General features: G+C 38.6%; 5 protein-coding genes, 1 long non-coding RNA gene and 1 other non-coding gene across 8 annotated transcripts; 4 read left to right on the top strand and 3 right to left on the bottom strand.

Annotated features, from left to right (window-relative positions):
* Positions 1-18,414: 18,414 nt before the first annotated feature.
* LOC133719077 (U5 spliceosomal RNA) lies at positions 18,415-18,528 on the top strand. The gene has a single exon (XR_009850807.1). It is a non-coding gene; the product is annotated as a U5 spliceosomal RNA (small nuclear RNA).
* A 4,881-nt stretch (positions 18,529-23,409) lies between these two features.
* Positions 23,410-26,483, bottom strand: LOC133715483 (upstream activation factor subunit spp27). Its single transcript, XM_062141994.1, has 2 exons — positions 26,045-26,483; positions 23,410-23,747 (listed from the first exon to the last, which is right to left on the bottom strand). Exons 1-2 carry the CDS (start codon positions 26,360-26,362, stop codon positions 23,622-23,624), a joined length of 444 nt encoding a protein of 147 aa, XP_061997978.1. The 5' UTR covers positions 26,363-26,483; the 3' UTR covers positions 23,410-23,621.
* A 3,649-nt stretch (positions 26,484-30,132) lies between these two features.
* On the bottom strand, positions 30,133-30,837 carry LOC133713766 (uncharacterized). Of its 2 annotated transcripts, none has more exons than XM_062139792.1 (3): positions 30,627-30,837; positions 30,488-30,542; positions 30,133-30,402 (listed from the first exon to the last, which is right to left on the bottom strand). In XM_062139792.1, exons 1-3 carry the CDS (start codon positions 30,700-30,702, stop codon positions 30,162-30,164), a joined length of 372 nt encoding a protein of 123 aa, XP_061995776.1. In that variant the 5' UTR covers positions 30,703-30,837; the 3' UTR covers positions 30,133-30,161. The 2 variants fall into 2 exon arrangements, 1 of the variants encoding a protein (XP_061995776.1); XR_009848239.1 differs by having other exon boundaries at positions 30,252-30,385.
* Positions 30,838-36,983: 6,146 nt separating this feature from the next.
* On the top strand, positions 36,984-42,887 carry LOC133715491 (chromo domain-containing protein LHP1). The gene is made up of 6 exons (XM_062142005.1): positions 36,984-37,471; positions 37,623-37,648; positions 37,908-37,994; positions 38,696-39,487; positions 42,254-42,314; positions 42,440-42,887. The coding sequence occupies exons 1-6, from the start codon at positions 37,139-37,141 to the stop codon at positions 42,485-42,487; spliced, it is 1,347 nt and encodes a 448-aa protein (XP_061997989.1). The 5' UTR covers positions 36,984-37,138; the 3' UTR covers positions 42,488-42,887.
* Positions 42,888-45,726: 2,839 nt separating this feature from the next.
* On the top strand, positions 45,727-47,330 carry LOC133717917 (uncharacterized). Its single transcript, XR_009850030.1, has 2 exons — positions 45,727-46,140; positions 46,967-47,330. It is a non-coding gene; the product is annotated as an uncharacterized LOC133717917 (long non-coding RNA).
* A 5,513-nt stretch (positions 47,331-52,843) lies between these two features.
* On the bottom strand, positions 52,844-53,616 carry LOC133717419 (kiwellin-1-like). The gene has a single exon (XM_062144128.1). The coding sequence runs from the start codon at positions 53,559-53,561 to the stop codon at positions 52,992-52,994; it is 570 nt and encodes a 189-aa protein (XP_062000112.1). The 5' UTR covers positions 53,562-53,616; the 3' UTR covers positions 52,844-52,991.
* A 2,657-nt stretch (positions 53,617-56,273) lies between these two features.
* On the top strand, positions 56,274-56,818 carry LOC133714429 (probable nucleolar complex protein 14). Its single transcript, XM_062140545.1, has 2 exons — positions 56,274-56,545; positions 56,648-56,818. Exons 1-2 carry the CDS (start codon positions 56,397-56,399, stop codon positions 56,781-56,783), a joined length of 285 nt encoding a protein of 94 aa, XP_061996529.1. The 5' UTR covers positions 56,274-56,396; the 3' UTR covers positions 56,784-56,818.
* The last annotated feature ends 14,950 nt before the right edge of the window (positions 56,819-71,768 follow it).

Here is a 71,768-nt window from a genome sequence, read left to right as displayed (position 1 = left end):
AAGCTCTAAGTAACCAAGTAACCTGACACTATTAGAGAAGACTCCAAACACAGTCAAGACCCTTCCCCAATATTATTTATGATTCCAAAGAAACATCCTCACATAGATTAAGCAATATAAAAAATGATTAAAATCCTATTACAATTTACTGTTAGTAATCATCATATAATACTTAAAGAGATTGAGAGTTTCTATTGGGACCTCCAAATCTGCTCACTTGACCTCACTCTATTATGAGTTATTAAATGACATATATAACCTACTAAAAAATGACTATTAAGGACAATAATTATACCAAAAAAATATTATATTTATTTACTGTAGACTTTCCAATTCAATAATATTAGATTGTATTCTTTATTATTTTCCTTATCTATTTTCATTTTCCAATTTCACTACATACTCATTAAAGCATTCATATATATTTAATAAGAATTAAAAATATGATTAAGATCATGTGACATAAAAATATATGATATATATGTTGAACGCATATTGGTGAGGGAAAACAAAATAAATCCTCTTATGATTTATGACCTAAATCAAAGTCAATTGATTATATTTGCAAAAAAAAAAATAAATAAATAAATAAATAAATAAATAATCATGTGGTACAAAAAATACAGAAAAAAAAAACATTAAAAAACGAATGATTTCTTCATTTTTTTTTTGCACAACTAAAATAGAAAAAAAAAATTTAAAAAAAAAACCATAATAGTTCATGGCATTTTCTTATTGATTAGACATTAATTTTTGAAACTCAAGTTTGATTAAGATATGTATATTTAGTTAAGATTTATAGAGTGATTAAATCATTGAAATGACTACATTTTTTATTTTAAAGATAATAATTTGTTTGTAAATTATATGAGTGAGGTTATTTGAGGAAGTTTAGTGAGTAAATTTAGTATTTGAAAATTTGATAAGAGGTGTAAAAAGCATAGAGGTCAAGTGAGTAAATTTGGAGGTTCCAATAAAAAAACTCAAAACTTTTTTTTTTTTTTTTTAATTTTTTTTTTTTAAAAAAAACCCCACCCCATTCTCACCCTTGATGAGGCTCGAACTCCTGACCTCTTATATATGAGACCAAAGCCTTACCACCCCACCAAACACACACACCCATAGAAAAACTCATACTTAAAACAAGGCATAATTGATCAGTTATGAAATCATAAACCTACTATGTGAAACTCCTATAAATAATTAGATATATACGTACAATTAAGAAGAAAAAGATCAAGTCATCAAACTAATTGACTTGCAGACCCATTGAAAAAAAAATTATTGACTTACAGACACAAGCCAAATGCTTGCACAAATAATAGATTAACATGTTTCCTTTGTTTAATTATTGAGAGTTTCTATTGGGACCTCCTAATCTACTTATTAGACCTCCTCCATTTTTTAATTATTAAATGACATATATGTCCTTATATGACAATACTGTTAAAGACAACAAAATATTAAGAAAAAATATATATTTTTGTTCTCTCTCCAAAGTTTTATAATAATAGAAACACAATTTATATTAAGCCCTATGTGCTTGTACCCTAAATCAGTGGTCAAGCAGGTAAGGGAATACGGGTACCATCCACTAGTACAATGATGCTATTTGAATTTTACGAGCTTACACAACTACAAATCTCAGCGTACACGAAGAAAACTATTTCGAATCTCCCTTCGTCAATGCACTCAATTGTGGTACTCCAAGAGATTCATTAACTTGGTGTAAGAAGAAACCATAGCAATATAGACCAAAGCCCACTAATAAAGCAGGCCTAAACTTGGCCAAAACCCACTACTTTCCCCGAACAAACTAGGGAGTTATTGGAATTTAAAAAAAAAAAAAACCTTAAAAAAACCCTAAAGCCCAAAAGAAAACCCTAACCCAAGGTCCACCCGTGGCCCAGCCCATTCCAAGCATCTCTTCCCTGTGCAGCACCGCTGTACACACCAAAACTCGCCGCCGCAAGCAAGCCAGAGCCACGACGCCTGAAGGAACGATCACCAGAAAGCACTGATGAAGCCTGAGCAAGCCAGCCAAACTTGGATCGCCGTCTCAAGCCGCTACCAGCTCCCCCCGAAGTAGCCATCCCCGCCGCCGAAACCCACCTCACGCCGTGAATCGCCTCCCTCGAGATGATGTCCATGGCCACCATGGCGTAGAGAATAAAGATCCCGAACTACGCCGCCACCACAGTCAAACCTCAGGCCAAAAATCCCTAAGCCAATAGAGTACTAGCCCAAAACCATTCCCGTCCGGCAAACGATACAACAACAGCGAGACAGAACCGCCAACGCCGTCGTCGGTCGTCGTCGACCGCCGCCGGACAAGAGGAAAAGATCACGGGAGTCCGCCTTGCCTCCTTACCTCCGACTTCTCCTTCCATGAGCAAATTAATTTTTATAACCATAAAACATGAAAAATTAGGTTCAAAAACAATTATGGTAATATTTTCTAATTAGTTATCAAGCTATGACTTTTTTTTCAATAATTATTTCAATTTTTCTTTTTTTTGGCAAACAAACGATTATGGAAGCATTAAAACTAGGGCTGTCACTCGGTCGGTTCGAATCGGTTATAGGTATTACCAACTTCATAACCAAAGCTTTCGGTTTCAAAATTGAGCTACCAATTACCAACCAAAATTTTCGGTTTTTGATCATATCTACCAAATTCGGTATTTCATTTTTCGATATTTCCAACTTTAGAACAATTAATTCTTTGTAATATAAATTAGAATGAACAAAATTATGTTTTTCAATTTTATAACCGTAAACTTCATATTCATCTACTAATCATAGCTTTCTTTTGTATATATGACATCAAATTTTAGCCATTTTCAATAAAACTAGGTTATTTAACCATCTTGGACTAGGTTACTCAAAATACATGTACTATTAATTAATGTAGTATATTGAACTAGGTTACTCAAAATAATGTTCATACTATTATGAAAACTTTTATGTTTATTTCTTAATATACATGTATGTGTATTGAAAACCATAGTATATAAAGCTAATATTTAGATAATCGGTAGATTCGGTATTTACCAAAACCAAACCAACTTTTTCGGTAATTTTCGATTTCGGTTTTATCGGTCTCGGTTACCAAAAAGTCGGTTTACCAAACCTAAAATATCGGTTGGTATTCGGTCGGTTTGGTAATTACCAAACCAAGTGGCAGCCCTAATTAAAACTCATCTTTAATGCTTGGAACATTCCAATTATAAGTTAGGTTAAGTTAGGTACTTGAAAGAGGTTTAGATAGCAAATTTTACTTTTTAAAAAACAAATAGGAGGTGTAAAGAGCATAGGAGGTCAAATGAGCAAATATGGAGGTCTGAATAGAAAAACTCATTCCTGTGGGCAACAGATCGAAAACACCTGTCCCGACTTTTGATGTGCCAATTCTGTCACATGCCTTATATTTCGACACCTGTCCTATTAACTAACAGCAAGTTAACTCTGTTAACTCAATTAGAATATTTATAAAAAATAATAATTAATAAGAAAAATAAACTCATCGTCATCTCCCTCTTCTTCTGCCCAGGTACACTCACAAACCTCAATTCCATTCCTACCTAACTTCGTCCCTCATGATCCCTTGTCCACATACCATTCTTCATCTTCTAAAGCTAAATCAAAGACCACCCACTCGTGACTCATCCCTGTAATATTGGTTTTCTTGTCAAAAAATTCAAAGATTTCATTTGCATTTCATCATATTTTTTCTTCCACCTGGAGTCCATTGAAATGATTGGAAGATTTTTTTTTTTTCTTTTTCTTCCCTGATTTCAACCCTCTTCACAACAGCGCCGTCAATGATCACAAGTCCTGGACTTGGGATGCTTCTTCTTCCTCCGTCTCCGCTTGCAGGTTTCAGAAGCTGGGTCGATTCGGGTCTCCGATTTGCTCAACAAATATTGGGTTGTGGTGGCCGGGGACTCTTGGGCGATGTTGGTGGCAGTCTAAATGTTTAGTCTGGTTTTGGATTCGGAGCAGATGAAGAAGTTTCGGAATCATATGTTTAAACGACACAGTGATTACTGAAAATACTAGATGGAACAAATATTAAAAAGAACTTTGCGTATATGAATTTATCCAAAGAAAATATGATTCATAACACGGAGATTTGTTGACGCAGTGTAAACCTCTCCATTGAGGAAACTTCACTGCGTGGCTTTTAACGTAGCCAACACGAAAAGACAATCCAATATGAAACACTAGAGTTTACAGAATACAAGTAGTGTTGTTGACAACAAACACTTTCACTTAGCAACACATGCTAACTTGTTTTACAACTGTTCTAACTTCTAATACAACATTCTAGATAATCTATCTTCAACCTTCCTTGCTCTCAAATGAATCACTGATCTTGAGAGTAAATATGAATGATTATGCAAATGGAATACATGAAACAAGTAAAGAGGGTTTTTCAAAAAATGATTTGAACAAAACAAGTAGTTCAAAAGAGAACAATTTTATGCATTCAAAAACCCTAATTCTAGTATCAGTTTCGAACTCTTTTATAAGGGAGGAAAACTCCCCCTCAAACAAATCTTTTCTTTAATCAACAAATAAGATAAATATGGAAGGATATCAAAAACTGAAATCGATGCTTCCTATTTATTTGTTGTACATGCAAAAAGTCTTTAATGCAAAATATACCAAATCAATTTAGTAGACATGTAAATCAATTTAAATTATGCAACATGATTTGGAATGAATGCCATATTAAACTCAAGATCAATGAATCAATTCTACTTGATCTTATCTTCCTCTTTGTTTCCTTGAAGTTCCGGTTTCCTTGTGACAATGGGAAATCATGTATTGAATGGTAAAAGCCCAATATACTTACAATTACCAAATTGTGGTTGATGAGGATCAGACTTCTTTTGGATGTTGTTGATGAGATTGGGAATTTGGGATGGGGTTAATAATTGAAGAGTGGGAGCCAGAGTCCTGATCTGGGTTTTGGGTTAAATAATTTCCTTCTTCCTTTTGTTAATTATTAGTTTTCAAATAAAAAAATTAAAACACTTAACAGAGTTAACTTACTATTATTTAATAGAACAAGTGTCAAGAAATAAGGCATGTGACAGAATTGGCACAGAAAAAGTCGGAACAGGTAATTTCCTCCCCAACAGATTCCTTTCCCCTTAATGACCCAATAGGTGTTATATAGTCATATAGCTATGGGTCTAAAGTCTGGGGGGAGTGGGGGCAAAAATAAATGAAGATGTAATATAATTTGGGGGGTGAAATTCGCACACCAAAAATTATAAATCATAATGGTCCTGTGTAGTCCCAGTTTTGAGGTTCCGATGTATGCCAATGAATAATGGTTCTGGTGTATGCCAATGAAATAAAATCAAATTCATAATCTCAATACAACTCTTCAATCAAATCCAAAATGTACGAAAAGTTGCATTGCTTAAGCAACATCCGTTGGCTTCAAAAAGATACATAGCTCAAATCCTAAACTAATTGTTCAACAAAAGCTTCCAGACGATTGTCACGCCCCTGATTTTTAACACAAATAAAAATCGATATATAATCCCATAATTATACATACGTGATGGTTCAGCCATCAATACAAAATACATGCCCTGAACCCACTATGTCAATACAGACCCGCTCCACAGAGTCATATATTACATAAGCTTACGAATTAAATTGTTACCACAAAATAAAACGTAAATGCTTCTCGGAGCTTACTACACAACGAAAGTCTTTATCAACGGTAAAGTCACAAAAATGACTTCCTACCGTAAAGCTGCAAGACGCTACCTCAACTTCAGCCATGATTATCCTGACCTGCAGGATTAACCCCTACACCATTGAATAGTGCACCGGGTTGCCACACAACAAACCCGATAAGCTTATGAAAGCTTGTTTGAGTAACTCAAAACAACCACAAATCAACTCACACCAAAACTAAGGAAAACAACTCACGCCTTGATCTCCTTACCAACACGTAAAAAAGGAAAGCAACTCACTCTTTGATTCCTTTCAAAACGTAAACAAAGAAAGCAACTCACTCCTTGGTTTCTATCAGTACAAAATAAAGAAAGCAACTCACACCTTGATTTCTTCTAAATCGTAAATAAGGAAACAACTCACTCATTGATTCCTTAAACACAAACTAAAGAAAGCAACTCACACCTTGATTTCTTTCAAATCACGAAATAAAGAAAGCAACTCACACCTTGATTTCTTATAAATCGTATATAAGGAAAGCAACTCACTCCTTGTTTCCTTAAAACACAAACTCATGAGTTAGATATAACCTCTCTCCGTTACCCCATGAATTACACTGGCAGACATATTAGAGCTCTAACTGAAATCGTAACCACTTGTCCGGCCAAAGACGTGATTACTCGATATACTGCCTAAAGTCAACTTGTGACATTAAATCCTCGGGCCTCTCGGTCCCTCGGAGTAAAACATTAAAGAAGTCGCATAGGACTCAAAATGTTACACAAATCTCATTGCTTTTCAAAACAATAGAAATCAACATTTCCACAATTATTTGTTTTCCGAAAAGCCACAACCCAAAACAATAAAAAGCACCATTCATGCATATTGTTTTCATCAATCAACAAAATCCACAAATACATATATATTTCACGTAAATATATATATACGTAGTCATTGACTCAAGAATGCCTACTATTACCAACTATAGTTTGCAGTTAAATAAATAACTCTCAAAACGATAAAGGTAGCTCCGTTCGTAAATGAACATTGTGAGATTACTCACCTCGAAATTCCCGCTGCGTCTTCAATACAGAACAAAGCAGCACAATCACAAAATAACCGTCCAAGAATACTTCGTCAAGTACCTAATCACATACGGTCTCAACTTAGTAACGAATCACAAGCGATTTAAGTTCGAAACCCCCGTTTTGAACTAAAATCCCCAAAACTGACGCCAATCGAGGCGAAACCACATCCGAGACCACCCAATGTCTCCGGAATACTTCTACGATCGATATGCCAAAACCACAAGTCGATCGAAAGCTCGAATCCTCACGGATCGAATAATCGAACGGTCCGAAACCGTAAAAATCACAACATATTCATACGATATCCAAAAATTACGTATTATATATCGAAACGCTCGTATCAATGAGTAGATGATATATAAAACCAGAAACTATCCCTTACATGGCCGGAAGGCTGCCAAAATGCCGCCACAGGTGGTGGCACAACCACCACCGGCCAAAATTCAAAACTAGACTAATCCAACCGTCCAACATGTCAAGAACACCAAATAGATCAACTTTAATAACTGGGGTTCAAGCCAACTCGGCCTAGATCACCGCCACAAGCCGCCGTGCACTGTTCACAGTGAGTTGATCCGATTCCAACGTGAATCGATCAAAACTAACACCATGGATCGCTTGAGGAGGCTCCTACGAACTCAACCCAGAAAGTTTGAAGCCACGACGTCCCCGGAGCTAGGATTTCCGACCGGGTCCGACTGCACCAAAAGTTACTGTCTTCCAGCGCCGCACAAGGTGAGAATCGTTGATAAAGAACGTCACAGGGAGGAGCGCACGGTGGAGGCGAGTCGGTCTGGGCTTGCTTCACCAGTAGAGGTCACCGGAAAAGCAGGGTCGGGTCGGCCGGGTACGGGTCGGGTCGGCCGGGTACGGGTCGGGTCAGTCGAAGTTCAGGAGAGAGAAGAGAGGTTTCTGAGTTTCCGAAAATGGAAGCTTGCCAAAATGGAAATAGTAACCTTCTAAAAACAGAAACTTCTATTTATAGTGGTTTTCCAAAAATATCTGAAACTTCCGCAGACCATAACTTTCACATACGAACTCCGATTGACACATGCCACATGTCCACGAACTCGTATCGATGCGCTCTACGACTTTCGTGAAGGAAGTTTTCGGAGAATCTCAACGTATAAAAAGTCAAACTTCGTAACCCCCCTAAATCCACACTTTTCGAATAATTAATTGTCCAAAACAATTCCACTTCACATACGACATACGAATAAAGCACAATAACAATAATTCGCACAACTGGTCCATTATTAATTACTAAAATTAAATAACGAAAATTCAGGTCATCACAACCATGTACACTGGGCCAATTTCTATTTCATCTTTTTTCCCTTTTACCTAGCAGATCAGCTGTTCCTTAAAGAAGAGAATCACACTTCCATAAATTTCTTGCTCTCTGCACAAAGAAGCAAAATGCAAACAAAGAGTTAGCTTACGTTATTCATTTAAATTGAAACACATGCAATAAGTTTGCAACTGGATTTCAATAAGAAAGCTTAACTGAGACAACAATCCAATCAATACATACCACCAATTATCACATAACAAGATTATCAAGATTAAGCACATAGTTTCTTCTTAATTTGTCAATAATAAGAACAACCAACCATAAATGAAGCCCACAAATTCCTGGGTACCACCACACATTGGAAATAGAGGACATTACACTCATGATGTTACACTCCTCCTCCCCACATTTCTATCTCACTAAAAAAAAACTAAATCTCAACAGTATTAGACTCGGTTCTGAAAATAACAATACAAGTCTAAAATCTATTAAAGGCCTTGAAAAATAGATTAAAAAGAGCCAGAGATTCTCAGACTTCACTGCTAAGAAACATTACAATCAAACTGACCCCAAAAGAAAGTTAAGAACACAAACAACAAAGGCAGCATGTGTTTCACAAGTATAGTGAAACCTACACCAGTTCAGAATTCCTCAGATGCATAACAGAAAAATAGAATGCATCAACCCAACATCTAGGGGCTCTTCTTCAATTGTATTGACCTCCTGAGCAGCTGATTTTGGGCATAAAGATGAAATTTTTTCAATATAAGCTAATTGAAAAGATTTCGAAAAGCATAAAGACTCCAAATTTCTCAATTTATCAGAAAACATATTACCCACAAATCATAAAGAAAGAAACTTGTGCAATTTGATATAAGCCAAAAGATAAGGAACAATAACAACGATTGAATTACAGAAGAGAAAAGCAAAATAAAAATGACATTAGAGTAGAGATAGTGAGATAGTAAAGAGAAGAGTTGGGATTATGACCTAGTTTGGACAGACGAAAGGTTGGGGAACCAGAAAGTTTCAATGGAGAAGAGAGAGAGTCTATTGTTGTTTGGAGGAGAAAGAGAGAAAAATAAAAAGAAGGGTTCTGTCGTGGTTTGGAGGAGAAAGAGAGAGAAAAAAAAACGACAAAAAAAAGAAAAGGAATCTGACTCGATGGTATTTTAGGAAATGAAAAGAGATGTGAGATAAAATATTATTCAAAAAGTATAAGAGAGTGTGGTTTGCAATTTTGAGTGGGCAAATTTCACCCCTTATAATTTACTATAGGGGAAATGATCATTTACCCAATTTCAACTTAAAAATTGCCCACTTGCTCCACTAACAGTTTTTTAACCCCATTTACCCAAAACACTCTAAGGGATTATTTCCCTAATACCCAATTAATTCTTTTTTTATTCTTTTTATTTATTTTTGGGACACTTTTGCCCTCTCCTTCTTTGTCACTTAGAGAGAGAAGTGATAGGAGACCTTGCCGGACTCCGGTGACTAGTGGCCGGCAGCGGACTCCGGTGACTGGTGCCCGGAATCCGGCGATCGGTGACCGGACTCCGGCGACCGGTTACCGGAATCCGGCGACCGGTCACCGGAATCCGGCTACTGGACTGGTGACCGGATTCCGGCGTCTGATTTAATTACCCCCAAATAATACCTAGTAATCGTATTATTGCCCCCCAATAATCATATTATTGCCCTCCAATAAACTTGTTATCGGGGATCAATAATTAGTGAAAAATGAAGATGTTTTGAATTTTGAAAGATTTCGAAGGTTTATCTAAATAAATAATTTTATTATTGCCCCCCAATAAACATTTTATTGCCCCTCAGTAATCTTATTATTGCCCTCCAATACTCATATTATTGCCCTCCAATAATCATATTATTGCCCTCAAGTGAATCAAAATGAATACACTACAGACACAATTGATCAATTTATATGTTCAATTGTAAACGTTCACTTTTTTTTTCTTTTTTTTCCTTCCCCATTCTAGGAGCTCTTCCCATCGAAACTAGAAAAAAAAAACCATCGAAATCAAAAAAAAAAAAAAAAAAAAACCATAGAAACCAGAAAAAAAAATACCATCAGAATTTTTCTCCGGCCACCCACGCTTCCCCTGTGGACACCCATGCTCCTCCAGCCCGATTCCGACCGGACCGCCTTCGTCTTCTCCAGGTCCTCTTCTCCAGTCGCTCACCTGCAATTGATCTCTGCGCTGCCCTTGAGACCCGATCTCGACCTCAACGACGACTCCTCTGCACCGTTGCCGCACCCAGGTCAGATTCGTCAGCCCCCCACCGTCGCAGCACCCAGATCGGCGACGACGTATCAGCCCACCCGCCACCTCGCTGCCCAGCCCCCGGCCCCCCACCGTCGTAGGAGCTTGATCTCCATAGCCGCTTGGTTCTGTTCTTCAATCGAATCGGACTCGAGGACGTCGATTTTCGAGGCTGACGGTGGTCGCTGAGTCGTCTCAGCCGGGAAGAGAGAGAGAGAGAGAGAGAGTCTGGGAAAGAGAGAGAGACTGAGAGGAGAGGGATTGGTTTTAATTTAATTAATAGGGGATAAAATGTCAATAGATGTTAGATTGGGTAAATGAGGTTAAAAAAACTCTTAGTGGAGTAAGTGGACAATTTTTAGCCTAAAAACGGGTAAGTGGTCACGGCTCCTTTACTATATATAAATGTGAGTGCACTGTTCCTGACTATTCATAAGGGATGGAAATGACGGTTTTGTCCTCACTTTATGTTTTCTTACAGCTCTGCCATTGGTGTATGAAATGATGTCGACTTTGGGCCTGTGTCTTTAGGCAATAGAAGACGGGATAGGGTTTAGAAAAAAAAGGGAGAAGAAGAGCAATTGGTCTTGGTTTTGAAGAAAAGGGAGAAGAAGAGCGATTGGTCTGCATTTGGTTCCGATATTATTTAGAGATCGAAGGTTTGGTGATCTTTCTTGCTGAGTTTTTCTTTGGTTTGATTAAGGCATGTGGAAATTTTTCTTTGGTTTCTGGTTAGATTAACCTTTGTGTTTTATGCAATAGACTGTGTTGTTCTAATTTGTGGTTTTGGTGCGTTTGGCTAGAGTGAGGATCGCAGGTTTGGCAATTTTCTTCTGCTTTTGTTTTTGTTAGCTGGGTTTTTAGTTGTTGTTGGTCCTGAATTGTTATGTAATATATATATATATATATATATATATATATATATGTGTGTGTGTGTGTGTGTGTGTGTGTGTTATATGAGGGCCCTTCCACTAAGGGATCCTTTTTTTTTTTGTCTTTTATAGGGATAGAGCATTAGACTAACTTTTCGATCACATTTCGGCATCTTAACCATTTAATTTTTAGGTCATAATGTGTATATCATTTCTGCAAATTTCAGCCAAATCGGTGATCGTGAAGGTATCAAATTAGATTAAATCAATGGACGAACCAAATCTGTTTGAACCGTTCATACTTTTAATCTTAAATCGTCATTTTGAATGCCTTAACGATAATCAATTTGGTTGAAAATTTGCAGAAGTGATCTACACATTAAGACCTAAAAAGTGAACGGTTGAGATGCCAAAATATGATCGAAAAGTTGGTCTAATGCCCTATCCCTAAAAAAGACCAAAAAAAGATATCCCTCACTAGAAGGGCCATGTATATTTTGTGTGTGTGTGTGTGTGTGTATCAAGCTGCTTAGCAAAATAAAAAATTGCACTGGGGCCACAGCCCCCACTCGTCCTCACATTTGGCGGGAATGCCCTAAAAGATTATAAGATAAAGAACGTGAAGAACAGCTCCTGCAGCTTCACAATAGTTATTCATCATGGTCAGATATTAACTGATATCTTTACCCTAGTCCCTGCATGAACGTCTCCCAGTTGATGATGTTATTCACTTGGGGGTTGTATGCAAACGTTGGCTACAAGCTATTTGAGTTCAACTTCGTTGTCATGCAAGTATACACTGGGTAATGCTCTCTTTGACATCAACTAAGAGGCATTCTCTTTTAATTTTCCAACTTTTGGAGAAATCGAACTTTACCCTCTTGTAACTAGAATCCTAATAAACAAAGATTTGAAGGAACTATGTCATAATTATCATGACAAATTCAGATTTTGAGATTCAAAATATAAGTTAGTTGTTGCTCTTCTTCGAACGCAAGTATTCCTTCGCATGGTCGCGTTAAGTCCAGTTCTTGTTTTTATAATCCTTATTTCGGTATTCGAGATTATGAAACTACCTCCGACAGTCATGTACATTTGGAAGGGGATGAACACGTAGGATAGCAAAGCTCATAACAACTTTATCTGGCTGTCCTCCGAGCTACTTGGGATATCTTCTTGTCATCAACATAGATATAATCGAAGAACAGAAGATCTCACTTTTCCTGTGCCAGTGTACTTGAGCTCGTTAAATTCTTTTGACAGTCTAACTGCCTCAGCCTTATCACTCTCTCTGTTCATATCATGAATGGCATACAGGAAATCCATGGGTAGCTCGGGTTCCTCAATACTACCTCTAACTGTATCTGACATGGTAGTTCCAATCACATTCTTTGCCATCTTATTAGCCCTATGTCATTCCTTATAGTATTTCTTATCTTCCTCTGTGCTCTCACTATGAAGCATTTCAGGTTCTTCCTCATTCAGGAAAAGGTCCATGTTCTGGTTCATGGCTAGGTAAAAGTCTACTTGGTTTCTCCACTTCTTGTAATTATAGCCAGTTAGGAGCTGAATGGTGTTCAATGTCACAGTAGGGATTCCTAAAGAGCAAAACAAAAGTAAGTTTTGTAAGTTTTCAATCTATAAAGTTCTTAAAAAAATTTAGTTTTATGCTTTCTGTAACTGCCCTTTAACCAAAACTAATAGCATGCAACACTTTTGAGCAGAAGACATGATATTCTGAAGGTTCCAAACCAATAAGCCACTTCCATTGAAAACAAGTTATCCAAAGAAAACAAATCACATCTTTAGACATAATTTTGAATTCTAAGTATCCATATTTGAAGTCAACAAACATGCATATTGCTATTTGCAATCTAAAAATTACACTGTACTACTTCTTTGGAAGCAAAATTATAGGTATAATTTTTAAAACACAAGATACAATTTTTAGGTTTGTTAACCAAAAGCTTTCTGCAAGAATCAATGAAGAGCTTTGTGCAATATGTTCACTTAAACCTACAGAAAACACAAACCAAATTTAGCTTGAAAACTTGATTTTCTATCCAGATCAATGATCCTTATAAGAAACTAAGCTCTTTGTACCTATAAATTTCAACAATGCCTAAAAATTTTGGGAGATTTCTGCATGCATTGTCATATCACAAGACACACATACAAAACTCAACAATTCACATTAAACAAGCATATCAAGTTACAAGTAAAAGCAACATAGAGATGCATACAATCAGTTTCGATTCCAGAAGACACAAAACATCCAAGGAAAATTAAATTTCATCTAGTCACCATCTACTCTAGCCTATGTGCACGCCGGGAATGCTATTAGGGTTCTTGTGCTCATCAATTAATAGGAAACAAAATTGAATTGAAAACAAAAAGCAGTTTTTGAAGACTTAACTTTTGCAATTTTCCCAATTTTGCAGAAGCATGAATTAAAACAGAAGGCAGTAAAACATCCTTCTTGGCATCTTAATTCGACAGCGTTGGGGTTTTGAATTCCCAGAAAAATGAATCATCTTCGTGTGCTTTCGACATCTTCATGTGCTTCCGATTCCAAAACCCAGAACACAGCCCTTCATCCTTGTGACCGTTGTCTTAGGAACGGTCATTTTTCCTTAGTTTCTGAATGGATAAATTTGGGCCGGGTTTGGCTTTGGATCAGCACATGCTGCGAGTGGGCCAAGAAAGGTTTTCTAAAGTGGCCAAAACGTGGCCTGTTTTATTGCAAGGCAAATTTTTTTTTTTTTGAAAACCTAAAACGATTTTTCATCGAAATAAACTGAAGGACAATTTTTGTGAGTCTAAGCTCTGATACCAATTGTAAAAGCAAATTACAAATCAAGCTCACACATATACATGTTCAACAATAACCTTAGAAGATCAAACATACCATTGATACCATTGAAGCAGCTGTAAGAACAAGGTTGAAGATGAGGCTAATGTCTTCTGCTAGTCACCAACTGTAGCTTCTGAATGGGCAGAACTCAATGCTTGTAAAACGGTGGTGATAATATTTATACAAGTACAAGTCTTAGGAATCCTCCCATAAAGGTTTTCCTTAAGGATCAAGTATTGCAAATTAGAATCCTAATGCATCACAGTTTAGGACTTTCTTCTAGTCCAAATAATGGATTCCTAATCCAATGCTAAATACAATATCACATTAGATATCTAGGTAGATTCTTTTCCAGATCCATGTTGTACTCGGTTTGACATTCTATGATTTCCTAGTTGCTCTAGGATAAATTGTGATCAGTCCAAATTAGTCTAACACACTGCAGTTCCTCTACAGAAAATACAGCTTCTTGACATCATTTTGAAGTTGGAACCACTAAAAATAAAAAAATAAAAAATAAAACCTCATACCTGCAGCCTCATTTTTATTGGCAGCGTCAATCTGTAGTTCGGAATTCTAACTTCTCTCTTTCAGTTGAAACTGTGAGTTTAGCTAAATATTGACGGTTAACATGAATGACGAATCATACTCACTAGTCACTATTAAGCTTCCTTCTAAGCCTCTATGGCTCTCTATTATCATCCAAAGTAATATACTAGACATATGATTGTCCTAACTGTGGTGACCCGAGAGGGGGGTCCCACAGCGCCGCGACCCCGAGCCAATGAGAAACCGACATGTCATGAATGACATCCCGATAACTCATCAACCCGAAATCGCAAGGCCTTTTGGGTTTAGATTGTTGGTTTACAAAACACTTTCTTGGACAAATCATTCTAGCAACCGAACAGCATATTTTCAAAAGCGGAATTTAAAGTGGGCTAAAGGATTTGGGCTTACAATCGGAGCCCAATTTGGAAAACAAATCACTAAGTAACAACCAGGATGAGAGACGCGCCCCAGGGTTACGAGCCTCTCGAAGTTTTGTAAATAAGTGAGTAGGAAACAAATAAATAAATAAAAAGTAAATAAATATGTTACTTCAAAATCCGATAAGGGACCAAAACCTTCTTTTAATATAGTCAAAGAGAAATGCGCCAAACCGGGCCATGTGCCTCCTCTATATGCTCCCCGACCACGTGCTCGAAACCTGCACACTGCTGGCTAAACTCAAACAAATCGGTGACCGACCCGGTTCGTCATCATTCAAGAAGACGAACCGGCCAACTACTCTGTAGTCCTTGTGACTACAAGTAGCGAAAGTGTCCATTTCCTGGCCCTAAGTCTCCTATGACTGGTTCACTGTCGGTACTCACCCTTCTTCGACAAACATAGGAGCACAGCCCCCTCCGGAGGTTCACGGTTATCGACACCGTGGGATCCCTAGGAATCAACGCGTCTAGGTCCCATTCACTTTCATGTCACAAGTACAAATATACAATGGGTACAGTATCTCAACATGCAAGTCTAGCCTCGGTTTTCGCAATCAGTAATTATCAGTTATGAAAACACAGGTATCTCGAGGCATCGACTAATGAACAACTAAAAACGCACTTGCAGGCAACATACTATCATAGTAGAGCATTCCACATATAGAAAAGCCTCTAACAAGGAAGGGACAGCTCACCCTACCTGGAATTGGAGTGCTCGTCCACACTTAGCTTTGTTTCTGACTTTCGATACTTCATCCAATTCCACGTGCACACGCTCGAGTCCTTTAATAAAAACTATTTCCGATAAGTAATTAATTTACAATTTCAAATTGTTCAATTCCTTTGCAAGTTACCAATTTATCTCTAACCAATAATTAATAGTAACCATTCCCGAACAATTCACTTAACGTAGCAAGTTCATTCGGGATATGGTGATCACACTTCTTTCCATATTAAAGTTTCGGTCAACAGGTTTGACCTCATTTTATTTAGCCTTTAAACCTTAAGCAATTAAATAGCAACCACCATTCCCGAATAATTTCATTCTACGGTAAATCCGGGATATGATAGGTTTGGAATATTTCTATTCACGGACCTTAAATTGAACATCACACATATTAATTCACTTATCAAAATCCGGTCCATTCTTATTTACCACTTTTCTCATGCATTTGACCAAACCACCGATTCCATTCTTATTTTACATTTCGATGTCGATAACAAATTCATCCTTTTAATTCTCAAGACAATTCTCCTCTATTCAATAAGCCGATTCATACTTAATCATGCCAAGTTTCCAACATAACTGTTAATTCACAAGATCCTTTAATCACTCAAGTACCACAACCAAATTTATATCACGCATACTCAATAAAACCATAACTTTGATCAGTACAAACAGTACACGGCCAAACAGATTCCAAAATACTCAGTCCCTTACCATTCTTCTTTTCCCCAGCCAGAGGCTATCTCTAGTTGCTGCAGTCCACCACTATCACCCCATTCGGACCTCTAGCAGAAAAATAATACTATCAATATCCAACACTCAACCAATTTCACAATTCAGAGTAATCGGCCCTTACCACTCTTCTTTTCCAAACATGGATTCGATTCAAGCCAGCTGCATTCCCACCAACAGTCACTCGAATTCATGGCAAGCAGGACAAGTTTAATAATCCAATTCTTAACCAAATTCATATCCAACACAGAGTTCCTGACCCTTACCTCAATCCATTTTCAATGGAAACTGACCCAACAGTTCTTCTTCTCCAAATCTTCAAACTCCCAGATTCCAAAGCTCAGGATTTCCAAAATCTCTCAAAGCATAGAATTCCTCAAACCTCATACAAGCCAATTTAGACAACAGAAATTAGAGCTCTTGGGTCTAAATCGAATTGGGGGCTTCAACCGAGAATAAGATGACGTAAATTACCTAACAGAGACGATCCAGCGACCGTGAGCGGCGGAGCTACGGTGGTCGACGCGCCAGCGGCAGCGCGTGCGGCGGCTCTAGTCAAAGTCGGAGGTCGAGAGTTTGGGGTTTCGAAAGATAGTGTAGCTCTGACTTCGTTTTTTAGAGGTGTTCGAGCTCGATTCGAGCTGGAGATCGGAGAATGAAGGCATGCAGAGCTGAGATCTTCGGCGATGCTTGTACGACATTGTTTGACGTCGGGATTGGAGGCTATGGTTCAGGTTTTGCTCTCTACGGCTTGCTGAGTCTGATGGTGGTGTCGGTGTGGCGAGGTGATGGTCGGAAATCGACGAACGAAGAGGGGCAGTGGTGTCGTAGCTTTCCAGGCATGCATGTGGTGGTTAGGAGCTTTCGATCGGCAGAGGAATGGCTGGGTTTTGATCGGATTTGGGCACTGGTTCGAAGGGTGGAGACGGTGTGGTGAGATGGTGGCCGGAGCTGGAGTCTCTGGTGGTGGCAGAGGGAAGGAGAAGAGAGAGGGAGCGAGAGGTCGGGGAAGAGAGAGAGAAGGACGCGGCTGAGGGAGAAAAGGAGAGAGTTTAGGTTTTAGGATTTCCAATTTCCTATTTATAGTAGTGTGTGAGAAATACTGAATTTACCCTTGCGACGAATTACGGAACTCTCCTAGCTAATTGTGCTCGGTTTTGGGCTCGTAACTTTTCTTTTCTTCGTCTTTCATCGACAACACCCTTTTTAAAGTCTTGACTTTGCCTTTAAGTCCAAAACTCAATTTGCTTAAAGATCCAATTCATCGCTTTGTAAAATAACTCCGCCAATCTTTTGTCTTGTTAACACTTGGCGACCTTTTAGGCCCAAGGGATGACTTTGGCCCAAATGTAAATTATAAGGCCCAATAGATGGTCTCGACACCAAAACAATCTCCGAAATCGATTTCTTCACTTAAATCACCTTGCGAAAATCTTATTGGCGAAAAATTACCTTTCAAAAATTAAACAAAATTTTCGGGTGCTCACACTAACACTATACGTACAGTGAATTGGTTAGATGAAGTTAGTCTCTCCCATGGGCGAGACTTTTTGCATGTTATAGAGTTTGAGCTTTGAAGGACCATTGGAAACTATCCGGGATAGAAAAGATTTTCAGTGCTTTTGCTCAGTTTCTTTTCCTCAGATTTCCACCAAGGAATGGAGTCGGTTAATTACTTATTTTATCTATCAAGTCTCAAAGGAAGATTCTGAAACGCCAGTAATAAAACATGTTCGTTGTCGTACTTAAAGTCTTAAACTATGACTAATATTAATGATAAATGCTACAAGTCCCACATCATAGAAGAGCCCTATGTCTAGCGTGAGGGTTATAAAACAAAGCAGTTCAGCTACTGTGAAAACCACGGAGCCATGCGTTGAGCACAGAGCGAACTATTCTTTCGCCTTTTACTAAAGAATACCGTGTGTGCGGCGCTTGAAGTGGCATACGCATATTTTTGGAAGGGCGCACCTTTGTGGATGCCCTTCAGAATTTAGTTGACAAGATTTCAAGAAGTGTGGTATTAATTAAGAACTTACTTGACAAAGATTTCAAGAAGTGTGGTATACCACAAGGGACTTCAATCTCCAGACAGTAACTGAATGATCAGTTTTTGTAATTTTGCAATTGTATAATTTGCTACCAAGTACCAAATTAGCTTCTCTCTAAATATATTTGGTCTAGTGGAAGCATGCTAGGCTGCAAGTGGGGTGGACGCTGTAGAGCTTCTCCCAGTAATAGGAGGTCTCTGGTTCGAACCCCAGCTTGTGAAAAACATCCCTTGGAGAGGGGCCATACCCAAGTTGCGCGCTCCCGGCCCCGGAGTGGTAGCTCACTCAGCCACCATTTTTGTACCCAAAAAATATATATATATTTGAAACTGACAAAAGAGCAGTTGTTGGCGTCTAAAAGTGACTTGATTAGTTGTTGGCTATCTAGCGATGTCTAGAAGTGACTTGATTCTCCAAGGCATTGGGGGATCACATGTGAGATGTTTATAGAAATGTTGTAGTCTCCTCCTAGAATATGAGAATGCATGACCAGCAATAGAGGGTTGGCTTAAACCTTCTCTAAGGTCCAAGGCTTCATCAACAAGGATAGAGGAATGACCAATATTTCTGGCAAAGGTTAGAATCAGATTTCCTAGATGATCATGAAGAACAAAACCAACAGAGGCTTGATGATGATGCAAGACTGAGCCATCAAAATTAAGTTTAACAAAGTCTTTATACACGCGGTTATATTTATGTTACAGATGTGTCAATGAATGATGGTTTAAGACTCGCAAGATTTCCACATCGAGAAAACAAACCAAAAGACGCAAGTGAAGAGTATAAACCAAAAGCTACGTTGTAACGCACTTACCTGGACGGGGTAGACTCATGATCTAGGCTAGTGACCTCCATTGCACTTTGGAGGAGTGCTCGCTGAAGGTCTCCCCAAGAGGGAGAGCCTATGTTATGTCATCATTTGGGGTTTGCGTTTGCACAGCCCCCACAAGCATCACAGCAGCTCTCAAGATTTGCATATCTGACTGGGTTTGCCTTTCCTCCAATTCTTGGTCACACAAGATATCATGTGCCTCCTTTCAGAACAAAAAAAAAAAATATATATATATATATATATATATATATATCATGTCCCCATTCAGCCATTCTGACCAATTTAGTTGCATATCTGACTGATTTAGTGCCTCATATCCTACTAGTATTTGCAGCTATATCCTACTTCTTAATCTTGCGCAACTTATTAACTTTTAGGCTGGTCAATTGTAGGTAGGTACTATAACCAAAGCTGCACGCTGAGGAGTATAGATGCGGCTGTCAGGCTTCTATACGTTTAGCCAATTAATCAGAACCTCTGATCCTCTGTTACAGAAATCATTAGATAGCCATTTTCATTTTGTTTTGTGTATATCAAGTTATCAACCAAATATTGCCCTCTGCTTCAGCCACTCATTGGAGGGATACTACTCAGCCCCACTTTGAGTTGATCTTATATATCTTCTAAGAATTCGAATTGTTAATATTTAGATTGAGAAATGCATTCCTTATTATTTCCGTCTCCCCATAGATGATGTTATTCACATTAGTGTTGTATGCAAGCTTTGGCGTCAAGATATTCGACTTCTACCTCTTGTAGTGGTGCAAGTATGCCGTGGGAAGTCCACCATTGCCAAGGTATCCTCAATTTCAAATTCGAGCTTTCCATTTTTGGAAAAATCGCACTTAAATCTTAAGCAAATTAAGATATGAACGAATTAGTTCCGGATTATTATTTGGGGGATTGCAAAGTTTGTGATCGAAATATGGTTGGTTGTTGCTCTTGTTTGATGGAATAGACTTCGGTTGCGGAACAATCCGGTTCGTGTTTTACAATCCATTTATAACAAGATTATTATATTACCTTCATTACAATTGGAGTGGTATAACAGACACATGCATAGATCAAAGTTCATGACCACTCCAACCTGTGGTCTAATTGCGGTATGTTTTTCCTGCGTGATCATGGAAACTACTAGAGTTTAACAGCAGGGACGATATGACGTGGCTTATACGGACGTCACCATTTTCTGTGTTTTTGAAATTTTCCCATCGCAATTAGGGATTCGTACCTTCAGCTTTGCATATCAAGATATTGGGCCATCAATGGATTCTTCCCTTTGCTTAGGACAATTACGGTGATCACATATTCCTTGACGAGTTTGATGGAGATCTATTGTTGCCGTTTTTCTATATATGATCAGGATAAGGTTTTTCGTGTTTACAAGTTTGATCGGTCACAAGAAGAATAGACTCGAATTAAAAGCTTAGGAAATCAGGTGGTGATTGTGAGTGACCACCCATCGTGGGAAAGATGACTTGGAGCTAAAGAAACCTCTCTCTCTCTCTCTCTCTCTCTCTCTCTCTCTCCCCCCGAACGTGGGGATTGAAGTTTTACTCAAATTCTTAACAAATCTAGGAATCTGGTCGACCTATATAAAACCACATGACGCAAGGATTCCTAGATCCTACCCTACCCTTAGTAGCCTCCAATATATTACTCTACTTCTGCCTTCTATCCTAGCAGTTCTACCCGGCCACCTTTCTCAACTACATGTAAGAGTTACTTATCCTTAATTTGTTGAGAGCTAAGACAGCTCTATATATAACCTTTGTCTTGCAGGAAAAATAACCTACGTATACATCTCAGAATGAATGTTCAAGCTAAGGTAGAGAATACATTCATAAGATCTCTGAGTCGAGAGTCAGGGTTGATCATAGGGCTTGCTATGTGTGCAACAAGGTTGGCCATATAGCTGTGGAATGCACTAAATCAAACAAATTAGGGACTTATGGGAACCGGCGTTGCTACAATTGCAGTAATTAAGTACGGCCATTTAGCGCGGAATTGCAGCAATAAATTAGGCTCTGCAGGTACAACTGGTGGTAGCAGTATTGGTAGTGGGATATATAGAGGTAGAGGTACTTGCTATAACTGCGGTGAGTCTGGGCACTTTTGGCGGGAATGCCCTAAAAGATTACAAGAAGAAGACCATGAAGAACAGCTCCTGCAGCTTCACAATAGTTATTCATCATGGTCAGATATTCCAACTGATATCTTTACCCTAGTCACTGAACGTCTCCCAGTTGATGATGTTATTCACTTGGGGGTTGTATGCAAGACTTGGCAGCAAGCTATTCGAGTTCAACCTCGTTGTCGTGTAAGTATGCCCTGGGTAATGCACTTTTTGACATCAACTGATAAGGCATCCTCTTGCAAATTCAAGATTTCCGACTTTTGGAGAAATCGAACTTACCCTCTTGATAGAATCCTAAACAAAGATATGAAAGAATTATGTCATAATTATCATGGCAAATTCAGAGTTTGTGATTCAAAATATGGTTGGCTGTTGCTCTTCTTCGAACACAAGTCTTCCTTCACATACCCGCGCAAAGTCCAGTTCTTGTTTTACAATCCTTTCAGTAATGTGACTATCAAATTGCCTTTATTACATTTGGCAGGGGATGAAGATGTAGGGATAGCAAAGTTCATGACAACTCCATCTGGCCGTCCCCCTACTTGCGATATTGTTTTCATGTCTTATCGTCGACATAGATTCATGCATGTTGTATACATGTAATGAAGATAGACGCTGGAGTAGGTTTATAATTGATGCATTTCAAGGGTACGAAGACTGTGACGTTGCTTATGCAGATGAAACTTTTTACTGTGCTTTTCATTCTTTCGACTTTGTAGTGATGGGTACCTTCAGCGTTGCACTCCAACGTTTTACCATAGATCCTTCCCTTTTTTTAGAACTTGATGGTTTTGATCACCTGTACCTTGTTGAGTTTGATGGAGATCTCTATTCCATTCCTATTAAGCATGGTGTTTGTCATGTTTACCAGCTTGATCGGTCACGAAAAGTATGGACTCGAATTAAAAGCTTGGGAAATCGGGTTTTGATTTTGTGCGACCGGTCGTCAAGTATTGTAGTTCCTGCCGTGGGAGAAGCCGAGGAACATGCAGACATGATATTTTTGTATCGAAACGACCAGCGATTGGCCTTTATTAGCGACACTGAAGGCACTTGGAGACTTAACAAACAACATGATTTAGGAGATTCCTCGAGAGAATGTATTTGTATTCAGCCTCCTAACTTAAGAGCCTAGGCTTGTCTCAAAGCTCGAAGGCTTGTTATTTCTTCTATTTCACCTCTGATTCGATACCAAGATGTAAATGATTAACGTTTTTTTACGTCTTCCGCTACTCCTAGTATTTTTTTTTTTTTTTACCTTGTTGTTTTTTTAAATGACCAAACCGACATCGTTTTGGTCCATATGCTTTAAACCAAAAGACAACTTTCTCATGTTCATCTTCTGTACCCATGATCTCAATTCCTTGTTTGTAGAGTTGATTAGTTCTAGCTTACCTATCATGCATAGAAAATGAATGGTCCTTTTGTCAACTATATTATTATTATTTCAAAACCTTCGCCTTAATGAGCCTAGACAATAGTTCATTTTTATATGCTTCAAATTGACCTGATCAGTAATTTTGCCACAGTCATGCAACCACATCTCTACAAGTCCACCAAAGCAACTCCTGTTTCCATCACAAATTTCCCGATTGAAACCATTCTTCATTCTAATTATAACAGTAAATTAATTAAGATTAACAGATTGGCATTTGGAACTACAAACCTAAGCTTAAAAAAGAAACCTGCATTGGTTCTGCATTGTACCGTTGGACCATATATAACCTACAGTCCTTCACAACTGACCAAACCTGCATAAAATTAGACGTCATCTGACATGTTTAGTTTGCCCTCAAAAACTTAACCGCCCCTTGATTGACATATTTCGACAGAGAATCTCAATCATTGAAAAGGTCTCCACCACAGCCAAATGCATAAGTGAAACTGATATAAGAGAAAATCACATGAACATAATCTAATCTAATGTTTTACCTAGTTACTTTATACATGCACCAGCTAAATATCAATTAGCAAATCCCCTACTTGCAGAGTAGTCTCAAAAGAAGGATGCGGACATTACATTACCCAAAAGAAGTTAATCACTAAATCCCCGTTCACTCAGCCTTCACAAAATGACGCGAAAGCAACTTCCCAATCTCCAAAAAGTTGACCTTTTCCTTCCCTTCAAACAACTCCTTCAGCTTGTCATCGCAAATGATCTCCCTCTTGTTGGCAGGATTCTGCAGATGGGAAGCAGACATGGTTAGTTAATAACAGTCGATCAATAATTGCATGTCAATACAGTTGGTGTTTGGCCAGATCTTATGGTGCGGTTAACAATCATGCGAAACACTAAGATACATTCATGTACTTTCCTAGCTGCTGCGCAACAACAAAAAATCACTACCTTTTATGTATACAAACAAACATGCAAAAAACTCATGTTATAAAAGCCTAATCTATATTCATGTACCTTCCTAACTGCTGCGGAATATGAAACAATCACTACCTTTTATGCATACAAACGAAAAACCCTTCCGCATCAAGTAACAAGATCTTACAATCACAAATTTTGAATGATGCCATGTGGAGCTTCGAATAAATTTGATATTTTAGAAATCTTTAGAAATTTGAAAAATGAATTAAAAATGTATAAAACCAAAAAATACTTCCAAGCATCTCCCCCAATCTTCTCATTAATCACAAAATGACAACAAAAGTTCATACTTAGTAAATGATCAAAGAAGAACAGGATTTATAGTATTCACGCTATAACATACTTCAATTAAGTGCTGAGATTATTTTAAACCCAACAAACTTTGAGGAATTGACAATTAACAGATAATTGTATATACGGATCTATACTTCAGTAGAGTTTACCGTGCTAGTAAGCAAGAAGAGACAGAGCAAGATAAACATACAAGTGAAATGTCCAAATTTTCTAATATCAAAATAGAAGTCACATGCACAAACTTGGCACCCAGATCAACACCAAGCTAACAGAAGACTTGCATTGACTTAGATTTTGAAAGATCAGATTCAGGGTTGACATTGAAAGTTTTGAAAGTACAGGGAGCAAGATGAAGTTTGATGACAAACAGCAGAGACCTCCCAAAGTATTAGTGTGGTGAAGCAAACTGATGTAAAAGGTGATGAGAAAGTGCACGTAATGAAAAAGCAAAAGAGCAGACACTAGATGGACATTCCCCTCAAACCAGTACAGAAATTTGTTTTGTTATTTTAGTGCATCTCCTCTATGGTGGACTCAGATGAAAAAACAGGGTAATAACAGCCGAGCAATCCAAACCATGATTTATATCAGCATGCAAACTAATTAGGAGAATACCAAGAGACCATCGGGCACATGCTTTTGAACAGCCAAAAGACTACTATAGGACCAGAAAACACTTTTGTAATTTTTCAGGACTTAGCACTTCCATATTTTGTAACAAAAGCAGCAAGAAAAATACAGCTCTTTGGAGAAGAAGAAAATGATTAATCACAAATAGAAATTTTACACAACATGAGGAGAGAACCTCAGATATTGGGACGAGTATTTGACATGAACCATACAACAGTTTAATTCTTCAACACTGAACACTAGCAAATGGCCATGAAATAGAAGTAACCTGGTTAAGAAAACTGAAAAGTGAAAAAGCACATGGTCTAAAAAGTTTCATCAAATCAGAACCAATCTGTTAAGCTTTGATTGATCTTGATTGTGACAAAGCCATAAATAACATAACAGAAAGCACTTAACCATACACAAAAATTCAACATCTGACTAGCAAGGTTTTGAACCTCTGCATTGAGCCAATCTCCCATCAGATCAGGCACAACTAATTTATTTGGGTTTCCAACACAATACACTTAAGAAAAATGATCTTATCATAAAAAGCATAACAAAAATCGCTCAATCATATCCGAACACTGAACACCAGGATAACAAAGTCTCAAATCTCTGAATTGAGCCGAGCTCCCATCAGATCAGGTACCACCAATTTATTTCTGTTTGGATCAACAATAAGGATGCCCAGATAAAAGTGTCTAGATATCCCTAGATATCCCATTGTTTGCAACAGAAATCATAAATAGCATAGAAAAAGTAAATGATCCCTAAACAAGTGTTCAACAACTGAGTAACAGGGTTTCAAACCTCTGCATTGAGCCAAGCTCCCAATATATCAGATACAACTAATCTATTTCGGTTCAGATAAACACCAAAGATTCCCAGTTAAAAGTGATTAAATAACCTTTGTTTGCAACATGCAACCCTCTAGTTCCATTTTTCACATTTTGGGCTTAGTTTTTGGGGTTTAGGGTTTCGGATTACAAGTGTTTAGGGCTGAGTTTTCCTTCTTCATTTGTACCCAAATGCACTCTTCTACTTCGATTAAGAAATCTAAAACAAGAAACCACATACAACAGAAACAAAAATTTAACAAATTTTCAGAACCCAGGGGTTTAACACTGCATTAACATAAACCATCATCATTATAAATGCAGAGAATGAAGCAAAGGAGAACGAAATCGCGACCTGCAGGTTGTGGAGCTTGATGTGGCTCCAGATCTGCTTCACGGCCTCGGCGCGCGAGGACTCAGGGGCGCCGCCGAGAAAGCTGCCGAGAGCTGGAGAGATCGGAGTCGGCTTCAGAATGCCGGCGTTCCTGTTGACGTTTCTCTTCGGCTTGATCGCGTCGGCTTCCGCTTTGGGCTTGGGCTTCGCCTTCGCCTTCGATTTTGGTGCGGCAGCGGCGACCTTGACGGCGGTTCCGGCCGTGGAAGTGGAGGACTTGGCCGGCGCCAGGAGAGCACGGCAGCCTCTGAAAATCCTAATGGCAGTGAAGGACGACATTGGTCTCGAAGCTCACAAGGACTAGTGGGTCTCAGTCTCTCTGGTCTTTCAAGGGTTTCGGGTGCCCTAATGTTGTGAAGGGAGTTTTTATATTCCGACTGAGCTTCCAAAAGACCCACTTTTGCCTATTTTCAAATCTTCTCTCACAGCTTTCATTTGGGAATTTTCCTTTTTCTGTTTTTTTATTTATTTATTTTTTTACCATTTTCCTTTTTCTCTTTTATTCGTCAAAAAAGAATTTCTCTTTTATTTTTATTAGTGAAAATCTGTTCGTTTTGCAGTAGTATTTTGTGAAAATTGAAAATAGTATTTGAAATTTTGGACTAAAATCACGCACATTCAACCACATGGTGTGGTAAAATTGGTCGAGCGGCATAGTATGGAACTCACACGTTTAGTGTTTGAGTTTCAACTCCCACAAGTTTGTGGCCAGCATGTTATCATTCGAATTAACGGGGGAATAGTCTAGATTTGCGGGAATATCATTGTAGACATTGGTTTGAATATTGACTGGGTTGGTGTATTACTAACTCGCTAACATAACCAATCAAAAAAAAAAAAATCAATCGTGCACATTCTCTCTTAAAGATTCCCATATTTGTACCTCCTTAGATGGAGCTGTACGTACTTAATGATCCATTTTGTCATGGTGAGTGGTGAGTGGTGGTTTTAGTCGGTCTGCCACGACATTTCTCGTCTGTAGGTGTTTCTTGAAATCGGGATTTGAAGTTTCTTCCTCCACGAGGCCTAGCGATTGCTTCCTGATCGGGTTTAACTTTACAATGAATGGCGATCGTTGTGGTAGGGGTGTGTGGCATATGAGTCATATGCCTTATTAGTGCAATGACTCGATGGTGAGAGGTGATGGCAAAGTGCTGTTATAGGTGATAGTTAGGCATGATTACAGCTTGAACCACACGATCAAGAAAGTCGACTTTCCAGAGTGAAGTATATTGAAGATTGAAAGTCCAACGCGAAAAATGTCTCTTCTTTAGCTCTTTTCAGCAAATTAAACTCCTAATGGCCTCACCATCATTTACATGAAGCACTGTATTGTTATAGTTATTTTGAAGTGATCGAGGTGATACTGTTGTAAGACCCTGAAAATTCATTATTAATTTCTTGGAATTAATAAAGTGTTTGTTAGTGGGATTTCGTGGTTCGAGTGTGGAGCAAAAATTATTTCGATCAACTATTCGCTCGAAATGTTTGATTCAAGGATTGACTTTTTATACGTTTAGATTCTGTGAGTAAATCTCACGTGGTTCATTTACGAACCGAGTTATTTAATTGTTGGAATTGATTGATAATTGTAAATCGTTTTCGAAAATAAAGATTTGTTTGAAATAATATGAACTCGATCGACTACGGTTCATAGGGCTACGGCTCGCAGGTAAAAAAATGAATTTAAGTATAAAATGAATTTCTTGGTTTTAATACGTGTGAACTATAGTTGGTATTAGTGGTCATTCCTGCGTGAATGACTACGTATATATATATTTACGTGGAATATATATATTGGATGGTGGGACATTGGTGAAGTAATGATTGGGAGTTGATTGAATTATTATTTCAAGCATTTCTCTTACGAACATACAATTATCATGATGTGTTGATTATTGTGTAAAAGTGTGTTTTGCTTGAGGAAAGTATTTGAGTCAAGTAGAATTTCAAATGTTCAGTTGAGTATCGTTTATCACATTGGTGATCAAGGCAAGTATTATTGTAGGTTTGAACCTCGGACGAGGTGACAGGCTACGATTCAGTTAGAGCTCTAGTCTGTCTGACAATGTACTTCTTGGGGAATAACTTTGAGTTATTGTGTGCCCTTGAGTACAATATACTTCTTGGGGGATAATTTTGAGTTATCATGTGCCCATGGGTATATTTGTTTAAAAGAGAGTGCCGGTGTCCTTTCTTTTGTCGTCCATGTGGGACTTGATTCGAATGAATTGTGGAGGTGACGTTGGTTGCTTTAATTTGATTTTGGGTTGAAAAATGATTAAACTAAGATTGTTGATTTTAAATGTAATCTCCTGAACTAATTTTCTATGCAGGGATTTCTAATTTTTACCTAGTGTGCATGATTGTATGTTTGGTTGTGTTTTGTGGAGTTAAATGTTGTTGCTTTAATTTATCTCACGAGTTGAGAAAGTATAAGCATGCGTGACGTGAGTCATTTTAATTGAGTTTACTCATACGAGCTTGCAAAAACTTACCGGGTTGTTGTTTGCAATCCCGATGCACTATTCCATGGTGTAGCGGTTATTCCTGCAGGTCAGGACCATCAGGGCTGAGTTCGAGGCGTAGTTGCAGCAGTTTAGGTTCTTAACCTATTTTTGTTACTGGCTGCTGTTTGTATTATGCTCTAGTGAGCGTCTACATTCGTATTTCATTACATTCGGGTTTTGTAAACACTTGTTGATACATTGTTCGACTCGAGTGATTGAGTCCTTATTGAGTGTATGCTTTTGGTTTATTGTTGTTGCTTAGATTAAATTGAAAAAGTTTCTATGCAATTTCGGGAAGTTGGTTAAGTTATCGCGTTTCGGATTCGAATATCTTTATTCGAAATTCGGGGCATGACAACTGTTCACCTAACTTGCAAGAGGATTAGTGCCCAAAAGTCTTGTTGTTATGCCCCGTACCTAAACTTACCCATTTACTGGTCATTTGAACGGTAAACAAATAAAAGTTTCACTTTTTACCCTAATTTTGACCTTTTAGTGGATCAAAAAGTTAGCTTTTTCTTTGGCTCTATTTATGAGAAAACTTCTTTATGAAAAGTTGTAAAAGACGTTAAACTAAGTTTGTGGACACACAGCACACTAAAATCAGAATTGTAATGAAGAAGTTATAAGCAATTTTGTAAATTTTTGCAAGTCCTTTAATTATAATTGGTTGTTTCCAGAAGTGGAAAGAAGGAAATGGGTGATTTCCATTTTGGGGAAGTTCGAGCAAACAAACCGAGAAAAGTTGCCTAACCTTCTCGGCCTCTCCGGTGCCTATTCCGGCCACCTCTGTTCGTGAAATCAACCTCTTTAGAAGCGTCTCCTCCTCCTCTTCCTTTTTATGGTAGTGACTTAGGACGATTTGAGACATACAAGGAGAATCGAGTCATATCCTAATCGCAGTGCTAAACGGAAATCCGGTTTGGGTCCTGTCAACTTGGTATCAGAACATTAGTTCGTTAGGTCCTGTAAATTCTCTGTCTCTCTTATTACCTTATATACTTGGTGATACTCAATACCTCTCGAGTGATGGCCCGACTGCAGCGGTTTCCTATCATATACTCTTCGGTGTTGATGTAATCATCAAGTGTGTATGGTATGGGTCTAGATGTCGTTCCATTAAGTTGTTTGGTCTTGACTTCCTCTTCAGGTGTTATGCTTCATAGGCGCCAACCTCGTAGAAATTCTTAACGTGTAGAGGAATACATAATATTTTGCAGCTTCGTGGTGACTATTGAAGGAAATGAAATCGCTAGACTGAGCATGGGTTACAAACTGAGAATCGAGATATGACTATCTTATCTTTTGAAGTTCAACAAGTTAGTTGTGGTAACTTCGAGGTGCGAGGTCAATCTCCGATCAGACCTATGACTATTAAGGATGTATAGCCTTAGCTAAGAACAGGTCAAGTGTGATGCATCTCGTTCCAGATTTGAGTTTTTGGGTGGAAGTAGAACTAGTAGTTATGGTTCTTACTTTGAACAGAGTTTTGAAAGACGTGGTGCATGACGTAGGTACTTTAGTTAGCATTAACTCGTGAGAAATATGAGCAGATTTAATTGGAGACATTAGTAGTTAGTAACAGGGCCGGTCCTGAGTTTTTCAAGGCCCTGGGCGAAAAGTATCATAAGACCCTCTTGCATATTCATCAACAAAAATGAAATGAAAAGAAAAAAAGTCTTCAAGAATTGAGTTCTCCATAGAGAAGTCAAACATAAGTTCAGTAGATAGTAACTCTTTATGTCGATGTGAATCTCGCCAGCCCCATCATTTAGTTGTTCTTCAACCTTTTCTGCAAGGTTGTAAAACCTATATTACCAATTAATAACTCAAATCCACATAAGGAAAAAAAAACCGTAGTTCCTTCTTAACCAAAATCAAATCAAAATAATACCTTTCATTCAAATCTCCAATCTCAAGTGCTAATTTTGTCAATAGCAAAAATTTCTCTAGAATTGAAAACATAACAAAAATTAGTTGAGGGTTTACACAATCAAAAGATTTCTTAATTAAAATTAGATGAGAATAAGTACCTTTCTTTACTTCAAACCATCCTTCTAAAGGAGAAATTTTTCTGTCCTCCAGTAGAACCACGTCAGCCTGACACATGGTCTACCAACCCAATAGAATAACGCCATGTGGATTTATTTAACACCTCATATCATAGCAAATTACCCTACATCCTATTGCAGTAAAACTACAAAACGTGAAACAAAAAAAAAAAAAAGAATCTTCAACGGGACGTTAACTATTGACGTTAACTGATGCAAACACAATCAAAACACAAAAAAACTGAAAGTATATTCATCCTCTGTGAAACTCGAATTTGGGTGATTTGCTAACCCTGCGATTTTCCCCTTCAATTTTATCAATTCTCTTTTGGGTAGATTATGTGCTTAGATGGGTGATTGTTCTTGAGCGTTAATTTTACATCCATACTTCCAACCCCGATCCTTATAAACATAGAGAGAATGGGAGAACCAAATTCACAGAAATAGAAAGAGAAACTAAATTCGCAGGAATCGAGCAATCGAGCTGACCATGACAAAGGTGAGTATCATTCGATTGAACGATTTCGATTAGTTCCGTAATAGAATCTGAGACTGATTAAACTTGTATAGATCTCCCTTCTTGAGACTATTGGCATGGTTCTACAATCTTGTTATCTTTCTAAAGCTTGATATTTGATGGCTTGGGAAGGATAACAAAAAAAAAATAAGAAAAGGGTGAGAGAAGGTTCGTAAGATGAGAGATCAGATCCCATAGTGCAGGAGCGAAAAATATGAAGAGACGTTTTCTTTGTCTTTTAGTGAGAGAGAGAAAGAGAGAAATCAAGCTTGGGAAAGTGGAAGCTAGGTCTCCCTTGGGAGTTGAGAGATTAGAAGAAATATTTATTTTGGTCCGTTGGTTTACTTTTATTCATCATCTTTGATTTTTTTCAGCTAATGAACTTGCACACAACATATATAAATGTGCCTCCAATATATATAATCATATATGGGCTGATCGAAAATTTGTGCCCCCTTGATATTGCGGCCCTGTGCGGTCACCAAGACTGCCCAGTATCAAGGCCGGCCCTGGTTAGTAAAGCCCTTGGGACACATTCGATTTAGAAAAGTTTTCTACAATATCATACTTATATATAGAAAGTTTTACTAGGGAAGCTAGGTAGTCAGTTTGAGATGTTATAAGTGTCGCCAGCAAGGTAGCTATCAAAGGAATTTCCCTAATTGACTCGGAATGTCATTTCAAGCTTGATCAAGGTTCTAATCAAATATCAGTGTGGCGCAGCGGAAGCGTAGTGGATTCATTAACCACATAGTGTTACGTACGATGATGCGTTTAATAGTGGGACTTGCGCATGCATAGAAGGGAGATTTATCGCTTAGGGATATAGGAATCAACGTGAACGCCTTGAGGCCAAACTTTAGGCCAAGTTTCAGCATTTCAGCATGAGAGTCCATCCATTTTTCTTATGTCAGTCATCCATTTCTAGTTGACCAACCCTTATCTTGTTTAGTTTAAGAGCAACACTTATGTTTATCTTGAGTAGACTTACACTTTTATTGAATGTGCCATCGTCACTTCTTCCGTGAGAGTGGCATGTACTTCTTCTTCTCGATAGGTGTACTTCGGAATTGTGTGTACCCCACATCTAATCTGACTTCATGAAATTTCGGGGATGAAATTTTTTTAAGGTGGGGAGATTGTTATGCCCCGTACCTAAACTTACCCGTTTACTGGTCATTTGAACGGTAAATGAATAAAAGTTTCACTTTTTACCCTAATTTTGATCTTTTAGTGGATCAAAAAGTTGATTTTTTCTTCGGCTCAATTTCTGAGAAAACTACCTTCCGAAAATTTGTAGAAGACATTAAACCGAGTTCATGGACACGTGGCACACTAAAATCAGAGTTGTAACGAAGAAGTTATAAGCAGTTTTGTAATTTTTAAAAGTCTTTTAATTATAATTGGTTGTTTCAAGAAGTGGAACGAAGGAAATGGGTAATTTTCATTTTGGGGAAGTCCGAGCAAACAAACCCAGAAAAGCCGCCTAACCTTCCCGACCTGACTGACGCCGATCCCGGCCACCTCCGACCGTGAAACTGATTTCTTAATTAGAAGCGCCTCCTCCTCCTCTTTCTTTCTATGGTAGTGACGTAGGACGATTTGAGACATAGAAGGAGAATCGAGTTAGAAACCAGTCACGGTGCCAAATGAAAACCCAGTTTGGTTCTTGTCTCATGTGCCTAAGCCCCAAGGTAATGCGCAATAAACTTGAAAAATTCCAGTTCAGTAAGATTTATATAGGGATTTGTCTTGTGGCATAATCAATTAAGTATAAAAACTCTTACGTCTAGTCCTCAAAATCAAAGTAAACCCTGGTTAGAATGGTGGAGAGTGTGTTTATGTTGATGGTTAAAATTAGTACTAACAATTAAGATGACCTTATCGAGATTGAGGCTGACAATCCTCTATGTTAATTCAGCATGCAAAACTAATGGTGCTCCAAACCCTATTTTTGGTCTACTGCATAAGATCGTCATTCATCATGGTACAAATTTTTTTTTTTTTTTTTTCACTTTTTTTTTTTTTTCAAAAGAGGATCAAAGGATTTCACTCTTACCCCCATGGTGACTCGAATCCATGACTTTGTACTGGTACAAAATAATTTAAATGTACACAAAAGATTTATAGTGGTACGGTTTACCCAATTATGGCTACTTAATTCAGTGTTTGAGATCACTAGTGAATGATAATAATTAAATAATATAAATAATTTATAAAGTATCTGATAACTCACAGTTCATATTCTCAATACACCCAGAGCACTCATAATAATGTGAAGGAAGAAACTTGACTCGAATAGGATGATCTTCTTCGGTTAGAGAGACCTCTTTGTATAGAGTTGTGAGATCTCAGTATTCTTATAGAAGTAAGCTTCTATACTTTTCTTTAATTAAGTTTTCTTGGACCTTGGTCTATTGTTTTTCAATTTTTTTTTAAAAAATTATCAAATCATGTCCGTTTATTAGCAGCATGAACAGGAGGAGCATCAAATTCGATGACTCCATAAGCATGATCAATGCTATTCTTATCAATTCTTTTATGTTTTCCAAAGATTTCAGAATTAAAAATTGGAAGAAATTTAAGAAATTGAAAAATATATCGAACCTTTGAGTCGAATCTAATTTATCCAATCCACATCTTCTCTAATTTCTCGCCCAAATCTTCACTTTATGCTCCCAAAGAAACGAACTGAACTGAACCCAGATATAAAAATCTAATCTCAAACAGAATCAAAATTCCGAATCTTCCGACTTTTCCTAGCTCAACACACAACAAAAAAAACCCAAGAAGAAACTGCTTCGACTTCTTCTTCTACTGAATCAGAGGGGATCGAACTTGATGATGATGAGATTATGAGAACAAACTCTGGTTCTTCTTCTTCGTTGTTGTCTCAGCAAGCCCAGACATTTTTTACTTTTCTTTTTGTTCTTATCTCTCTCTTGGAAGTCCCAAGTTTCTTTTCTTCTTCGATGCGCTAAAAATCAGCACTACTGTCAAGTTGAGAGGGAGAAGAGCGAGAGTGCGAAGAAACCTGAACATTCTAGTCTTCTACTATCGGTGAGTTTCTATACCTAAACCGAATAGCAGAGACGTAACTTTAGAAAAAAGAAGGGGCCTGAGTGAACAGTAACTTCTTTTTTTTTTGACTTTGTCAAGGGGAACCCAAATGCTTCCTAGGCCTAAGATAAACCCCTTCGGCGCATGTGAAATGCTCCAACTGTGCATTGCAGCACAGTGCCTCGCCCTTTGACAACTTCGGGGCGAACCTAGGTTGGGGAACACACCCAACTAGACAAGAACCACTAAGCCACTTGCAGTGGTTGAGTGAACAGTAACTTAGTTTTAGTATATAGTAAACTAGTTTGGAGTTTGCAATTATATTTTGCAATTACACTTTGCAATTGTTTTTTGCAATTACACTTTGTAATTACACTTGGCACTTACATTTGCAATTACAAGTTATGATTACGCTTTGAAATTACATTTTGATTTGAGAAGATATGAGTTGAGCAACTTTATTCTTCTTTATTGGAATTTGTTGATCTTGACAAGCTTGATTGAACAACTTTGCTTATCTTCATTTGAATTGGTGGAACTTGGCAGGATCATAATTGAATTTGGCGTGATTATAATGAAGACTTGTCTCTATTGGTTCTTGACTATTGTGGCTATTGATATAACCCTAGTGGAGGGTCACAACTATTCATGTGTTCTTTTAATTGTAGCCGAGACAGCTGTATCATTTGAAGTTTATCTCGCTATGAAGATTTTTTGAGAGAATATTACACCTGGAGAGACAGCTGTGCACTTTAGTAATCATCAGCAAAAGCTGCATCAGGGTCATTGTTTGTAAATTGAGATTGAGCGTCTTCAGTGATATCATCAGCTTTATCACCACTTTGAGAGATTTGAGATAACACTTCTTTGAGTTTTTAGGAAACTCCCTTCATCCTTTCTCCCAGAGTATGCTAGAGACTTGGCTTCTAGAGTTTCTTTTCGCTTCTCTTAGTGCAGGCTTGTTCTTATTTATTTGTTCTGTTACACTTTTAGGTCTTGTTTTCATAATTGTTATGTTCTTATTTTGTACTGTGTGGGGTCTGTCTATCCATCCAGGGAGGTTTTGGTCTAGTCCCCCTCCCATGTTTGTATCTTTGTTCATTTTAATAAATTCCTGGCAAGGGACGGGCGGTGGGCTCCCGGTTGTTGCGGTCCCTTCGGGGTTGTGTGGGTGCTAGTCACCCCTTTCAGACTGCTTCAGAGGAGCTAATATCGCCTAATCCTTGCTAGTTAAAAAAAAAAAGAAAAAAAAAAAGGCATACTTCTTTTGAGAAGAGATGTCTGCCAGTTCACTTGGAATGTTTTCCAAATTTTCCTGTGTCACTTAGTGATCCAGGACTCTTAAATTTTTTAACTTTAAATGTCAAAACTCATGGTTATGATATGTCTTAAGGAGAACAACCCCTGGCTGTCATTTACCAAATTCACTACAGAGTAATGACTTTTCTGTTAAGTGCAAAAGCAAAATCCACAGATCCTAAAGTTTAAACTCTTTTATTAGAAACAGATATGAGAAAGTCAAATGTTATCATTCCCAAGATGATAAAATGGACTGACATTGAGCTTCCCTCTAACTGGAAACTGATGAGGCAGTTCCTCCAAAGCCAATAGAAAACCAACAAGTAGATTATATTTGCCAAAATTATGATATACACTTTGCATCTAGTAGTAGAGAAAATAATATGCTTTACAAACAATTTTCAAGCTCAAGAAGATCTAATTATAAATGATATAATTTAACTCAATCACTTACTAGAATACCTTTAAGTCATAACTAATACTAGCGATTACTTTCATTTTTATACTATAGTTTTAAGTTCATTCTTATACGAACTATTACTAATATTTTGCTCTCTTATTTAATATGTTATTTTTAAATTTTAATAAAGAAAAATAAAGAAAACTAGTTGCATTTGGAATAACACATGAGTGAACTCATTACAATGTTTCACGAGAAAAATTTAGCGACATAAAATCTCGTGCATCAAAATAAAGCTACCAGATAGACCCACCGAATAAACAATCAAAATACAACAACAATCAAAAGAAACCACTATATCATTATCATGGTCAACAACTCAGCATAAAAGAGAAGCCAAGTCGGCGACACTTAGCATGTGAAGCGAGACAGTTTCAGCTGACATGCCTGTTGTGAAGCTGACTTTAACGCATGCAATATCTGTCCGTTTATGTTTCTTTATGAGACGAAATCATGCCAAGACACTCAGGTCGAGATAAAAAAATCCACCAACTTTTATGAAAGCGAGGCGGTTTCAACTGACTTTAATGCATGCAATATCTGTCCGTTTATATTTCTTTACGAGACGGAATCTTGCCAAAACACTCAGATAGAGATAAAAATCCACCAACTTTTATGAAAGCGATGCGATCCCGGCTTACACGCTTGTCGTGAAACCGACTTTAACGCATAACGCATGCAGTATCTGTCCATTTATGTTCCTTTACAAAATCGAAATCCTGCTAAAACACTTAGTTCGAAGTAAAAACCTACCAAGTTTGACGCATCGAAACTCGAGTTTTGCCAGATATAATAAATTGCAAGTTTGAATCTTGAAACCAATTTGAATTCTTTTTAGGTTAAGTATTTGTTGCAGGTGAATGAACCTGAAAAAAAAAAAAACTAATTAAGAAAGAGAAAGGCGGGCTTAATTAGAGGGAAAACCAAAAGTCCTAAAAAGAAAAGAAAAGAAAAAAAATTAGAGGAGAGAGAAAGGAGTAAATAAAAGAGTTGGGGGAAAAACGCTTGAAAAGAAAAAATTAGTCAAATAGTCTTTGCTCCCTTTCTCCGAGTAGAATTGGGGGTTCTGGCCTTCTGGGGCTCACTCAAACACCCTGAGAGAAAATACTATTCTCACCCGACAGTGAGATTTGGCGGGGTCACCGGCGAAGCCAAAGAATGAGAGTGAAAGGAGGAGGGAGGAAGAAAAGCTGGGAAGCAATGCCTGTAGACGACGGGGGTCTGCTTTTTCAAGACACGGACCCAAACGACGCCGCTTTTGCTTTACCGGAAAACCAAGTCACTGAGCCACAGCCGGAAATTGAACCGGAGAAAAACCAAAACCACGACGAGGCTCAGGCCGTGGAGGACGGTGACGGCGAGGGAGAGGAGGGGGACGGGGAGGAAGGGGAAGAAGAGGCTGAGGCCGAGGATGAGAATAAGGAGCGGAGTACTAAGCTTGATGACGGTTTCTATGAAATCGAAGCCATTCGCCGCAAAAGGGTTCGAAAGGTAGTACTGCTTTTCCTCCCTACTTTTTTTTTTTGTCCAGCTTTGTTTTTTTTTTTTTTTTTGGTGTTAATTGCGTTATGATTGATGTAAATTATGGATTACTGATTGTTTTTCTTGTTCGCTGCGGTGGTGTTGGTGTTGCGAAACCTAGGGTCAGCTGCAGTATCTCATAAAATGGTGGGTGAAACCGAAACCTCTACCTGTTATCAAATCAAACGATGTTTAATTCTTGTTGTTGATGTAGAATCGGAATATGTGTTGTATATAAGGACAGTGGTTAGGAGATTAAGGACTATTTATTAAGTGATTAAAAGTTTTCGAAGCTAATTAGGAAAAAAAGAAAAAGAAATCACATTCGAAATGTCCATAAACTGTTACCCTAATAATGTCTGCATGAATCTGGATCAGTTGTAATTAATTCTGTGGATTTATGCAGGCGTGGCTGGCCAGAGACAGCCAATACATGGGAACCCTTGGAGAACCTCCAGTCTGTCTCTGATGTTATAGATGCGTTTGAAGAAAGGTATTTATTTTGTTTCTTTTTATTTTATTTTACGTTCCAGTTATTGTTTCGGTTTTCGGAATACTATTAGCAAAGGCACTGTCGTAGCCAGTTGTATCAAAGGGGTGGGGGGGGGGGGGTCAAAATATATTTTCCATAGCTTACAACTTTTAGTATGCAGTAACTGAACATATATACTTAAAAAGGAAAAAACAAAAAAGGGAAGAAGAAAACTTAGTTGGTAAACAATAAATGATAGTTGATCACTTTCTCTTGTCCAATAAGATAAAAAAATAGAAGTTGGACAAATGATTTTTATACAGGTATGGCTTAAATATACTGAGATTTGGAGTTTTTACTTCAAAAGTAAATAATAAATAATGTAACGAAGGAAGTAGGAGGGACATGGGAGTCAGCAAAGACTCTGCAAGCTGCAAGCAGTATGAAAGTAAAAGTATAGCATATGTGTGTATATATAAAGAAAGGTCAGAAGGGTCAGTTGACCCTCGTTGAACCTAGCTAGCTATGCCTATGAGCATAAGGAGAGTAGTGACAATTTGCAGTGAACAAGGATTTACAAAGATATTTAGTAATTAAATCCTTTAGTATTCTGGTTCAGCTTGATTAGGTTCTTTTTGGCTACGTAGTTTAAGAGCAACATATACAAAACTTTTGATTCAGTATTTATGTGTATGTATAAGCGTCTTTTGTCTGTTTTAAAGTTTGCGTACTGGAAAGCAACGAAAGCGAAAGCGCAAGTCTGGGACTCCTCATACTCAACCTAAGAAGAAGCAGCAGCAGCAGCGTTCTACAGACACTATCTACAATGCGACAGATGGGGAAATAAGCAATGCTGATAAAGCTTTATCATCTAGTGCTCTCAATGGCTCAGGGGTGGATGTTCTTCCTCCCCCTCAACAGATTTTCCAGTCAGTTGGTGATGGAGAGGATAACGGGCGTGTCAACAATACTGAAACAGCAAAGAAAATTGATTCTGAGAACTTTTGTGCAAATGGTTCCCAACAAATTAGTGAAAGGAGAGAGGAAAATGAGTATGATCCAAAACTTAGTGAGCTCAAAGCAACAGGATCTACTAACACTGTCAGTTCAGATAAACTTTCTGTACATTTCCAAGAAGCCAAAGCTCTGGAAGTTAATGGCCCTACAAATGGTCTTTCCAAGGTTGATTGTGGAGAACCAGTACAGGGCAGTCGCAGTACTGGAGCTAAGAGAAGGAAGTCTGGTTCTGTGAAGAGGTTTAAACAAGAAGCACAAGTGTCTGAACTGGGTGCTACACAAAATGCACCAACTCGAGTTAGCACGAGATATGCTGGTAGAGTTGATCAAACTGGGGTAGAAAATCTTGATTATGCTGGGGAAAATTCAGGTCGCAAGAATAAGATTGATGAATGCAAAGAAGCAGTGCGCATCACCAAGATTCTCAAGCCAATGGGCTATTCAACTTCGATATCAAACAATGTCCAGGACGTGTCCGTTACTTTTATGGCCATGAGGTTTGTCTTAAAACTTCTGTTTATACTTTCCATTTTATTTGTTGAGGGTTACTGTATGAATATTGTTTAGTATTTGGATTACACCAAATGAAACCCATCTTGTTTCAAAGAGGCCGAGGGTATTAAAAGGTTCTTTTAATTCTTTGGTTATTATCTACAAATATGTTATTCTTCTCATGTGTTCAGACGGGCTTATTAGAGGTTCCTAGAAAAATTTCCTAGAAATATGACTGAAACCGCTAGTCTTCTAGCCTTCTAGTGTTCTTTTTATTTTATTTTTAATGTAAAAGCATTTGATACATTTAGAGTGCTGTCAGATTTCGCTGATTTGATGCATCTTGATGCTTTCTGATATTCTATTCTAAAATGTTGCATGCAGAAATTCCCATGTGAACATTCATTTCTTGACCTAATAAGAATTTAGTAAAGCTTCATTATGCCGCCTCTGCAAGCTAGAGACTACTATTGGTGCTAACTCACTTTTGGAGATAGAGATGTTTCTAGTACCAAAGCAATCAGATATATAGTCCCAAGTGAGAGTCATCTACTGAACTGAAATTAGACATAAATTAGGAAGGCTGTACAGTTCTAAAGGGCATCTCCTGCCCTGTAATAGAGTGGTTAGAGGTTGACATAATTTCTAAATTTATGGGACTAGTGCAAAGCATAGTCTAGTATAGATTGAAGACATGTCAAACTTGTAGACGAAATTCTTCTCCTTCAGAGTTGAATTATTGCATAAAGCTCTTCTAAAATATTCTTATATTTTCTTTTGTCAAACTAGGAGTTGCATGATTTATATGTGTGCTCCTGCACGCACACACACTAGCCCCGTGCATGTTGATAGGCTTTTCCATGTTCAGTCTTTTCCAATTGAATATAAATTAGGAAAAATAGGATAATTGGTTAAGTAGGTAGGTGACTTTTGGTCCTTATATCTTTATTTATTTATTTGTTTATTTTTTATTCTGCTATTTACTGTTCTGCCCTGGATATATTAAATTTTAATATATTGGCTAAGGCCTGAGGGACAGGATGAGAACCATGGACCTCTAGAATAGGACGTGTACCAGAAATTCAAACTAAGAAAGCACTTCAGTTTATGAGGTGTAATAATAAAACTACTAGTTTTATAAAGTAACACCAAGGTAAACATGCTGTGCCAGTTTGGGATTAACCTAGTTCTTAGTAGAGGTTGACCTCTATTCACCAAAACAAGATACTTTGATATTTAAGCTTGCTTTTTGGTAATGCTTTTTGCCTGTGACTTGGGGATTTGCCTTAACCCACCATTCCCAAATGTTGAAATTTGGGAATGGTGGGTGGGTTAGAGAGGTGTCAGCAAATTAGGGAGTGAGTTATGCTACATGTTTCTAAATTTTATTTTATCAAATTAGGTGTCAGCAAATATGCAAAAGGTATCAGTATTTGATGTGAATTACTCAGTACCCATAAACCATAGCTCCTTACTTTTTCTCATGTTTCAACATTGTTCCTTCTGGACTCTCCCATTACAGAACCAGTGTTTTGTTGGTGACTTTTGTATTCTTATTCTAGAATAATAGAATGCTCTACCATTGGGCCTCTCCACCATTGCCAATTGGTTTTGGGTTGGATGCTCATACTTCTATAATGGCATCTGAGGTGCTATCCATGTCAATGGTCACATGTGGTCTAGGTTACCCAATAGATGTTATCCCCCTGTTTGAAGTCACACCACGTATTTTGTGTATGTTCCTCACTTGGAATATAAAAGCCTTGTAAAGAATTTATAAGCTTGGGCCTATACCACCATTCCCAGTTTGGAACGATCTATTTGTTTGTCTTATCTTTTTTCTCCATCTGTGGATCTGCTCAATCATTTTCGGTATGCTTTCTTGTTTCAGTTGCTAACGCGCTATGTGTATTCTAGAATAGAACATCCTTAATTGATCCTCAGGTGTTAGCTTCTGATTTTGTCAACAAGACTGATGCTTTTGTTTTGCTCTCAACAAGAATAATCTTTGACTGCTATCCCACCTTTTTAGCTTCAGACTACAAATTTTGTACTTTTCTTGTCATAATAGTTTTGGCATTAGTGTAGTTATTCTGATTTTGTCAGAAGACGTGTGTTTTTCCTCTCGACATAATAATCTGCTATCTCAACTTTGTAGCTGAAGTATACAAATTTATGTACTTTTCTTGTAATAATAGTTTTGGCATCAGTATAGCTACATGTAATCTCTCTCTCTCTCTCTCTCTGCTTTCCTTTCTTTTGCGATGGCCAGAGCATTCTTATAGAGCCATTGCCCATGCACATTTTGGCAATATGCAGTAGTTCACAACTCTTGAAATTGTCAGATATATGTAGCTTTTGGAATGTTACATTGTGTGGAGGTTTTTCCTTTCTATTTTCTCTTTGTTTAGAATTTAAATCTAGAAAAATCCCACTATAGATGAAATTTCCTATTTTAGTTATGGTTTTGAACTTTTGGTTTGTCACTATATAACCTATCGTGCGGAAAACTACAATGCGAATACCCTGCTATTGTTCCCATTTTGCATATCGCATGGATCTACATTGCTAAGGTTTAGGGTGGTGTGCCTCTTATAGGAAACAATATATAAATTTTTGCATCTAACATACAAGTTGGACACATCTGGTGCTTTTTATTTTCTTTGCGAATTTTCTAGAACTGAATGTCAGATATATCATGATGAACAACCAATTTTCCTATTCTTTTCACATTCTTTGTGACATGTTTGTATGTGGTTGCCGTGTTATAGGTCTGATGGCACAGAAGTGATAGTGGATAACAAATTTCTCAAGGTCAATCATCCACTTCTGGTAAGTGATCAACTGTTTAGCGTGCAACATGATACTTGTTAGCAACACAGTAGCTTCAGTAACTTAAAATGTTGATTTTGCATCGCCATTTGAACTAATATTAATTCCTCTCTCTTCTTTTCCAGCTGATTAATTTCTATGAGCAACATCTCCGGTACAGTCCTGCTGTGTAATTCAAGGTGTAAATGGAGAGTGCAACCTTAGCTTAGCTAGATCTTTATCATCTTTATTGTCAGCAGCACAGTGTTGGAATCTTGTAGTTGCAGGAGAGTGCATAACTGACGTAGATGGTGAACTAAGTTATATACCAGTAGCTAATCACCTTTCATTTCTCTTTTGCGTCTATTTACCTCAGAATTTACCGGGTCATCTGGATAGATAATATGGAGATAAGTAAAGAGATGACATATCTCTTTTTGTCTACATATATATTAATGTATTGAATCTTTAACATGAAATGAACACATCTTTCATTTGCTCAGAAAATCACTTCACTAAGGGATTTTTGTAAGGGATTGTTTGTGGAATCTACTTTGCGATAGTATGATGACGTTTCATACGAACTTTGAAGTCCTTGTTACTCGTTAGTGCTATCATCGTCGCTATCAACAAAGTACTATCTCTTGAAGGCATCGAAAAACATGTATTTTTAGTATTGTTCAACTCAACTAACCTTGGACTAATTAGAAAATAAAATATGCAGAGAAGCCGAATTCTATTGACAGATGAAAAAGTAAATTTTATCATGCAGCAAAGTTCTGTTGTGGTTGGCGACCAAGGCCTCCCTATATATCCTATTCTAAATTTAGACGTTATTTCAATATTGTTGTCTAATTCCGTGATAATTTAAGCTTTTAAGTTCTAGAATTATCTTTCATTGTAATGGTCTTGGGTTTGAAACCTATATCGAATTCTCGATTCTCCATTTTTCTGTTGCTTTGGAAGGTACACTCTTCATGAATGAGCTTGTAAGATTGAAATTTGGGGTCTAGTGGTTTTGTAACATAAATAAAGAGAATAAAAGACTACATATTGATGTGGAGACGTTGGCATATATAGCTCAACAAACTACCAGACATGCAACAAATTAGATGAAATGAAAATAATGGTAGTTTAGAAGTCATCTCCCACATCCACTATCTAACAAACAATCCTTCTCCTTATATCACTCACTCCCCCTTTTTCTGATTCTGTCAATTAAATTTTGTGCTCTCTGCACCCAGTAGCAAGCAGAGTGCAACCGAGCAAAGACTTCATCAATGGCGAGTCGAGGGCCGTCACCATTGGTACCATCTCTAGTAGTAGGAGCTTTGGGATTGATCATCTTGAGACCTACCTTACTATCCCTTCTGGAAATCTCAGTGTCTTTGTTCCAAGTAGGGGCAGAAACAGATGGCAGGACCAACTTGGCTTTGGTAATGCTTCTTCTGTTTTTGCTTTTACTAGTTGTACACACTGTTTCTTCTCTTTTCCCCACAATTGTTGGCATGTCATCCCCAGTTACAACTCTTCAATCAGGTAGCTCTGAATCTGCGGGCGATGGGTTTGAATTTGGAATAGGAACATTGCTTCTAATTGTACTCTTCCTTGTTCTGTATCACCTTGTTTGAGATCTTGGTTTTGTTATATGGCTTATAAGACAAGGCCATATGCTTTTCTAAGCTCATTGTACATGTCAAAGTTACTCTTTTTCCTTTCTCTTGGCCAAGGAATGAAAAACAAATAGATAGTTCAGATGGAGTGATGTTATACATATATTAACACCTGTTTTTGAGACAGTCATTTCATGCATCGGATCATGTTACACAGATGATTTATTACATCATATCAAAAAGTGATTGTATGACCAAGGCCTGTGCCAGGTCGCACGTTGAGATGTAGGAGTATCTTGATCCGTGGGGTGCGGCAACCTTTGCAAAGAGTGCAACGTCCTGGTGCAACTTTGCTGGGTGCAACTGATGCAACCCCGAAACCATTTGCTAAATTCATGTTTGATTTGCTACCCACCCATTGAGGATGGGGTTTCCTACTAACCCGAGGGTGGGCGTGCGTAGCAGTGCTCACTGAAGTGAGCTACAAATCAAGACCCCAACACCTCTCCTGGCATGGTTAGGCAACCAATCGCTTTAATGCCCCGCTTAGTTACAAACCCACGCTACTGGGCTCGGCAATAACTTAGACAAGTGCAGTCCTTTTAAATGGCCGTTTATCCATGTTTTATCTGATGTGGGATTGTATCAAAATAAAATATTCTATTAACTCCATTGGAACACAGTTTTCTGTGGAGTCTACAAATATTAGTGATAATAAAACTTAAGTCATGGTGTTTTTGATCGAATGGGTTGGTAGGACTTAGGGAGTTACAACTTACAATTTTGTTACTTCTTTTAGTAAAGAAGTTTTAAGAAGAGTTCCTTACAAAACCATGGAAGCACTGGTTCATCCTTAAACCTCAAGTTTCCCCTTGTAGATAAGCTGCTTTGATTTGTATAAAGATTTTAAATGCCCAGTGGTATAAATTTATACCTGAACGCCTCTCATCAATTTTGAGAAGATTGAATTGTGATATCTTGAATTCTATGTAATGATTTGGGGATAATCAGATGATTTAAAAACAAGATAAAGGCATCACAATCCTGCTATATCTTGTAAAGTTCTTAATAATGCCTCCCTGCTTTTTCTTACTCTTAGTTGTGTTAGGTATGTCCAGAAGGAAGAAGCCATAAGTTGTCATACATTAAGCTCTCTAGCTTTGTTTTGCTTACGCATTTCAAAAACTTTCGAGTTTTGAGCAGGCCAATTCTGAGAAGCATAATATATAGAAAAGATCACAGAGACGAGGATGGGACAGAGCAATAATGTGTAATCAAATATCTAACAACATAACATATCAACAATGCTTTAGTAGGATTTCGGACGCTTGGTTAAATTATTGCCGTCTATCTTGCTTTTTCTTCTTCTGTGTGCTTTATGTCCATGCATGTATATATGAGAATCTGCTTCAAACAACAATATCTTATATTTTGTTTATGTGAAATATATACCAATATCGTACAAGGATTCCCCTAGCCTATTTTGTTTTTCTTTTTGTCATCTCAGACGTGGTAATGTACAATACAGACAAACTGCAATTCCAATGTGTTGTTTGAAGTAATTAACTATCTGTTTCAATGTCAAATTGTGACAAACTTTAGTCTTCTGTAGAATGAGTCTCGTATTTCACTTACCTACAGTTCTGTAAGACAATATTTAGGTCATTGGTGCAATACAACAGATAGGTATAACGAATAAAAAATTTGACAACAACAATAATCGAAATAAGCAGCTAAGCACGGTCGATTGTATCACCATCCCTTTAGTATTTATTGTTTATGTTGTAAATCATTATGGCTATATCATGTAAATAGATATAGGGTAAATCATTATGTTGTTATAGGCTTACCCTTTCCATGTTTTATGGATGACTTTAGGAATCCTTGTTTTATGGAGGACTTTAGGGGTCCTTGTTTTATGGAGGACTTTAGGCTACATGTTCCCTATCTTCCACTATATGTAGTCCATTTCTCATCCATGTTATAAGGATGAAAAACAGAAAATACTACACTTATTATCTGCATCTAAACTCTCTCTCTCTCAAGTTCTTAGAAGCAAAGCTCTCTCCATTTTCTGAAACACTTTCTATGTTCCTTTTACAACACGTTATCAGCACGACTAGCTCTAGGATTCGGATTGCCGATCGACAAGAGAAGAGGTGAATAACTCTTGGGTTGCAGAAAAGAAGAGGTTCATCATTCAATCAACATCAATCTACCAGCTCTACAACCAAGTATGTTTTTCCAAGCAAAAACAGATTTTACTGTTTCAGTTTACCTTCTGTCCTCTGTGTTCCCGTATTTATTTAAAATAGTAATTCAACTCCAAAATTCACCAAATTTTGTATGCTAGAGCCTCTGTGTGTTTACTGCATCTCTATAATTTTTCATATTTTTCTGGGTTGTTTTGGTTGGGATTTTGGTTTTTTTTTCGACTGCTATTCAGTAGAAGCTGCAATCACGATTTATGACTTTTATTGAAGCATCTAGTTTAACTTAATCATCTATGAGAGACACTTATTTCTCTTGCACTATAATTGGCATAATGGAATGAGTAAAAGGAAAATCAATAGCTTTTTAATTTAGCTATTAATTCATGTATATTGTGACAAATATCTATAAATACTTGTTTGGACTTTGTGATAATGATACATCTTTCCTTCATTATTTATTATGATAATGTTTTGTGGTGTTACCTGCTCATATTAAATTTAAATATTTTACCCGCTTAAATTCTTTTCATTAGAATATATATGTGCGGAATGCAGGTACTTAACGAACCGGAAGTTCACACACATAAACATTGAACCAAAATTTCATACATAAATTAATATTGAACCAGAAGTTCACATATAGTATCGAACCTGTAGTTTTGACAATACTGAAATATTATGAATCTTTCCAAGTAGGCTCACCCAATTCGATGTGATGTCTAGGCAAGATACAATGAGGTTGTGTACTTAAGAGAGCCTCGCTCCACCCAAACCTCATACTCTTACCTGGTCGTATTTAATTGGAGTTACCAAAAGGGTTGAGTAATAACTTTTCATTCCTTGGCAGACCAGCTTGAGCCCAGCAGGCCCACTCTCCCTCTGCGGGACCTAGCAGCCCAGCAGGCCTCACACACCATTTAAATTACGCATGAAAGGCCGGGTCACAAGCCCGCAGACTAAGCCCGATAGGCTTCACTATCAAGCCCATTCCTTTGGTCCAGCAGAATCAAATAAAAGGAAAAATGATTTGATTCTACTGAGATTTGAACCCAGACAATGTACATGTCATTATGGCTATTGCAAATAAATTCACCATATTTCATATGTGTAATTAATTGCCAGAAGCATTTATTCACATAATTGTGTGACAATTAATATGTTATATTACTAGCATGCAATTAATATCTCAATTGATTTGTGATTTCCATTTATTCAATTTGTGAGATATTATTTCAATTTGCTCTATTCAATATTATTGTGTTACTTGTCTAAATTTTCGCACTAGAATATATGTGTAGAAAATGCAGGTACCTAATGAACTAGAAGTTCTAAATGAACCAGTAGTTCATACACATATCGAACTTGTAGTTTCGATAATGCCATTTAAGAAACTTGAAGTTTCCTTCATAAATTCACCACACATGATAAAACCAGTAGATTTTACATGTTTAATCCGATTTTTCATACCATGTTATAGAACCTGAAGTTCCTATTAGTTGCTTATGGACGATATTACCCAAAGCACTAAGATTATTTGTTCCTTTCCTGTAAGAAATACCAAATCTCAACAAACTTGACTTTGTTTCTTTGGAGGTTTCCGGAAGAAACTATCTAAAGTGGTTCAAGATGTGATAATTCATCTAACTGCAAAGAAGATGAGATCAACAATCAATGCTAACAATGTCGTCATTGAGGCTTTTAATATGAGTGCCATAATTTTCAAAGGAAACATATGGAGAAAACACTCCAAGTTGAGTATCCGATGAAGAGGATACACAGATTCTTTGGGTCGCTCTAGAAGAGCACTTTCACCATCAAATGACCATTTTCTTGCTTGAAGCAAGACATGATTGGCAGAACGAAATTAGCCCATATGACCGTCTGCCACTTGGCCAAAGCCCAAGAGGCCATGTAATCAGGCTCCACGTGGCCAAGGCCCACGTGGTAGGAACCATGATGCCATAACTCAGCAAGCCCGAGTTGAAAGGAACACTGGTCCGGCCCGCTGCCACCAGAATCGATCAGCATGATCTTTGTTATCAATGTGGAGGAATTGACTGCTGGTCCCGCACCTGTTGTGCGATAGCCTAAGCAGTAGATGAGTATTACGCCAGTCGCAGAACTCGAAATACCAACTTTATTAAAGGGTCATTTTCTATCGATTCCACACTAGAGATCATGGATTTTCAGGCAGTTACTGAACATACCGAGGATTAGAACTCGAAGACATGGGTATAATTGGCCCCTTGTGCCATATCTATTTCATCTTAATGAATGAAACATCTTCGGATTTTGGTGATTTATGTTTTCAATTATTTTGGATTATAGAAATGTGGTTATGTTCGAATATATTTAATTCAATAAATTTATTTATACATGTGATCCATTGAATTAAATAAATGAATAGGCATATTCTGTGGGGAAGTTTGTTGTCTGGTTAAAAGTGCTATTACGCACACCATACTCCGAGATCGGAGATATGTTTCAAACTTATTGCCCATGCATACCTCTGTGACAACCATATCAGGCCAATCCAACCTGATAGAGGGCTATGGCAAAGCCCACTTTATGTTGTCCAATGGTACTGAATTTACCATTAATGAGGCCTTATATTCTCCACGTTCCAGAAGAACGTTATTGAGTATTAAGGATATTCGAACCAACGGTTATCACGCTGAAACCACTGAGAAAAATGAGTGTAATATCTTTGCATAACCTCCAAAGTGTGTGGCCAGAAGCGTACATTGGAGAAATTGGAATCTGTTAGCTAGAAGCTAACCAATTCGAGCAACTACTTGCTATGGCATGACCATTTGGGACACCCAGGTCAAAGTATGATGCACCGTATCCTCAACTTATCACACGGGCATCCCCTTCTGAATAAGGGTCCTGTGTTTAGTAACACATTATGCCAAACTTGCTCGATCGTTAGGAATGTTAAACTCTAGACCATCATGTGCAAAGACTAGTATATACACACACCATTTTTCTGCACAGAATGCAAGGAAAATTTGTGGACCTTTCCAACCACCATGCGGACAATTTAAATATTTCATGGTTGTGGTTGATGTATCGACAAAGTGATCACATGTTACACTATTGTCCACAAGAAAATGCTGTTTTTGCTAAACTCTCGCCCAGATCATGAAATTGTGGATCACCACTCGGATTATCCCATAAAGTCCATAAGACCTGATAATGCCGGAGAGTTTACAGATTGTCACTTTGATGAGACAGTCTTCCCGCCGTTAGGGGGAGATAAGAACGTTACCATTCCTGATGAACGACGTGAATTGACGTGGAATGTCCCCACTATGTCTCATCTCGATCCCCGAACCGCACAATGCGATAGTGAAGTGCGGAGAATTCTAGATCTACAAAGTATAGCCCAAAATATGCCAGACGCTTTCTCTGATCTAGCTAAAGTGACGAGATCACATATACCTGCTGCAAATGTGCCTGCAAGGATAGATGTCCCTGTAGGACATGTCATCCCAGATGGACGAGGTACGACCATAGCGGCTAACCAGTCATATGTCCCTGCCCAGAAGTGAGGTAGACCACTAGGTTCGAAGGATTCCTATCCCCGGAAGAGGGTAAAACCAGCACAAACGAATCCACTAGACATCGCGATCTCAACTGATCCATCTCACGAGATAATTCCAGATTATGGGTCCGTCCTAGAAGAGACAACGTTGGGGGACGCTCCAACGTTTGAACCCACTCTCGAGAATAGAGAAATCTCGATAAATTATGCATGCTTAAGTGAGATTTGGAATCGAAATGAGATTATCATCGATGATATATTTGTATTCGCGGTAGCTACCGAAATTATAACTAGCGATGACATCGAACCTCGCTCCGTTGATAATGTCAACGTAGAGACGACTGGCCAAAATGGAAAGAAGCAATCCAGGTCAAATTAGATTCCTTGACAAAGAGAAAGGTGTTTTGGACCTGTTGTTCCTACACCTCCCCATGTTAAACCTGTAGAATTTAAATGGGTATTTATAAGGAAGCGTAATGAGAAAAATGAGATTGTGATACACAAAGCTCGTCTAGTGGCGCAAGAATTTTCTCAACGCCCTGTGATTGATTACGAGGACGCGTATTCTCCCGTAATGAACGTCATAACGTTCCACTACCTTATCAATTTGGTAGTTTCTGAAAAAACTGAATATGCAGCTTATGAATGTGGTCATAACTTATCTCTAGGGGGATCATAATACAGAAATATACCTGAAAGTTCCTGAAGAACTTAATATACCCGATGCAAATAGTTCTAGACCACGGAACACGCTCTCCATTAGTTTTGAGGCGTTCACTTTATGGATTGAAACAATCCAGACGGAGGTGGTATAACCGTCTAAGTGAATATTTAATCAGGATGGGATATGTGAATAATAAACTATGCCCATGCGTGTTTATTAAGGAAACAAGTTCCTAGTTTAGAATTGTGGCGGTCTATGTCAATGACATGAATTTGATCGATACTCCTGAAGAGATCAAGGAAACCGCAAAGCACCTGAAGTTGGAATTTGAGATGAAAGGCCTTGGGAGAACAAATTATTGTCTCGACCTGGAGCCCGAGCACAGTGCAGATGAAATTTTGGTCCATCAACCAAATTACATCCAGAAGATGTTAAGATGCTTTAATGAGGATAAAAGCAAGCACACCCATGGTCGTCTGAAGTCTAGAGAGAACCGTATCGTCCTGCAGATGATAACGAAGAGATATTGGTACCAGAAGTCTCATATCTAAGTGCAATAGGCGCATTATTGTACTTGGCTCAATGCCCTAGATAGGACATCTCATTCGATGTGAACTTGTTAGCTAGATATAGCTCTGCGCCAACACGCCGCCACTGGAATGGCATGAAAGACATTTTTCCGCTACCTTAGAGGTACAACGGATATGGGCTTATTCTATCCCTACGCATCAAGGAATGGATCAAACCCCCTTGATCCTCAGAATGATGCTCGCCTTGTTGGATATGCTGATATAGACTATCTATCAGACCCGCACAAGGCACGTTCCCAAACTGGTTATGTCTTTACCATTGGGAATACTGCAATTTCTTGGAGGTCTACGAAATAGACACTTGTTGCTACCTCTTCGAATCATGCTGAGATACTAGCTCTTCAAGAAGCAGTATGTGAATGTACATGGCTAAGAGCCGTTACAAAGCATGTTCGAAGCACATGTGGACTGCATTCCACCACTGATGAACCAACCATTATCTACGAGGATAATGCTGCTTACATAGAGCAGATGAAGACGGGTTTCATCAAAGGAGACAACACCAAACATATTGCACCGAAGTTCTTCTTCAATCAGCAACAACAGGAGCATCAGAAGATTGAAGTCAAGCAGATTCGATCTGAAGATAATCGTGCAGACCTCTTTACCAAGTCACTACCAAAGTCTACATTCCAGAAGCATGTTCAAGGTATTGGTCTACGTAAACTATCTGAATTACCTAACATGTAATTTTCAGGGGGAGTCGAAATCAGGGGGAGTATCCCGAAGCATATACACTTGACCATCGTGTACTCTTTTCGTCCTTCGTCCAGGGTTATTTTGTCCCACTGGGTTTTGTTACCTGGCAAGGTTTTAACGAGGCACATCTTTAGAATGGTCACCCCACTTATACTACATCCTGAAGATGCTTTGATTTGACATATATGCATTTGCTCATCTTTTCCCTTCGACCACGGGTTTCTCCCACTGGGTTTACCGGGCAAGGTTTTGGTGTAGCAAATCTAAATGCATCCCTCTCGTAGACATACTACCTACTTATGATGCTAATAAGAAGACTCCACTTATCTCCGAAGCTGTGATATTACTACTCCACACTCATACGCGTTGTGCTCTTTTTCTCCTTCGACCAAGGTTGTTTTTTTTCCCACAGGGTTTTTATTACTTGGCAAGGTTTTTGATGAGACAACTTAGAAGCGCACAACCCATGCAACACTATTGACATGAAATATCCAAGGGGGAGTGTTGTAAATCATTATGGCTATATCATGTAAATAGATATAGGGTAAATCATTATGTTGTTATAGGCTTACCCTTTCCATGTTTTATGGATGACTTTAGGAATCCTTGTTTTATGGAGGACTTTAGGGGTCCTTGTTTTATGGAGGACTTTAGGCTACATGTTCCCTATCTTCCACTATATGTAGTCCATTTCTCATCCATGTTATAAGGATGAAAAACAGAAAATACTACACTTATTATCTGCATCTAAACTCTCTCTCTCTCAAGTTCTTAGAAGCAAAGCTCTCTCCATTTTCTGAAACACTTTCTATGTTCCTTTTACAACAGTTTAGTTCTATATTTGCAGCTGTTTTAAGTGATCTTAGTTGATTAGTACGCTAGAATATCCTTCAGAATCTGAAGACGGTCATAAAATCTTGGATTCGAAAAAATGCAGAATGAGCCTAACCAAGCAAATGCTTGGAACTTCAGATTGTCAATAAAATAACAATATTGCTGAACCTATTGGTTCGTCCTTCTTTCCATGCATGATACCATGGATGTACCATGCTTGTAAGATCAAGGATTTTGGAAGAGTTTGTATGCATACAAAACCTTTTATTACTCTATCTTCATTGATCCAGTGATCACAAAATTTCTGGCTTCACCAGCTATTCTTAAACAAAGATCTTAAGATCAAAATAAACCGTGGTGTGTGCTAAAAGCCTAAAACTACAAAGGGTGTGTAGCTAGCAGAAGAGTTATTGATTTATTTCTTTACCTGTAATTGTACTACTCAATTTAGGAGCAGCAACTACAGATTGCAATTTTATGTTACTCTATGAACCTTCTTCACTCTTATTTGTATCACAATATAGAGGCAATCACTCAATCAGGCATCAGACCAGAATATCTGCATTTCACCCCAGTCGCTTTCCTTAACTCCCAAGGCCTTCCAAACAGCTGGAGAGGCATCAACTATGTTGTGACGGCATGGAGGCTGGTAATCATGAGCAGGATCACAACCCATTGTGGAGTCACACTCATCAACAACCTTGGCTTTCACAGTCCTTCCATTACCATGTATGGTAATGTAGTGTGAACACCTCTTCCTATTGTTGAACCACCCGGTGGACAATGCCACGACCGTGGTGTTATCCGAGTGGAATTTATTGTCACATCCAGACGGTCCACCACCATCACCACCTTTCTCGAAGCTGTTGATCGTCAAGGTTGCTTTTGTACGCTTGGACACCGGAGGTGAGCACTTGTAAGTGGTGTAGAGCTTACCTTTTTTGCAGCATTCAGACTGGTTCTCAGGGTTACATTGTTTCGGAGGAGGCCTTTTACCCACTATTTTGCCACTTGGATTGCAGGTTTGAGCTTCAATGGTTAAACAGATCGTTACAAGAATGATAAAGATGGAGAGAAAAGCACCTGAAGAACAAAAGTGGTACTTCATGTTCTTTGTACTCTTGGCTTTTGGGTTTAGGTTGGTTGAAGAAGTTGGATCCTAATTAAGTAGGCTATAATGCTATATATAGAGATCATGAAACAGCTAGCCAGCTGGTTTTAATATCAAATTACTTGGTTTCTCTCAAGAATGATCATACTGTCCGTTAAAGATACGGCTTCGTAATATTGCTGATAAGTATACTGTCAAATTGTGCAGTAAGCTTCCATATACGTACATACAATCTGATTGTCTGCATACAGCTCATTATATCACCATATACAAAGAACCGTTTTTGTACTCAATACTGCAGCTGTGTAAGATTGGCTTGGTTGATTACTACTAGAAGATTACTTAATACAAGAGAAACTAACTAAAGATTCACTAATGATGGGTTGCTCCAAAGATCCTTTAGAATATTAAGACTTGCCTCTAACCTAAAAAATGTCTAACAAAAATGTGTTTAAATCATAGTAAATGTCCATTGTTCTTCTCGTTTTGTTTTCATATGAAGGTGTCCCCTGTTTTATTCCCCTGTTTTATTAGAAAAGCGTCTTCTTGTTGTTCTGCCGGTCATGTAATTACAAGGTAAAAATTGGCCATGGTCCATGGGAATGTTGAGGGCGATTTCATATGACCGATGTATGAAGTACCTCAAGTTTCCTTCTTAAGAAAATAAGTAGTCAATTTTAATTGATGATAAGCATAACCTATGTTAACTTGCAGTAGAAATACCGAATGTGGTTGGTCGTATACAACTTCAACTTTCGCTGTGGCCAATAGATGGGGGTCAAATCATGAGTTGAAGTAATTGATAATTTTAACTAGTATTTGAGATTATTCTACAAATACTTGATGCAATGAGAAATAGGTAAGTCTAGGAGTTAGGAGGATATATATCCTTAAAAATTTGCAATGCCTGTGGACCTGGACATAAGTTTGTTTCTACTGCATATATAGATTTGCTAGTAGAAAAAATATTGATGTGGATGCTAACATTACATTGTGAGTGTCAACACAGGCAAGGATTAATCAACACAGAAACGCACGATAGGCATGGATTTACAGATAGTGAGATAAGATTTGGATCTGAAATTGATGGTATGTAAATATATTGAATATAAAAATAGTGCAGTTTTGGTTTAGGGTAAGAATTAGGACGATGGTAGGTGATGATGGATTGGAAAACACGAGCTGCATGTCAAAGTTTTGAAATAAATTGGAGATTGCTGAGAAAAAATTAAGCTAGCATAGGATCAAAAAATGGAAGTCAAAAAGTGAATGTATGACGAGGGCCCATGCCAGGTCGCACGACGAGATGTAGGAGTATCTTGATCCGTGGGGTGCGGCAACCTTTGCAAGTGCACCGTACTGGTGCAACTTTGCAGGGTGCAACTGATGCAACCCCGATACCATTTGCTAAATTCATGTTTGATTTGCTACCCACCCATTGAGGATGGGGTTTCCTACTAACCCGAGGGTGGGCGTGCGCAGCAGTGCTCACCGAAGTGAACTACAAATCAAGACCCCGACATCTCTCCTGGTAGGGTTAGGCAATCAATCCACTTTAATGCCCCGCTTAGTTACAAACCCACGCTACTGGGCTCGGCAATAACTTAAGCAAGTGCAGTCCTTTTAAGCCGCCGTTTATCCATGTTTTATTTGATGTGGGATTATACCAAAGTATAAAATATTTTCTTCTCCATTGGAACACAAATTTATGTGGATTCTACATTATTAGTGATACTAAAAATTAATTCATGATGTTTTTGATCCATTGAAGGTTGAAGGCTGATATGAGTTATAAAATTATAACTGAAGAAATTCGAAAAAAAGTTCCTTATAATCAAAACGATGGAAGCACACTGGTTGATCCTTACGCCTCAAGTTTCCCCTTGTGTAGATAAGCTGCTTTAATTCGTACATAGATTTTAAATGTCTAGTGGTATAAATTTATACCCGAACCCTCTCATCAATTTTGAGAAGACCGAATAGTGATATCTTGAATTCAATGTAATGATTGAATTTATACTGCAGCTGCGTAAAATTGGCTTGGTTGATTAATACTAGAAGATCCTTAATACAAGAGAAACTAACTAAAGATTCACTAGTGATAGTTTACTCCAAAGATCCTTTAGAATATTAAGACTGGCCTCTAAACTAATTAGAGAGGCCACGTGTGAGTTACCTACGTGTGCATGAAGCAGTCATGTTTCTTCAAACATTGTTAACGGCGGCCAAAGAGAGAAAGCCAAAGTCAACTCAAGATGCTGAGGTAAGAACATGCCTCAACAGTCTTTCTAGTAGAGAATGCCTTATGGGGTTGTCTATAGTTTATGGTTGCTTGATGAATTAACCACACTCTTTATATTTTGGCAGATTGATCATCTTATGGAATTAAAAGCACCCAGACCCCTTCTATATATACAAGAATGTATAAATCAGACTGATCCACTTAATTTTCTCACAATTATGGACCTTCCAGAAGACTCGTTATGTTTCACCTCCGACAATTTCAGGTTCGGAGTTTGTCAGTACTTGATGATACATTATGATAATAAGTGCCCATGTGATGCATAGGCTTTAGGCTGAGATGAACCCTTAAGTCACCTCAATTTGATTGATGCCACCCTGTCGAGTGTCAATTCTGTAAAGTTTGCATATACTTTTCAAGTTTGTTTGAAATATTTTTATGTCGAATTAAACATTTTCAGGTCGAGTGTGCTGGTGACTGTGATTGAAACTCTACGTGGATATGTTGGTATTTATGAAGGATTCAGTTCTTTCCCCTAAATCTTTTTGCCGATTTCAACACTGTTGCTTGAATTGTCGGAACAAGAAAATATGCCGAGTGCATTAACTGACAAATTTAAAGAGGTTGCCGAACTTATTAAGACAAAAGCAGATAAACTCTGCATGCAGCGGCAACCACTTCAGATGCGGAAGCAAAAGCCAGTGGCTATTAAAATGCTCAATCCAAAATTTGAGGAGAAGTAATTTATTTTAACCTGTTCCCTCTAGTGTCTTACTATATGTTTTAACAGTGCTCTTTGAATGGCTGGGCTAACCATTGGATGGTATGTTGTTCCCTGCAGCTTTGTCCAGGGTAGAGACTACGATCCAGACAGTGAACGGGTTGAGAGAAAGAAGTTGAAGAAGCGTTTGACACAAGAAGGTAAAGGTGCTGTTCGCGAAGTGCGTAAAGATAATTATTTCTCTTACAGGAGCTGAAGTCGAGGGATAAGGCTCTGATGGAAGAAGAAAGAGCTGAGAAATATATATGGAAAAGCGAGACTTTTCCTTCAAGAGCGAGAACATGCTATGAAATCTGGGCAATTAGGAAAAGGCAGGGGGAAGAGAAGAAGATGAGCTCAACTTTTGTTATGTTTGTTGTCAATATTATTACGTTGCAGTTCTCATTCGAGGTTCATACAAACGCAATACTAGTATTCTCATCTCTCTGCTTGTGTTTTGTAACTTTTGTTCGTAGTAATGTTTTGAGCTTGGTCTCACTCATACGGATATCTATTCAAAAGTCAAGAATATGGTCTTGTATTGGGGATTTGGCCAGAGAAAGAGTGGCAGTTGAGGCCAATTTTTGTCAGAGACTTTATTAATATATGTATTCCTTATACTGAGATGCATCAATAAAACTCCAGAAATTCTTCACATTTTGTGGGCTTAGAATCTCAAGCTCTACTTTCAGGCTTGCTATCCAATTTTGTCGGACTGGTACAATCATGTCACAATTTTGATATGGAACCAAATCCCATGCTCGTAACCATAGAGATGGAAGCAGGGACATTTCGATGAAATCCCGTGTTCGACGAAATCACTGAAATGGAGCGATGTCTGATTCAGTGATTTTGATGGGATTGAACACACTAGCACTAGCGAAATTGCAATTGCTGAATATCAAGAACGTTCATCAACTGTGATGGACTTTGGTTCTCTCCGTAATAAGCCAGTTTCCATTCGTTTACATTGTTACTTCATTCAATTCAGTAAAAGAATGTTGGTGTACGTTATTACCTAACTGGATGTTGTCTGCTTAATTTATGAAACATCTTCATTTTCACATCCATAGAGAAGATTGAAAAGTTAAATCGAAAGATACAGACAACATAAACAGGAACAGATCCAACTCAACAAAGCGAGCCAAGATTATGGTCACAAGAACATAGATGAAGATAATGCATAAAGATTAGAGGTACACAAACACAGTAGGGACAGTGCATGCATAAAGCTAGATTAGGGTTACATGAACACAGAAGAAGCACGAACTACTACTTGTTTATTCTTTGCGTCATTCCACACGCTTCCATCCCACATATCCTATTTATTGCGCAAGCCTGAGAAATAGGATTTAGGGTCACGCTCAAAGTCCTCCCTGTAAATCATCTCGTCTCTTCCGGGCGCCTTCATGGTTTTCTTCTCCTCTTCTGAAGAAGTTGAACCCGAAACGAGTTCAGCTACCGCCAAAGCCACAGTAGCTAGTCCCGCAATAGCGCCGGCAGCAACTGCTGCTTTGGAGAACCAAGAGTAACCGGATGACGACGCACCACCATTCTCACCCTGTCCAGAGCTTTCCTTGCTTTCATTAGCTCCCATTTTGTTGTTCATCATTTTTTTTCAAGTGAATCCAATTGATTTGGCAACTCACATGTACTCGGACAGTGCTTATATACAGATTATGTAAGCTGTGGCAGCGTTGGAACATCACTACTACAAATAAAGTCACCTCCACTTATTAATCGGCGTTGCTTTTGGGAAAAGGGTAAAGGAGTCACCGATAGTGGGGGAATATAATTTTCACGGATGTGGACCTCGGTTTCCCTTCGTAACCAAGGTTTCAAGCAGATTAAAACACATAGCTAATGTCATATCCAAAGGTCTATATCTCTTTGGTTTATGGATTTTACTGTATCTCTTTGTCCCTACATCTCTCTTCTCTATTCTTTATCATCGTCTCCCTCACTCTTCTTAACCTCACTGCTACAAATTTGAACAAAAGTCACCTGCACTTATTGGTCAGCGTTGCCTTGGCAAAAGGGTAAAGAACATCAATAGTGACCTCGGTTTCCCTTCCTAACTAAGGTTTCAAGCAGATTAAAACACATGGCTAATGTCATATCCAAAGGTCTATATTTCTTTGGATTATGGATTTTACAATAACATCCGTTAAAAGATTTTGTCCCTACTCTCTCTTCTATATTATTTACTGTCGTCTTCCTCACTTTTCTTATCAGCGCCAAGTCTCTATCTCTTCTTTGTCGTATCATGTTTATCTAAAGCTAATAATTCAACCCCAACCTACAGACTACAATTTACCGACTCACCACAAAAATTACCCTCATCATCTTCTGTAATTCTTGCCATCACCCCGGTGGTTATTTTTTTATTTTATTTTCAATAACTGAGAATTACAACAACTAATTTCTGTAAATCAAACTCACGACATTCCACTTATGAAGAGGACACTTATACTACTAGATCCCAATACTATTAAATTGATACAAGTGCTCTTGATTTTCTTAAATTTCGATGAAATTGCTGTTGTTTTCTTAAATTGAAATAATAGGACCTAATTAATGGGTGGGTTACTGAAAGGAAAATAATGGTGGTGAAGGATGAAGATGGCACAGAAGAATTGGAAGAGTGCGCAAGAGAGAAAAAAGAAAAAGAAAAAAGATTGGCAATAATAAAGAAAAAGTGAACTTTAGAAGGAAAATGCCCAATCAAAAAAAGAAGGAAAATGAAAACTGTTTAAGGAAAAAGAGATTCGAGAGAAATTGTAGAGAGAATTGCAGGGAGAATGTAAATCATATTATTGAGAATAGGAGCCCTATATATAGGGATTACAAAGTACTAGTTCTAATGATACAAGGAATACTAATCCATCTATGATTAGGAATTCTAGAACCTTCTCTCCTATTACTACTCCTAGTTTGATAAGGCACACTAATCTTGATTTTCCTTCAACACTCTCCCTTGTGCCGCTCAAACTTGGTGGTGACGCTTCATCCGTTGCCTCGTTAAAAACCTTGCCAGGTAACAAAAACCCTGTGGGACAAAAATAACCCTGGTCGAAGGACAAAAAGAGCACAACACGTCCTTCACTCTTCGAGATCGAACATGTAGACATCATAACCCCCCCTGATGTCGATATCTCCCCCTGATTACTACAATCGTGGGAGTTCGGATAACTTTCTCAATCCGATGCTCTTCACATGTTTCTCGAAGGTGGATTTAGGTAACGACTTAGTGAATAAGTCCGCTACATTATCCTCTGATCGGATTTGATTCACTTCAATATTTAGAAGTGTTTGTTGTTGCTGATTATAAAAGAACTTAGGCGATATGTGCTTGGTGTTGTCGCCCTTGATGAAACCTAACTTCATTTGCTCAATACAAGCTGCATTATCCTCATAAATGCATGTAGGTTCATCCGTGGTAGACTTCAAACCACAACTTCCTTGAATATGTCTAATTATAGACCTTAGCCATATACATTCTCGTACGGCTTCATGTAGAGCAATAATCTTTGCATGATTTGAGGAAGTAGCAACAAGTGTCTGCTTTGTAGACCTCCAAGATATCGCAGTGCTTCCCATGGTAAAGACATAACCCGTTTGGGAGTGACCTTTGTGAGGGTCAGAGAGGTACCCTGCATCAGCAAAACCCATCAAAACATCATTGTCGTTTTGATGGAGGGGAATAGAGTGAGGCCGGCCACCCTTGGTGGTGGTGGCGGCGTTGGCGGCTATATGGCCGGTCACTTTGTCATGGTGGACGGCGGCTCCATGCCTAATGGGGTCCGATCCCATTCTTCCGTCATTCCTCTTCTCTCTGTAGGGATAAAATAGGCCCATATCAATCGTACCTCTTAGGTATCGAAAGATTGTCTTTACACCAATCCAATGGCGGCGTGTTGGCGCAGAGCTATGTCGAGCTAACAAGTTCACTGCGAATGAGATGTCTGGTCTTTGTGCATTGAGCTAAGTACAATAATGCGCCTATTGCACTTAAATAGGGCACTTCGGCCTCTAATGGTTCTTCGTCCTCATCCTTTGGACGAAACGGATCTTTTCCGGGCTCAAGACGACGACCGATCATGGGAGTACTCACAGGCTTTGCTTTATCTTCATTAAAGCGCCTTAGGATTTTCTGAGTATATGCAGACTAATGGATCAAAATCCCATCACTACGGTGCTCGAGTTGTAAACCGAGACAAAACCGTGTTTTCCCAAGATCTTTCATCTCAAATTCGGATTTTAAGTATTTAGCAGTTTCCTTCAACTCATCTAGAGTTCCAATTAGGTTCATGTCATCGACATAAACTGCTACGATTGCAAATCCGGAACTTGTTCTTTTAATGAACACACATGGGCATATTTCATTGTTAATATACCCCTTCCTAATCAAGTAGTCACTTAGACGGTTATACCACATCCGTCCGGATTGTTTTAATCCATATAGTGAGCGTTTTAATCTTATTGAAAACGCGCTCCGTGGTTTAGAGCCACTTGATTTAGGTAATTGAAGTCCATCTGGAACCTTCATATATATCTCTGAATCTAGATCCCCATAGAGATATGCTGTAACCACATCCATAATCTGCATGTCAAGTTTTTCGGAAACTACCAAACTGACAAGGTAGCGGAACGTTATAACGTCCATTACGGGAGAATATGTCTCCTCGTAGTCGCTTCCAGGGCGTTGTGAGAAACCTTGCGCCACAAGGCGGGCTTTATATCTTACCACCTCATTTTTCTCATTACGCTTTCTAACAAAGACCCATGTATAGCCAACAGGCTTTACACTTGGGGGTGTCTGCGTTACAGGCCCAAATACCTGTCTCTCTGTTAGTGAATCCAATTCAACCTGGATTGCATCTTTCCGTTTAGGCCAATCTGCTATTCGTTGACATTCTTCAACAGAGCGAGGTTCGATATCATCATATTCTATGATTCCTTTTGCAACATGATATGCAAACACATCATCAATTGCCATAGAATTTCTATCCATCATCTCATGTACACTAGTGTAATTTATGGAGATCTCTCTATTCTCTGGAGTTGGTTCTGGCATTGGAGCGTCCCCCAATGATGTCTCTCGGACATAACCATAATCCGGAATATTCTCATGTGATGGATTATTCACATCGATGATTAATGGATTATTTTGTGCCAAACTCGCTTTCTTTCTTGGGCGAGAATCCATTGAACCTATAGGCCTCCCGCGCTTCCTGGCAGGAGCCATGGGCCTAGCCACAACGTCACCATCACTGTGAGAGGGGACGTTGGCGCCATGCTCAATTGCCCTTGAGATGGCGTCATGTCCTCTGATTTTAGGGACATCAATCCTTGCAGGCACGTTTGCAGCAGGTATGTGTGATCTCGTCACTTTTACGATATCAGAAAACGCATCAGGCATCGATTCTGCTAAGTTCTGAAGATCGAGAATTCTCCGCACTTCAATTTCGGACTGTGCGGTTCAGGGATCAAGATGAGACAGAGTGGGGACAGACCACGACAATTCCTGTCGTTCCTGTTGAACATTGATGTTCTTATCCCCCCCTAACGACGGGAAGACTGTCTCATCGAAGTGACAATCTGCAAATCTTGCGGTAAAGAGATCGCCTGTCAAGGGTTCTAAGTAGCGGACAATTGTTGGAGAATCATATCCAACGTAGACGCCTAATCGTCGTTGAGGACCCATTTTGGTGCGCTGTGGCGGCGCAATTGGCACATAAACTGCACACCCAAATATGCGTAAGTGTGAGACATTAGGCTCATACCCAGTCACCATCTGGGACGCAAAAAAAAAAGGGTTGAGTGGCAGTAGGCCTCAGACGAATAAGCACAGCTGCATACAATATTGCATAGCCCCAAGCAGAAATAGGGAGATTGGTGCGCATTACCAATGCCCTAGCGACCATTTGTAGTCGTTTAATGGCGGCTTCTGCGAGACCATTTTGGGTGTGAACATGAGGAACTGGATGTTCAACTTCAATCCCAATGGACATGCAATAATCATCAAAAGTTTTTGATGTAAACTCCCCAGCATTGTCTAACCTTATAGACTTAATAGGATGATCAGGGTGGTGAGCCCTTAACTTAATAATTTGTGCTAGGAGTTTAGCAAATGCAGCGTTCCTAGTGGACAATAGCATGACATATGACCAGCGTGTCGATGCATCAACCAACACCATAAAATATCGAAATGGTCCGCATGGTGGTTGAATAGGTCCACAAATATCACCTTGAATTCTTTGCAAGAATGGTATATTTTCTTTAGTGTCCTTTGCATAGGATGGTCTCGATCCTAATTTTGCTAAAGAGCAGGCTTTGCAGAACGAATGATGGGCTTTATAGACAACCAATGAGGATTTTGGTTTAGCCATGAAGTCACAATTGACTTTAGAAGTAGAAGGAGGAGTCAAACAATGATCCATGGCGTCAATGCCATGTTGTTGCCGTAGGGGGTAGACGGCGCCGGCCCTAAGTGGCCGGTCTTGCACAGTCTTGGCGCCGTGAGGCGCAGGTGCATCTCCTCGAACCAATTTTTGGTTTTTACTTCTCTTCGTTCTGAAGAATGGATGTCCGTGTGAAGTCTTTAATATACGGATCATCATATCACGACCTGGGTGTCCCAGACGGTCATGCCAAAGCCTATATGTGTCAGAATCCCATAAATCATATAACATGATTGGATTCAATTACTCGAATAGTGGTTGCATACAACCCACTAGATCGACACATAAGTTTCTCTAATACTCGTTTATGTCCGTAGTCATTAGAGGTGATGCAAAGGAACTCTTGTCCATTCTCACAATGTGTTTCCACATGAAAACCATTGGCTCTTATATCTTTGAAGTAATAAAGTTCGAAAAATATGTCCATGACATGAGATAAAATAAATCGATACTTTATTAATAATAGCCAATGATTACATCAAAGTTTCGTGACCATAATCTAATCCAAAGTAAAATCAAACATTAGACAAATTGTAGTCACTCAATTTCAATTCGTTCGGTAATTCCAATTAAATATGACCAGGGAAGTAGAGAGAGATGTCGGTGGAGCAAAGCTCTCTTAAGTACCACTAATCTCAATTAATTTCCTAGACATCATACTTAATTGAGTACGCCTAGAGGAAAAGAGATAATCCAATAAGTCATTTTATTGATTAAGGCATAATTGCCATTACATAATTCTTGGAAATTAAAAGACTATTCTAAATAAAAATCTGCGGCATTCTATCTTCATCGCCAGATTTAAAGTCTTTTATAGCTCGATATATTATCATTGATCAGGTACTCCATAAAATACCATGAAGAGGATGCTCTCTTGATTGAGGTGTATTGACACAATACATATGGTCCCTAGAACCAATGGCGTTGGAATAGTGCAATCATGGCCAAAAATGGCGCCATGGTGTCCAACCCTATACCCTCAACGTCGTGACTCCTATGGTCATGTTAGGGTTTTCTCAATCAATTTGTTATTTTGTGTTTTTCCACAAGCATGCATAAATAATATGATGCAGAGAGCCTCCGAACAATATTTCATAACTCTTTCAAAGTTATAGTGAAGCAGATATTATTCCATCGTGCTTCTATGTTCGGAAAGTTGTGAATGTTACTAAAACGTTCACTAGGCGCAACCCAAAGGTTGTTAGCGTTATCCTCATTCATGTACTCAAACTGGAGGGCCATCTTCATGTGGCGCTTCATCAGGGTAAATGCCCTGGAATTTTCTATCTCAGTTTGTGAGTCTTGAGCGGTTCCTTTAGAACAGGGCTCTTGGATTGTGGGCAAATAAATATCCCGTGCCCGTAGAATCCAATGGAGTAAAATCGAGCTCGTTCAAGTCTTACATCCTGAAAGGAAAGCAAGAACGTATTAGTTTCGGAGTCAATGCTTCCACGAAAACTAATATAAGATTTCTGAGTCTTAATGCTACCAAGAAATCGATTTCCAAGAATATTTGGATTAGACCGAAACAATGATATTTAAATGGTCAAAATATATGCTCACGAACGCTCTTAGTCCGTAGCTTACGAACGCTCTTAGTTCGTTAAATCGATGCTTACGGACGCTCTTAGTCCGAAGTCTTACGAACGCTCTTAGTTCGTTAATTGCGTGAATCCCCACGATTCCGCTTTCTCAAGAATCGAACCCACGTTATAAGAAAGGTGGGATGTAGAAGAAGGGAGGTTGCAAGTCCCCGAAGAAAAAGAAGGAGAAATTAAATTCTGAAAGCGGGAACTTTAATGTAAATACTTACTTGTTGAAATTCGGAACAGATTCTGTTCTGAACAGCTTGCACTTCGATTGGTGTACAGGTCTCAAAACAACTCCGATAAGACTGAAATTCGGAGGTTAGATGGAAGAGACAGAGACGAACAACTTTGATGAAGAAAGGATTTTGATCTGAGGTTACGAACTAGACGTTTCGAGGCTTGCAAGCAGACTGACGTGCACAGGAAAGGAGAAGGATGCAGTTGGTGTACGTTGGTGCTGCAGGGGTAGCAGGGATGCGTGCGCAGGGGCGCGTAGGTGAGGCTAGCATGGGCTAGGAGCTGTGGTGATGAAGAAGATTTTCAGGTTTTTTGGTTTTTGATTTTGTGGTTAAAGCTCGTGCTGATAACGTGTTTAAGGAAAAAGAGATTCGAGAGAAATTGTAGAGAGAATTGCAGGGAGAATGTAAATCATATTATTGAGAATAGGAGCCCTATATATAGGGATTACAAAGTACTAGTTCTAATGATACAAGGAATACTAATCCATCTATGATTAGGAATTCTAGAACCTTCTCTCCTATTACTACTCCTAGTTTGATAAGGCACACTAATCTTGATTTTCCTTCAACAAAAACCAAATTTATTGTAGACTATTAAATCTTACAATACACTCTCGTTTTTAGGCCAGGGTATATGTCGGGCCGGTTCGGTTCTGGGCCCAAACTGAATCCGAACCGCATTAGTCGGTTGGGCCAAATTTGAAACAGACAACCGAAATCTAACGGGCTGGCCCGAATTGATCGGTGAAACTGAATTTTGGGGTCGGGCCGGTTCGGTTTCGGTTCCATTTTGGGCCCAAATGTTTCATTTTCAGGCACAAAGTTTTAGTCTTTCTGAAGTCCAAATTTCTTGTTTCAGCCCAAAATGGCTGTGCAACACCCTGCAAACTGAAAATGCCCAAACCTGGGTTTTCAACACTCATCAACATTCATACAATCACATTGTTTACATAACAACAACCTGCAAGTAGCAAACAAAGTATTCAAGCTTTCAAGTTTTCAACCTGCAAATATTCAAACTAATGAACTATGTTCTCAACAATTAACATCACCAAATAAACACGGATATAAATAAGTAAGTTCATCCTATCACAGTTTAAAGTTTAACGCAGAAACATAACCAGCAATCGTAACCAGCAGTCCAGCACACATCCAACAGTAGTTCAAATTTCAAATTACCAAATTACAAACCAGCAGTACGTTCAATTGAAAATTAACATAATAAAAACTGAAAAGTTGTCGACCCTCATGGGACATCTGCAACAACGTCTTCAGTTCTTCACTTATTCGGTTCTTCCCTTTTCACTCCTCAGAAACAGAGACTTGTGTAACTCCAGACAAATCTTCAAAAACATATAACCAAGCAGAAATCAAGCTCAGATATTGAAAGCAACAGTTAAACAGAATTCTAGAAATTCACAACAATCCAACACTTAAACAGAAATGCAAAGTTCCAACTACTAAACTTGATTCAAGCTTTTCCAGTTCTACATAGAGATCAAGCTCAGTCTTTGTTGGCTCTTTTTATACTGTAGACGCACTGTTTGCTCTCAGCCAATCACTGCAGCAGACTAGACATTCCACCATTTTTGGAGTTAAGCTTGCTCTAAAAGGATCGATGAACCTTTTTCCAAGAGGTAAGGCACTTTCAGATGCAACTGTGGATGCAGGAACATCAAACAAGTCTCGTGCAATCTGTGATAGAATGGGAAACCTAGCTGTATTTTCTTTCCACCAAGCCAATAGGTTATCATGTATCAGAGTGAGTTACCCACGTGTGCATGCTTCACGGCCACACGGGCTCCACGTCACCCAAAGTTGTCCACGTGTATGGCTTGAAAATTCGCCACACGTGCGGAGACGTGTTGATAACCTCTGTTAACTTTCAGAGTTTCAGTAGAAATACCGACTCAGCCTTTTAAAACATTGCTTTCAGTAGAAATACCGACTTAGTCGTATTAAACTTCAACTTGAGAAATAGGTAAGTCTAGGACTAATTTGGAGGATATATCTCCCCAAAAATTTGCAAAGCCAGTGGACCTGGACTGACTATACTTTTGTTTCTACTGCTATATAGATTTGCTAGTAGAGAAAATATTTCAAAATATTGATGTGGATGCTAACATTACATTGTGAGTGTCAACACAGGTAAGGATTAATCAACACCGAAACGCATGATAGGCATGGATTTACAGATAGTGAAATAAGATTTGGATCTTAAATTGATGGTATGTACAATATATTGAATTTAAAAATAATGCAGTTTTGGTTTTTATTTTCTTGCAGAACAAAGTCGACGTAGAACCTAATTTGATTCTTTAGTTGTGAGAATGCAATTTTGTCATTCTACAAACATCGGAAGGAAATTTGGGTGGAAAATTGATATGCAAAGTTACAAACTCGCACTACTAAGTGCGAGCTCGACGACGACAACTGTATGTTGATGTTGATCTTTATAAGAACTAGTATCATTCTCTCATGTGGATCAAAAAGTTCACATTGCAGCGCCACCCTAACAAATTAGGTCATTCGATTCATGTTTGATTTGCTACCCACCCATTGAGGATGGGGTTTCCTACTAACCTGAGGGTGGGCGTGCGTAGCAGTGCTCACCGAAGTGAACTACAAATCAAGACCCCGGCACCTCTCCTGGCACGGTTAGGCAATCAATTCACTTTAATGCCCTGCTTAGTTACAAACCCACACTACTGGGCTCAGCAATAACTTAGGTAAGTGTAGTTCTTTTAAGCTGCCATTCATCCATGTTTTATCTGATGTGGGATTGTACCAAAGTAAAATATTTTCTTCTCCATCGGAACGCAGATTTCTATGGATTCTACAATTTTAGTGATATGAAAAATTAAGTCATGGTGTTTTTGATCGAATGAAGGCTGAAGGCTGGTATGAGTTATAAAATTATCAACTGAAGAAGTTTGAAGAAAAGTTCCTTATAACACCTTGGAAGCATTGGTTGATCCTTAAGCCTCAAGTTTTCCCTTGTAGAGAAGCTGCTTTAATTCGTACATAGATTTTAAATGTCTAGTGGTATAAGTTTATACCCGAACGCCTCTCATCAATTTTGAGAAGATCGAATAGTGATATCTTGAATTCTATGCAATGATTTGGGGATAATCAGATGATTCTAACAACAAGATATTTTCATGTAAGGGTTGGAATTCGTCCCCTTTCTAGTTCTTAATGCAACTGTTTTACTTAAAGCATGACACTCTTGCTATATCTCTTTGTATTGCAATCCTACTTCTGCTTACTGTCAGTTGTGTTAGGTACCTCCAGAAGGAAGAAGCCATAAGTTGTCATACATTAAGCTCTCTTTGTTTTGCTTAGGGCTTAGGCATTTCAAAATCTTTCGAGTTTTGAGCAGGTCAATTCCGAGAAGCAGAATGGAAGAGATCACAGAGATGTGCAATGTTTTAGTAGGATTTCGCTGCTTTCCTATTGCACTTGGGATAGAGCTTTTCAAGGACGGGACTGTTTAAGGACCTTTTCAATTGATAATCACTTTCACTGCTATTGTTTAGTTCTATAATTGCAGCTGTTTTAAGTGATCTTAGTTGATTAGTACACTAGAAAATCCTTCAGAATCTGAAGATGGGTCATAAAATCTTGGATTCGAAAAGATGCAGAATGAGCCTAACCAAGCTTGATATGATACTTCAAAACTGCTTGGAAATTCAGATTGTATTTCTGAACCTATTGGTCCTTAAACAGGGCTCTTGATTGTAGGCAAATAAATATCCCGTGCGGTTCTTTTAGAACAGGGCTCTTGAGCGGTTCTTTTAGAACAGGGCTCTTGATTGTAGGCAAATAAATATCCCGTGCCCGTAGAATCCAATGGAGTAAAATCGAGCTCGTTCAAGTCTTACATCCTGAAAGGAAAGCAAGAACGTATTAGTTTCGGAGTCAATGCTTCCACGAAAACTAATATAAATAAGATTTCCGAGCTATGCTACCAAGAAATCGATTTCCAAGAATAATTGGATTAGACCGAAACAATGATGTTTAAATGGTCAAAATCTATGCTCACGAACGCTCTTAGTCCGTAGCTTACGAACGCTCTTAGTTCGTTAAATCGATGCTTACGGACGCTCTTAGTCCGAAGTCTTACGAACGCTCTTAGTTCGTTAATTGCGTGAATCCCCACGATTTCGCTTTCTCAAGAATCGAACCCACATTATAAGAAAGGTGGGATGTAGAAGAAGGGAGGTTGCAAGTCCCCGAAGAAAAAGAAGGAGGAATTTAAATTCGGAAAGCGGGAACTTTAATTATAAAAACTTACTTGGTTAATTGAAGCTTGAAACCTTGATTCTTGAAATCTTGAACTTTCGGAAGCTTGATACTTAGTTGGGATTGCAGATGCTTCTTCAATCCTAGTCTAGGATTGCAGGTTATTTACAATCCTGGTCGTGGCTTAATTGGAATTACCGAACGAATTGAGTGACTACAATTTGTCTAATGTTTGATTTTACTTAGGATTAGATTATGGTCACGAAACTTTGATGTAATCATTGGCTATTATTAATAAAGTATCGATTTATTTTGATTGAATGTCTTGGACATCTTTTAATTCGAACTTTCTTATTTTTAGTATGTTTCCCGGAGAGCTAGAATGCCTCGTGGATAGTGCAACTACACATACTATTTATGCTCCTAGGGCAAAAAGAACCCTATTGAGTTTTAAGGATATAAGAGCCAATGGTTTTCATGCGGAAACGCATTGTGAGAATGAACAAAGAGTTCCTTTGCATCACCTCTAATGACTACGGATATAAAAGAGTCTTAGAGAACCTTATGTGTCGCTCTAGTGGGTTGTATGCAACCACTATTCGCATCATTGAATCCAATCATGTTATGAGAGATGATTTATGGGATTCTGACACATATAGGCTTTGGTATGACCGTCTGGGACACCCAGGTCGTGATATGATGATCCGTATATTAAAGACTTCACACGGACATCCATTCTTCAGAACGAAGAGAAGTAAAAACCAAAAATTGGTTCGAGGAGATGCACCTGCGCCTCACGGCGCCAAGACTGTGCAAGACCGGCCACTTAGGGCCGGCGCCGTCTACCCCCTACGGCAACAACATGGCATTGACGCCATGGATCATTGTTTGACTCCTCCTTCTACTTCTAAAGTCAATTATGACTTCATGGCTCAACCAAAATCCTCATTGGTTGTTTCTAAAGCCCATCATTCGTTCTGCAAAGCCTGCTCTTTAGCAAAGTTAGGATCGAGACCATCCTATGCAAAGGACACCAAAGACAATATACCATTCTTGCAAAGAATCCAAGGTGATATTTGTGGACCTATTCAACCATCATGCGGACCATTTCGATATTTTATGGTATTGGTTGATGCATCGACACGCTGGTCACATGTCATGCTATTGTCCACAAGGAACGCTGCATTTGCTAAACTCCTAGCACAAATAATTAAGTTAAGGGCTCACCACCCTGATCATCCTATTAAGTCTATAAGATTAGACAATGCTGGAGAGTTTACATCAAAGACTTTTGATGATTATTGCATGTCCATTGGGATTGACGTTGAACATCCTGTTCCTCCTGTTCACACCCAAAATGGTCTCACAGAAGCCGCCATTAAACGACTACAAATGGTCGCTAAGGCATTGGTAATGCGCACCAATCTCCCTATTTCTGCTTGGGGCTATGCAATATTGCATGCAGCTGTGCTTATTCGTCTAAGGCCCACTGCCACTCAACCATTTTCTGCGTCCCAGATGGTGACTGGGTATGAGTCTAATGTCTCACACTTACGCATATTTGGGTGTGCAGTATATGTGCCTATTGCACCGCCACAGCGCACCAAAATGGGTCCTCAACGACGATTAGGCGTCTACGTTGGATATGATTCTCCAACGATTGTCCGCTACATAGAACCCTTGACAGGCGATCTCTTTACCGCTAGATTTGCGGATTGTCACTTCGATGAGACAGTCTTCCCGTCGTTAGGGGGAGATAAGAACATCAATGTTCAACAGGAACGACAGGAATTGTCGTGGTCTGTCCCCACTCTGTCTCATCTTGATCCCCGAACCGCACAGTCCGAAATTGAAGTGCGGAGAATTCTCGATCTTCAGAACGTAGCAGAATCGATGCCTGATGCGTTTTCTGATATCGCTAAATTGACGAGATCACACATACCTGCTGCAAACGTGCCTGCAAGGATTGATGTCCCTAAAATTAGAGGACATGACGCCACCTCAAGAGTACTTGAGCATGGCGCCAACGTCCCTAGTTATGGTGACGTTGTGGCTAGGCCCACGGCTCCCGCCAGGAAGCGCGGGAGGCCCATAGGTTCGATGGATTCTCTCCCAAGAAAGAAAGCGAGTTTGGCACAAAATAATCCATTAATCATCGATATAAATAATCCATCTCATGAGAATATTCCGGATTACGGTTATGTCCAAGATACATCATTGGGGGACGCTCCAATGTCAGAACCAACTCCAGAGAATAGAGAGATCTCCATAAATTACACTAGTGTACATGAGATGATGGATAGAAATTCTATGGCGATTGATGATGCATTTGCATATCATATTGCAAAAGGAATTATAGAATATGATGATATCGAACCTCGCTCCGTTGAAGAATGTCAACGAAGAGCAGATTGGCCTAAATGGAAAGATGCGATCCAGGTTGAATTGGATTCACTAACAAAGAGACAGGTATTTGGGCCTGTAACGCAGACACCCCCAAGTGTAAAGCCTGTTGGCCATAAATGAGTCTTTGTTAGAAAGCGTAATGAGAAAAATGAGGTGGTAAGATATAAAGCCCGCCTTGTGGCGCAAGGTTTCTCACAACGCCCTGGAATCGACTACGAGGAGACATATTCTCTCGTAATGGACGTTATAACGTTCCGCT

Source organism: Rosa rugosa, chromosome 6 (genome assembly GCF_958449725.1).
Source record: "Rosa rugosa chromosome 6, drRosRugo1.1, whole genome shotgun sequence".
NCBI lineage: Eukaryota > Viridiplantae > Streptophyta > Magnoliopsida > Rosales > Rosaceae > Rosa > Rosa rugosa.
This window is presented reverse-complemented; position numbering and strand designations above follow the sequence as displayed.

Coding starts and splice junctions, on each gene's coding strand:
- LOC133713766 (XM_062139792.1), bottom strand. CDS start 30,702: ATGTGTCAGGCTGACGTGGTTCTACTGGAGGACAGAAAAATTTCTCCT. Junction 30,543..30,626: donor ATGGTTTGAAGTAAAGAAAG/GTACTTATTCTC, acceptor TTTCAATTCTAG/AGAAATTTTTGCTATTGACA. Junction 30,403..30,487: donor ATTGGAGATTTGAATGAAAG/GTATTATTTTGA, acceptor TTGGTAATATAG/GTTTTACAACCTTGCAGAAA.
- LOC133715483 (XM_062141994.1), bottom strand. CDS start 26,362: ATGTCGTCCTTCACTGCCATTAGGATTTTCAGAGGCTGCCGTGCTCTC. Junction 23,748..26,044: donor TCAAGCTCCACAACCTGCAG/GTCGCGATTTCG, acceptor TCCCATCTGCAG/AATCCTGCCAACAAGAGGGA.
- LOC133715491 (XM_062142005.1), top strand. CDS start 37,139: ATGAGAGTGAAAGGAGGAGGGAGGAAGAAAAGCTGGGAAGCAATGCCT. Junction 37,649..37,907: donor CTGCAGTATCTCATAAAATG/GTGGGTGAAACC, acceptor GGATTTATGCAG/GCGTGGCTGGCCAGAGACAG. Junction 39,488..42,253: donor GTTACTTTTATGGCCATGAG/GTTTGTCTTAAA, acceptor GCCGTGTTATAG/GTCTGATGGCACAGAAGTGA.
- LOC133717419 (XM_062144128.1), bottom strand. CDS start 53,561: ATGAAGTACCACTTTTGTTCTTCAGGTGCTTTTCTCTCCATCTTTATC.
- LOC133714429 (XM_062140545.1), top strand. CDS start 56,397: ATGCCGAGTGCATTAACTGACAAATTTAAAGAGGTTGCCGAACTTATT. Junction 56,546..56,647: donor AATCCAAAATTTGAGGAGAA/GTAATTTATTTT, acceptor TGTTCCCTGCAG/CTTTGTCCAGGGTAGAGACT.